Below are 72,089 nucleotides of genomic sequence, written 5' to 3'. Positions count from 1 at the left end.
TCCAATGTCCTGGTACCACAGTACACACAGTAGCTACACCTTGAAGAGCCAGGGCCACCCAGTTGGCACTGGGGAAAACCAAAAACTGAGGTGGATTTTGAGGTAGAGCTATGTTTGCCTGCGCTTTATTAAAACATGTACTTCTTTATTAGGATTAAATTTAACACATAAATCATTTGTATTCATATGATCAGCTTGTTTGAAGATGTGACAGCTAAATACATTTGTTTAATGGATTTGTTAATCAAATTTAATATTCATAACACCCTTATAATGCATTGTGTGTGTGTCTGTTAATAAGGACAAGCTAATAATGTGCAAGATATGCCCTAATTAAAGACAAATGTGTAGGCATAAGCCTTTTGTAATTTGTCCAGAATTAGACAGGTGCACTTAACTTCGGAGGTGATCATGCTGCAATAAATAAAACAGTAAGATGGCTTTGTTTGCTGTCTCCGGTATCATATTTGGGGCTATGAAATCAGACTAGAGATTTATAGCGGGTCATAAAGTGCATTCACTATTATTTGCCATTAGATGAGATTAGATACAGTATTAGGATAAATAAACCCTGTATACTGTAAGACCATATAAGAGGAAGCAGACATACACACACACGCACATGCACACAGAGTTACAAGAAGTGTACACAGATCTAGACATTACTGCTATCGTTTTCATCTGTTATATTAGCTAATATTACATTATTGTTTCATTAGTCAGTATTATGTAACTGCTTCATTGATCACAGGGTTAATAGAAGCCGTGTCTCTTTATTATCTGAATTAAATGTCTGAGATCAGCGCATACAGGATTTTTATCTGCTTTTACACTGCATTGTCATAGAAAACATGTAAACACTCTTCATCCCGGATGGTGTGTTAAAGAGAAATAACAGTTTACTATAAATAAAGAGATAACAGTGTACTGCAGCTTCTCTGTCATTCCGAGCTGCAGGGTTTAAAAGATTTACTCGCAGTGCTGCGGAGAGAGACAGAGAGTGACAGAGTGAGTAAGAGTGACTGTGAGAGACAGGCAGAGTGAGACAGAGAGCAACAGTAGTGTGAGACAGAAAGAGACAGAGAGGAACAAGGAGAGACTGCGGGACACAGAGTGACACAGGGATTAACCGAGGGATGCTGAGAGACAGAGTAAGCCATTGAGAGGCAGAGACTTGTACCCAGTGAGACACAGAGTAAGAGTGAGAGACAATGTGAGACAATTAAAGACATTTTGAGACAGTGAGAGACTGTTTTTATTCAATATGTTTATAATGTTTATATATGTTCATGGATGCATATGGACATTATTAATAATTAATGAGTGACAGAGTGGTGTGAAACAATAAGAGACAAAGTGAGACAGTGAGAGACAAAGGGTTAGTCCACACGAAGCCGGTGCGTTCCCTATCTGAACCTTTTTTTTTTACGTAAACACGGCGTCGTCTCAAGAAATATCTGCGTACACCCGACACCACTTAAAACGGTGTAGTATATATGCCAGACCATTATGGGGCGCTGTAATTCTGCCATAGAGATACACTATACACAGAGAAGAAGACTTTGAGCATGCGCATAACCTTCGCGCTGTATACGAACCAGGATGGTGTTGTCCATTATCGCTTGTTGCTCATAACAGTTGCAATCATGTAGTCCGCCATTATTGTTGTTGCTGTTACGTGTGACGCAGCCGACACATGATGTGATGACATCATCGTTTCACAAAATATACGGATTGGCCGCTCACACGAAGACGCAAGGGTGTCGTTTTCAGATTTATCCACTTTGGGACCCGGTTTCAAAAAATAGCAGTTTCAGTCTCCTAAAACGCCGGATACGTGTGGACGGAACGGCAATACGATAAAAAAATTATACGAATACAGTGAAACGCGTTTCCGTGTGGACGGGCCCAAGGAGAAAAGTAAGAGACAGTGTGAGACAAAGTAGGACAGTAAGAGTCAATAAGAGACAAAGTGAGACAGTGGGAGAGTTAAAAACAGAGTGCGGCAAAGAGACAGTGTGAGAGACAGAGTTTAAAACAATGAGAGACAGTGCTTTACTTTAACCTCTTCGCGACTGACGTTATTTACAGCGGCAACACGCAAAGCTGAAACCCATGCTTGAGTTAATTAGTGTTCATCTGATCTACACTTCACCTCTCACAGTAAATACCTCTTAGCACCAAGTGGAGTTATGATAAAGCATAACTAATAGATAAATATAGTAAGAATGCTGCAGTTTTAGAAGAAGTAGGATGGCCAAGGAAGCCCAAAAGCAAGATTATAATAAAAAACATTCCTCACTCTGGGCACAAAGGCATCGTGGGTGTTCTATTAACATTAGACACAACATGCTCTTATACTGATGTGTGTGTGTGTGTGTGTGTGTGTGTGCCAAGATGACACACTCTAGACCACATAAATAATGGCCAAGGCTAAGACAAGTGGAAAACATAGGCAAGGACGAAGCATCATGACCCAAGGAGCAGACGTGTGTATCTGTATCGGGGGTGAACAAATACACTGAAAGAAATCACTTTAACTGCAATCGATCGAATCTTGTTCAACGTCTGTTAGCACAGTGTCATGAGGGGATAAAAAAATTGCAAATAAACTCACATTGGTTGAAGAAACAAAAGTAAGAAGACTGATTTGTAAAACATGAAGTGTAAATAAGTGGATATAAAGTGTAATTCTTTTAAAAACAGTTGGTAAATTGTTGTGGTATAAAAGAAATGAAGCGCCAAAGAGCATGCTGTTCCCTTTAGATAGCTATACTCGATGCAGCGTGTAAACGCCATGGGAACATCTTTTTATGTTACTGGTTGTGAACCATGTGTGTATCAAACACGACAAATTTTGGCTATAAATAACCTCGGTCAGGTGACGTCATCTGATGAAGTGCACCTGCAGGTTATAAATAGGAGTGAACCGGAAACATCATCAGATCTTTTTGTCTTCAGGACTGCATTGTGTTTGCGTGTGTGTGCAAGCGAGTTCAAAAGTGTTAACTCACCGATACGGCGGAGTTTGTTAGGAGATCTGTGCCTTTGCGTGATAGATCTCTTTCGGAGCGGGAGTGCGGGGTTATATGATGATGCCCCAGATAGGAGAGATGCTTGCGGGCTATCTCTCTCCTGGGACATCATCCTCCCTGACAAAGCCCACACTCCCCACCAAGCCGCGTAGAATGACATCCTCCCTGGTGGGGAAAAGCTTTTAGGCAGAGGGTCAGGCTGGTGCTCCACGGCACACCATGATGATTTTGCAGCCTTACCAGGCTGACCTGCTGAAAGACTTAAGCATAGGCGGGGCTATTGATGATAGAGACATCTGTGGCTAAACCTCACGGGCATCAAGGATAAGGATCGTGCATTCCTCCTTGATGCCCCAATCTCGCCTTTCGGCCTTTTTGGCAACGCTGTTAATTCCGTCGCCACTAGGTTTTGGGAGGCGAAGATATATATACAGGCCTTTGGGAAGTTTCTTCTTCACCGCACTCAAGCGTTGGGACTGTCAGCCACCCAGTCCTGACCAGGTCTGGCACTCGCGAGGCACGAAGCGCAGAAGGAGAGTGTGGTAAGCCGGTCACCCCCTCGTAGACTGGGGTGGGGCTCGCCGCTCTTCGCAATCTGCCTTAAAGAGGCTGGACCTGCGCACCGTCATCTTCTCAAAGAAGAAGTCCTGAGCCTCATGCGCCCAGGACCGTGGTTGTGGCACCTCCCGAGAAGGGGCGCATAAATTCCTTCTAAGCATTAGGCCTTCTCCCTGGCACCCCCGGCCTGTGTTTAAGCCCACCACCACTGGTGTTTAGGGGAACACCAGTCTTCAACAAGATGTTAGTTGTTCGGTCATTTCCTGCCAGGTTTCAGGATGCCGAACATCTAACACATCTAGCTGAAATGCCAAAACTTGTGCCTCTTTTGGAAAAGCTGTCAACGTGGAAGCTACTGTCAGGTATATCTCCTTGGGTACTAAGGACAGTACAGAGAGGAACTACAGGATTCAGTTTGCACATCGCCCTCCGCAGTTTAAATGCATGATCTCCACTTCCATGAAACCGGAAAGGGCGCATCTGCTGACTCTGGAATTGCAGACTTTGCTGGGGAAAGGGGCCAGAGAACTTGTTCCCCTCCCAGACAGAGAATCAGGCTGCTACAGTCAGTTTTTCTTGGGGTTAGATCTTCACGGGCTGAACCGCTATCTCAGAAAGTACAGGTTCAAAAAATTTGACTGTCAAAATGATTGTTTTTTAAATCCAACCAGAGGACTGGTTTGTGACAATCGACCTGAAAGATGCATATTTTCATATAGAAATATTGCCACAACACAGGAATTTCCTGAGGTTCGCTTTTCCTGTGGTGGAATACACAGTGACATAATGCGAGACTGAGTGAGCCAGTAAGAGACATAACAGTAAGAGAAGGTTTGAGACAGTGGGAGTCAAAGTGAGACAGTAAAAGACAGAGTGAGACAGTAAGAAACTAAGAGACTAATCCTTAGATCTCCTTACAACGGTCTCCATAATTACCTTTGAACGGTCAATAAAGAAAAACAATTCAGTGAGCACATTTCTGCATTCTTCTAGTTCAAGTCAAAGAACCACTTTGTTTGTCCGTGGTGAGCAGAAACACATGTTGAAATGCACGGTACATAGAGCACTGAGACGGTGGATGAGCTACAATAGTAGTAGACCACATCGACCACAACTGATAAAGAGAGTACGGTCATGATTTGGCACCCAACCTGCCTTGAGTCAACTGTGCAAGTATGTCGTTATATTCCTGCCACTATTCTGAGCGCGTGGGTTGACATTTTAAGAGCAGACAAAGCACTCTATGCGCGTGCAGTGTCTCCACTATGCGCTTAACAGCATGATTCTGCGCGTGCAGTTTCTCCCCTGCTCGCTCAACGTGTTCTCTGACTCTGTCTGCATGCGTGTGCAACATTTCTTTTCTGTGCACACTCAACATTGTCCAGCATTACAACACTGTCACAAAACCAGCCAATCACAGACTTCCACACACTACTTCGGATTGGCTGTTTCTCCTCCAATCAAGTGGCACTACTATCGACCGCTTAACGGAAGCGTTGTAAACAAATACCGAGTTGTCCAAATTGAATTTCAGTCGATGTAGTCTAACAATGAGCTATATGGATAATTAGATAAGTATATAGAAACACACAATGGACAAACGAAACTGGTGTATACTAATACTTCATTAAATAAAAAATAAAAAATATTATATTTGTTTATAATTTTTATAAATAAATACAAATCTATTTACATTGCTTCCCTTATATAATTTCTTTTAATTTGTATATAAGTATATATAATAATTAGGGCCGGGACTTTAACGCGTTAATTTAGATTAATTAATTACACAAAAATAACGCGTTAATTTTTTTTAACGCATTTTAATCGCACTTATTTTTGCACTGCGAAACGTTTCTTACTGGGTGAGTTTCGGCGGACTGATTATACTGGAGCACCAACTAGCGTTCAGACAAAAACAAACCACAGTGAACATGGACAAAGAAGCTGATGAGACTGCTTTGTTTGGCCCTGTGGATGGAAAATTTTGTTATAAAAAACGAATGGATGGAAGCGTCGATAAGAGCATGGTTGTGTGCAAGCTATGCAGCAAGGAATTTGCATATTACCGCAGCACATCGAGCCTCAAGTATCACCTCAAGGTTAAACATATAGAGTTGAAGAGTCATTACTCAATGGTATACAAAAAATCCATATAAAAAAACTTACTTCTCACTGTTCTCAGGTCAAATATTTATATGCGGTTAATTTCGATTAATTAATTACAAAGCCTCTAATTAATTAGATTCTTTTTTTAATCGAGTGTCGGCCCTAATAATAATATAATTTTAATTTCTTATCATTTTCTTTTGATTTTGTAAAGCTGCTATGAGACAATGAACATTTAAAAGCACTATACTATATACTATATACTATAATCTATAATCACTATATAATACTATATATAATACTATAATCACTTTAAATAATGCACAAATCACTTTAAATAAGACACTTTACAAAGTCACTTTATGCATACTTGCACACCACAGCCATTTAAATATTCTAAATCTGTTGACAGATTTCTATTTTTTTTTTCTATACTTTTATACTTGGTATATATATATTTTGCTTTTTTTATAGATATCTTGTTCTTATTTGTAAAGTTTATTTTACTATTACTTTGTACAGTACATTTGCACTAGTTAATCTTATTTTCTAACGTATTTCTCTTATTACAGTATATTTTACTTAGTACAGCATATTTTACTAGTTAATTTTATTTTAAAAGTATTTCTTTTATTTTCTATTTTACTTTGTACAGCATATTTTACTAGTCAATTTTATTTTTATAAAGTATTTCCTTCATTCCTATTATTTCTTATGTATAAGCTTTTACTATTCTTTTCCTTTAAGATCACTAGCAGTCGTATAAGCATTTCACTGCATATCGTACTGTGTATGACTGTGTATGTGACAAACAAAATTTGAATTTGATTTTGATTCGATATACAAATTATAGTATGCGTTATGCGGTCGATGTTGCCAGCAGATAGAGAAGGAACAGCCAATCAGAAGTAGTAGTGTGCGCATGCAGGCGGAGTCGAGCGCGCACAGAGTCGGGAAGTCGCGCGTGCGCGGAGAACATGTTGAGCGCGCAGTGGAGACTCTGCACGCGCATAGAGTGCTTTGTCTGCTCTCAAAATGTCAAACCGCGCGCTCAGAATTGTGGCGGGAATAAACCGCCATGTGCAAGCTGGTGGAGGTGTTGTGTTGGTGTGAGGAATGTTTTTTTTGGGGGGACAGTGTGGGCTTGTTATAATAAAATTACATCACTTTTGCATTCACGTGCTGCATACTACAATGTGTGTGTGTGCGCACACGTACTCACTGCTCAGGTATGCACGCACCTGTGGATGTTCGTGTTATGAGAATGGGGGGCGTGTCCATAAACAAGGGGGCGTGTCCGTGGGCTCCATGTGTTTTCCGTGCCGCTGTGTGAGACAGAAGCCCGGAGTGGCTCTGTTAGAATCAACATCGCTGCTTGTTCTCCTGCAAACACACACACACACACACACACACGCGCGCGCGCGCACCGGGATTTTACCGGAGCGCGCACAGATGAGTGTGTTTGTGTGTGACATCGGAGTGGATCCGCGGCTCTTTCCGTGTACGCTGTAAGTGACATCTGCTTTAATGTGTGTGTGTGAATGTAATGAGTCATTAAGCGCACCGCCGTGTTGCGCGCGCTAACTGATCCGAAGCTTATAATAAACGTTTATTCTAAGGTCTGTGCGCTCGGTGCGCGTGAACGAAGTGGGGTTTCAAACGCTTTTTATTTCCCGCGTTCTGGGAATGCACAGTGTGTGTGTGTGTTTGTGTGTGTGTGTGTGTGTGGAATTCAGTCAAACCGGACACACCGAAACCAGGCTTATTCCTGTAGTTGACATCTCAGTAACACACACACACACACACACACACAGGGGAAAATCTCCGCCGCTGATTAAACACGCCATATCAATGAATCACTTTGGTTCTGTGTACACAACTAGCACTCTTACACACACTGCACAGACGGCGGCAGGTGAGAACTCCGGAGTGTTACAGGTGAGTTCAACACTGTACTGCTTCAATCTAAACACCTAGCCGGGAAAATCACTGCCACTGCTGAGTACACTCTCATAGTGTTTCATAAAGAGTAATAGAACTGAATAAACTTATATAGTGTTTAATTAAAACTAATAGTAGCCTACTGAATATGCTGCTATAGTGATAAACTCTGATAGTACTGAATAAAATCATATAGTGTTTCCTTAAACACTGATAGAACTGAATAAACTCTTACTGTGTTAATGAACTCGGATAAACTCTTATAATGTTTAAGTAATGCTAATAAGTAAAACTAACCAGTAAAACTAATAGTACTAAATAAAATCTTAGTGTTTTATTAAAACTTACAGTACTGAATAAATTCATAGTATTCAATTAACCCTGATAGTACTGACTAAAACTCTTACACTCATAGTATTGAATATGCTCTTATAGTGTTTAATTAATGCTGATTGTACTGAATGAGCTCTTAGTATGTTACATTATTGCTAATACTAATAAATAAACTCTTATAGTATAACATGACCTTTAATAGTACTGAATAAACTCTTAAAGTGTTGCATTAACACTGATGTTAAGATGACTAGTTGTTTATTCAGCACTGAAATAAGGGACACGTTCTTCCAATCGCAGACTTGGCCATTAATGTGTCGCATTCACACATGTTGGTACTGAATGAACACCCACGGTTTTGTATGGGGCATTGCCCTTGTATCTACAGTGTTTAATTAAGCCTTGCATTAGCACCTACATAGTGTGATTACTGCATTATTCATCCATCCATCTATCCATCCCAGTACTACTGAATTAACAAAAATGTTTTTTTTTTTTTTTTACCCACTCTGATAGTGTTTCATTACTGTGTACAGTACATTAACACTGGCAATACTCATTTTGCACCTGCATTACATAATTAACACTAACAATCCTGTATGAATCCTTAATTTGTTGAAATAATAACTACTACCAGTCAATTTTAGATTCACTTGTTGGACATTTTGATGGTTTTTAAAAACAAGCATTTTTCCCCTTTAAAATAACAATAAATTGACCACAAACACAATCTATTGTTCAACCATCACTCATGTTACCTGGAAAAAATCTGGATCAGCACAACATCATTATAACATCAAAAAACACTGGCCTTCTATTGGCTAGACAGACTCAAAGTAAGAAGAAAAATCAAAAGAAAACAAACAAACAAACAAAAAAACCCTCTCTTTTGAAACTACTCAGTCTATTCTCATTTGAAGATCGGAAAAGCTATTCTGTGCAACAGATTGCCAAGGAAATAGAGATTTCAAACGGCCGCATGCATTACTCTCTTCAAAGAAGAGCACAAAGTGGCTTTTTTTCAGGAAAGAACAAGAATCACGTGGCGCCGGAGCACACTTAAACAAGAGGACAAGTACATCAGAGTTTTTAGTTTTGGGAAACAAGACGGACATCTTACATGTGCTCAGTGAACCATACCTGGTGCAAAAACACCAGTCCCTACCTCACCAGTCAAGAGGTGACACCAGAATGCTGGGCTTCTAGAGGTAGTTCAGCTAAAAAAAGAAAGCCATGTGAAGCCAAAGGAAGATGTGATGGTGTTCTCAAGAGTTAGATCTACGTTTATGGTCCTCTTCCAAATGCACTGTTTCAGTGTCTATGTAAATGAGAAGCTGCTGAGCCACGCCCCTTCTGAGCTCGACAGAGCTAAGCAACAAGCCAATGGAGGGGTTATACTGTATGATGTCACATTAGGGGGAAATTGTAATCTGTTTTTGGCTCTACGAATAAGGACAAAAAGCATTTTTTTTGGCTTTTGTCATATTTTTTGTGTGCCTGTTGTGTGTGGATCAGACGGTCCGCTGTGGACCCAAACCTTTTGGATTTATTTTTTTCCTCTCTGGAATATAAGTTTATTTCTGAGCACTTTGTGGTCGTTTTGGTGTGTGTGTGTGTGTGTGAGTGAACATCGTATCAGTGCTTCTTCATCATGAACACTCTAGGTGTTAATACAGAACTATAAATGTCAGTAGGTGATGATGCTGAGTTAACCCTGTTTCATCTTAAAAATTGCTTATTTTCCCCTAACAGCGTGACACTGGGCTGCTGGTGTAGTGGTTAGCACTGTTGCCTTGCACCCCCAGGGTCTGGGTTCAATTGCATGTTCTTATTGTGTTTGGTGGGTTTTCACAAATTGCCCGGAATGTGTGAATGAGAGTATGTGTGTGTGTGTGTGTGGGCCCTGTAATGGATTGGCACCCTGTCCAGGGTGTACCCTGCCTCGTGCCCTAAGCCTCCTGGGATAGGCTCCAGGTCCCTGCGACCCTGAATACAGGATAAAGCGGTATAGATGAGTGAGTGTGACACTGAGTCCGGTCGTTTTATCTCTAAGGCCTTGTAAGGCTTCCCACGGGCGTTAAGGTTTTGGATAAACGAACTTGCTCTGAACGTCCTAGACGTTTATATTGCGTTTTGTAGTGGCGCTTGATTGACTTCTACACCGCTGTTCGTTTGTCTCTGTCTAACGTCAGCCTGCAGCCCAGATTGTAGTTTGTGTGTTAACCTGTGGGGGCAGTGTGTCGGGAACTGGATATGAAAGCCCGCCGCTATCGGCTTCACTCTCTGACTGCACAACGTCGGATTAAAGGAAGTTTTTTTGTGGTTTATGAAGAAATGCTAATATTTTCGCGTAATTTTCTCAACAATTATTATTTTTTTTATTTTGCCCTTTTCCGCATCTCCCTATGTATAGCATGTAGGATCATGGGATATATCCGGTCCTCCGAAGCGTAAAATGAACGCGAAGAAAACGCACTAGAAGTAGTTCGTTGGGTTTTGAACACCAAGAAAAAGCTGCATGCAATGTTTTTTTTAATGCCGTATAAACGCGCAGCCGGACAAATACACGTCACCAAAGCCCGTGTGAACACTCTCATTGACTCCTATGTGTAGAAAACACTCGCCGCTTGATCCGCGCTTACCGGACGCTACGAACGCAAGAAAAACGCTCGGTTTTAACACCCGTGTGAACAAGGCCTAACCCGTAAACAGGCTCTATACACTATCCCATATGATCAGTGTGTGTGTGAGAGAGAGAAACGCAGGTCTGCCACGTTAAACAGCATGAGATTAAGGAGATTTTATTTTCGCTGCATTTCCTGATAAAGCCGCAGGTCTTGTTGGGGTATTTATAGAGACGAGAGGAATCAGGAGAGAAGGCTGCGGTCTAAACAATCATGTTTGCACGCAGCTTAATCATCAGGTAATTATCCAAGCCAAACAAAAACGTTTGCGCGCACAGCTAAATGAGCCGAGGCAAATCTGCGCGAGATGTCTATCTGCGGGACGTGAAGAGAATGTGTGTAATGATCAGTGTTTGAGCTTCTGACCCCGTGTCACACTTGATGGTTGAACAAACTGGTTGTATGCAGGATAACGAGTTTATATGAGGATGAGAGATGACCCCAGAGTGTGTGTTGTGCGTGTTGTCTGTTGTGTTTCAGTCACTAGGACACAGTGATTAAAAATGTACATATTGTTCCACTCATGTTAGTTGCTATGATTTTAATACATGAAGAGTTTTTCTTTTTTCCTATTTTAAAAAAGTTTTTTTTAATATAACTTTATTTAGGTTTTTTTTATATTATTTTATATGTTTTAACTTTTATTTCACATTATTTTAATAGCTTTTATTTATAGCCTGCCCTTAGTTGTGGTTTTAGCAATCCATAAACAATAAGTTTATTAGATACTTATTTATATAGTGTTTCATTATATAAATAAGTTCTTATTGTCTTCAGAAAAAAGGTTGTGTGATGGTGGGATTTAATGATAAAAAAACAACCATATTCTGCCATTTTTTTCCTGTTTTTTTTTTTTTTAGGAATTTTCTTTCTTTCAAATTGGCCTAAAATTAAACCGAAATGATAGATTGTCTTTTTTTTTTTAACTGAAGGAAGGATTATATTTTTACTTGCATCACTGTGGAATTTTCAGGTGAGCTAAAAATAATGAAAGGTGATGTCAAACAAAGATTCCAGATAGCGAGAAGCCTGTAATTAGTCACGTATCCCTTTACAGAACAATGAATGGCTTTTCTTATAGGATAAAGGGCCTTGCTCGAGGGCCCTAACTGTGGCAGCTTGTGATCAACCAACCAGAACGCAAGTCGAGTTAGAGTTATAGAGGCACTGATCAATTTGTTTTTGCGGTCGAGAAAAGAGGAGACAAATATAATTTTGCTTTTCCTTTTATTACTTATAGAACACTTAAAGCAAGGAACTTGTCATTTCAGTAAATTCATTACTCGGTGCAACATGAGGCTGGATTATTTTTTTTTTTCCTACATTTTTTTTATTAATGTAGACACATTGTGTTTTTTTTGTTTGTTTTTGTTTGTTTGTTTTTGTTTCCTTTGTTGTTCAAAGTAAACCGACGAAGAAGGCACCGCCAGCCAATAAATCAGAGAATGGGGGGATGGAGGGGGGGGGGGGTGTTTACTTATTGAATCACATAAAAATCCAAATAGAGATATGGACCTGTGCAAGTTATTTAATTGCAAAATTTATTAAAGGTAATAAACACATGGCCCTGAATTTATGTAGAGTTTGTCAGGAATGTATGTATTTGTTTATGTTTTTAAATCAATTTAAGGTGATGGATATATAAATATTAGTCCCCTTAACCGTATTGTTATTATGGATTAAATTATTTGAATACAAAATTATTCATTTAATAGACACGTGTCACTGTATGAATCTTAATCACCATCTGTTTCAAAACAACATTTTTTTAAATTATTATTATTATTATTATTATTATTATTATATTATAAGCTACAGTAAAATAGTAAACCAGACTTAAACTTGTTCTAGTCTGTAAGTGGATGGTTTAGTGGCGTAGTCTTGGGTGGGTGGGAAACATTAGTTTTAGTGAAACTCTCTGTGTCTAGATGATTAAGCTACAGTACGAGTTCTATTACTGGTGTTATTAATTGTGCAGTGGTTTGTAGGTGTGTGTGTGATTTGAGGTTTGTAGGTGTGTGTGGCAGAGGTTTGTACAGTATGTGCAAGTGTGTCGGGTGTTTATTAGGAATTAGGAGGAAAGGTAGACAAAGAAAGACCGAGACAAGAGAAAAACTGACATGAAAGCTTTATTGTCGGAAAAGAAACCTGATGTGTCAGCGTTGGATAATTACTTAAGTACAGGAGTTTGGTTAAGCCAGCCAGTGACAAACAAAGCCATACAATGCACAGGCAGTTTACAGGCCATTATACAAATAGCCTTTATTCATTGTTGGGGCATTCCAAAGAAGGGTTACATCGACTAATAACAAAAGCCTCTTTGAATGAAACTAATTAAGTGTTTCTTTTGATCATGTACGTCCTGTTTTATTATTGTCATTATTATTATTATTATTATTATTATTATTATTACACATGATCACAGGTAATCAACACCTGCATGAACTTTCTCTACGCTGGCTCTAGGTGACGGATCCCGTAGAATTTTAACATTATTTCCAGAGAGTATTGAGCAAATTGAAGGTGTCCTGTCAGGACGCCTCTCAAGATCTTACGTGAGTTAATCTGTATCTCACAAGCCAGAGACATGTTCAACTAGTTTATATTCTAGTTCATGAAAAGATTAAGATTGCAATAAAAAACAAGACGTATAAGATATGCTAATAATTACTTTAACCACATGTTCACGAGAAACTAATGTATTATTATTATTGGCATTAAGTCATTTAAGTCATTCTCGTCTCTGTGTGAATGATGCATGGAGTTTGCATGTTTTCCCCCATGCTTTCCTCTGGGGACACCAGGGAAACGAACCCTGCTGGACAAAGCGATGCTTAGACCAGTTTTTAGATGAGGCCATCATTAAAGCTGAGAGCAGAGAGATAAAGAGAGCCAGGTTAAGCTCTGTGCACAGCAATGATTAACTCCTCGCTTAATAACGCAGCACAGATGCTAAACGGTGCACTTTGGCTCGGCTGGGGAACTGGTGATAACCAAACCACTGGTGTCACATTTGGAGTTTGTTGTAGATCAGCACATCTGTGTCCTGCACTCGCTGAGCGGTCTGGTCTGTCGTCCTCTCACACACTCGTAGACTCAGAAGAAGAGAGAAGCACACTGGGGAAAACCAAATGGAGCTGGATTTAAAATTTTATAGAGCCATCTTCGGATGATGTTAAAAGGCATTTCTAACATTTCTCTGTTAAAGCTGGTGAGATTCTAGGAAACCATATGGAGATCGTGAGGACACTGTCCGGTGCAGGGGATGTACAAGGCATCAAAAATAAAAAAAATGGCAAAGGCCACAAGATATTACTATATATCCAAATACCCAAGTGCCGTTCGATTTGTATTGCGATTCTGTACGCAGGACGATTTTATAAATAATGTTTCTATATATTTTTTTTTTTCATTAAAATTCTAAACAAACTTGGCTTTTTTTTTTTATTATTATTATTTTTTAATTATTAAAAAATATTTTATAGTCTTTCTGGTGATACATGGGTCACTAGATAGACTATAGGTTTGTGCGTGGCAGCGGTCTGTGGGGGCGTGGCAGCGGTCTGTGGGGGCGTGGCAGCGGTCTGTAGGGGCACGGCAGCAGTTTAGTTTGTTACATGGTGAACTTAAGGCTGTCGTTACTGAAGTACTTGTAAAAAAATAATAATAATCCTCAAAAAGTGGAAGGAGCAAATACACTAAAATGTCTAAATGTCTAAAACTACTAAATAGTCTAACTCTAAACGATACCAAATCCATGTTCAGAATCCCAGCCGATACAAAATCCCATAACTCAATGCTATATTATCTCACAAATAAACCTGTATTCTGGTTTTCTTACATTAAGTACTTTTGATTTTCTGTGACATACAGTAAAAAAGTTTATAGTTTTTTAAGAAAATGATAAAACAGCCTTGTGTTTAATCACTTCTTGTTTTTTTTCTTTTTATTTACATCATCATCATCAGAACTTTCCAGACAAACATGGTTTGTGTGTGTGTGCGTGCTTGTGTGTTTATCATCTACACACTGCATTCCCTGCTGTTTGTGTGTATTTCAGTGGCTTCATAACAGCACAGAGTTGTTCTTTTTTCTCTTCCCAAAATCACACGGCGGTCATTGTCTCTGTCTGAAATCGGCGCTCCATCCAAGTGCACAGCTTTTTCTTCCTTTTGTGGTACATTTTGCGCCTTTCTGCTATTGTTCGTTCGTGCCACATGAACCCTGCCATTTATAGAAGCTTCCCCATCACGAGGGGAAAAAAACAGGTGTTAAACATGTTTGAGATCACACACACACACACACACACTGTTTTTTCAAAGAGGAAAATCCCTTTTGAAAGCCATCTGGTCTGAACTTCATCTCTTATAAAGTTCACACACAACCATCACCTTTACTTTACGCAAAGTGTGTCTCATATATGCAAATATCACAACTACGCACACACACACACACCTTCCTTAATCATAAATCTTGATTAGCTCATGACTTGTTGAACGAGTGTGTGGCCACAACGTCGCTCAGCCGGTACTGTCTATAACAAGGGATGAGAGATAGAAAGAGAGAGAGAGAGACAAGATGAGATAAAGGAGGAGACGAAAAGCACAGAGTGAAGCAACCCTGATGCACAGCTAGACTCTGCGAGAAGGCGTTCGGACGTCTTCCTGTTTTCTGATAGAGATCTTTCTGTTGCCTACATGTGCTCACCATAGCGCATTCCCCTGTTTTCCATACATGTGCGTGTTTTTTATCTATGTATTTTTCCATACTTGTGGTGCCAGAGGTTGCACAGCCAGACCGCGACGCTCCCCGGATGAAGGACGTCCGCGCCTCACCTCCTGCTGCCTCGTGGAAAAAGAACGGCACAGGCCTCACTTAACCTTGAAAAGCAAATTTCGGTGCATGCTTTAGAAACATAAAAGTCAAACGTGTGTACAAAATAAATAAATAAATAAATTGCACCTTTTGTATGTTTTGGGTGTGTTAAAAAGATGTGTGTGTGCTCCACTTCTTCAGAAGCTTTTTTTTGTGGTTTTTTTGTGGTTTGTAGATTAAGAAAAAAACAGATTGTAAGAATCGATTTTATTTCAGTCACGTCAAGGAAAAGACAAGCATCCGGGCACGTTGCATTTCTGATTTGCATGAGTGTGTATGTGTAACATATATTTTATATGATTTTGTATTCTGTATATAAAATTGCCACAGGCTGCCAGTTTTAAACAAAGTCACCTTTTTTGAAGGAGGATGAGAGAGAACTGCTCGTTTGTGCAACTGCTGGGTAATCTTCTATAATTAGTTTATTGTTTAAAAAATAAAAAGAAAAAAACTCAGACTGGTCTCAATGCATCCCAGGAATAATTATTAGCATTTAAAAATTGATCCGGGAGCAGAGACTGTATAAAACGACTGGATGTCGCTCCGGGGTCTGTGCCATCTCAGAAAGAGCTGACTCCGCCTAAACCTCCGGTTGATCCATGTATGGGCAAATGGGCACCGCGAACCCGGCCTGGATTTTGGTTGGAACAGCTACATATCTTAGCTTAAGCAATGCAGCTGTCACTCAAATTAGCCATGTCCCAAATGATGCATAATGATTTTTTTTTTTTATCTGATGAGTTGCATATATATTTCTGTTCTAAAGTTGGCCATTTTACCATGGGCATTGACTTGCTCCTACTGGTCATTCAAAGAACTGCATGTTGTGGTGCGTCCGCATTGAACTCGCTGTCTGTGATCCTCGATAGCTGCTGTAATGCAGTAAACATTGTGAACAGTTGAGTACAGTGTTGCCCTGTTTCACTGACTAGGCTGTGCATTGTGGGTCAGTGATACCATTCCTTCTTCTGTGCAGCTGGTCATGTTGTTTTACTTCCATCAAGGTGCTCAAGGTACGGTTAAATTCTGGATTATTTGTTATATGTTTTGTTCTTTTGCTTTAGAGATTTGGGCTTTAGACGGTATGGTGGCTTAGTGGTTAACACCTCTACCTCCCCCAGGGTTGGGGGTTCGAATGTCTGTGCGCGTAAAGTTTGCATGTGCGCGTAAAGTTTGAGGTGCTCTCAAACTCCAAAGACATGCAGTGTAAGCTGATTGCCATCTCCAAATTTCCCATCAATTTTGTGTGTGCTTGTCCACTGCCTTGAGCTCCCTTGATGGGCTCCACAGGATAAACAGGATAGATGGAGAAAGAGATGAATTTGGGCTCTGATGATAACACCCTGATCCTGCATGTGAAGTCTGGAATCTAAACTATTTTATTCTCCAAGGTTCCTACTGTATCTCTTTCTCCATCTCATCAATGGCGTTCATCATCATCATCATTATTATTATTATTATTATTATTATTATTATAATACGTTAGTGTTTATGAGGGGTGTGTGTGTGGGGGGGGGGGGGGGGGGGGGGGGCGGCTATTGCTCCCAAATCAATTGTATTTTTTTTTTTCAACCTTCCATCATGTGCCAAAAAAAATCAAGGTTTAGTGTTTTTGTCAGAATTCCTCCCAAAGTAAACATAATCGTATACCACGTATCATAAGAGCACTGGGATATACTGTATAGTGCGACTTCCCTAAAAGTATTGGAACGCCAAGGCTAATTGAATGAAGACATTCAGGTTTGAGAATAACTAATGAATTCATGATATTTACAACTAGATGTGTTAGACAATTTAGTACTTTTTTGGTATAAAAAAAGAAATAGATTATGATGGGATCAAAAATATTGGAACGCTCGGTTACGTTTGTGGTTGTCCCGATTTGCCCTGTTAGATTGACCGGTTAACCATTTTTACCATATATATTTGTGATGTCACACTGGTTAATGGCTCAAATACAATGAGACAACCAGCTAATTCAAAATGTACAGTGTTTCATAAGTGTTTCATAAGTATTTATTTTTAACCTGGCCTACTAAGTGTCTACAAGGCGCAAGAATTACCAAGTCACCTCCCAAGACGATATTATCACGATACCTAAAAATCGTTACAATTTTAAAACTTTTAATTTAATACATTTTAATAATTAAATGTACCTTGTTTCTTATAACATTAGTTATAAGGATTTTTTATTTCTAAACAAACTTGGCAAATAATTCACTTCTACAGCACAGGATGAAAATGTGTGAATAGATCAGAGTGCGCCACCTGTAGGCTAATGAAGATACGGTGATCTCCAAAGTCTCAAAACTCAACTTGACAGTTGGAGTGTTGGCACATGGGGCTTTTCACACTCTTATTTTATTTTATTTTTTAATGGTTAGCGTGTTTTAAGACTGGTGTAAGTGTGTGTAATGAGTGCGTTTGGGACCAATGTGCTCAGAGTTTTGAGAATAAGGCAGATCAAAGAATATTAATGTGCGTGATTTTTGATCAAAACTTTCTCTGTCTGTGTGGGTTAGTAACACTGTTCACAATGCGGGATTTACTCTATTCCACCACAAACTGCAAGACAAGTATACTTGATAATTTTATAAGGCAAATGCATGTTATTACACTTTATTAAGTATATGCCAAAAGTATACTTTTGTATATTTGTCAGAATAAGAATGCTTGGGTATAATTGTGTTAATTATATATTGGATAAGTACATACAAAGTAACCTGAAAGCATTTAAAGGTACACTATTAGCACACTTAAATAAACACCTTAAAAATCTTTAAAAATAATATAAAAAAACGAATAAAAAAAAAAAATAGTTCTGGTCCATTTTTCTCCCATTAGGTCTGTTTAGACTAGCAGCACTTCATCTTGTTTTGGATGTCCTGGGCCGTGTCTAATGTTACAGGGGACAGTCTGTGCTGTTCCCTAAACATCACGTTCTTGTGTTGAACGGATTCCGAGAGCCGTTTATTCTTGTTCCTGCCCTGATTGATGTATTAAAAGTTTCTACTTTCCACTTCTCTGTAAGAAGCAATACAGAGGAGGAGCGAGAGATCAGAGCGGAGACAAAACTGTCTGATGTGTCACGGCCATTTTATTGTTTAGCCTTGAATGTTTTTTTTTTCCTGCAGCTTTGTTTCCATTTCTTCAAGCGATGTCCATTTTGCTAGTTCCGTTCCTTCAAGGATACTTTATTACTGATGTTAAATGTGTGTGTGTGTGTGTGTATGTTAGCTTGACCTTTCCAGCAGTTTAGCTACACCTACTGTATCAGCATTTCCAACATTCTCCATAAACACATCTTAATCAAAATTCCGATATTCTCCTTGACCATTATTCTTCATAACCCTAATACTGCTGTCCTCGCCCACTTCAGTGCCCTCCATTGTTACATCAAGCTCCCTATTATCAAACTAACATTACCCACCCCATCACCAACGCTCATTTACCCATTGGTATTTTCTACAGCCGCTCACAATTTTCTATAATTGTTTTACTATTTCTCCAGCCTGGATATCATCAGTGCCAGTCTCAGCAGCATCAGCAGGTTGTGTGAGAGAGAGAGAGAGAGAGAGAGAGAGAGCATGCCAGGGATTGGGTGGCAGTGGGGGGGGCAGTTGTGGTGCTGGAAAGGGGAGATTATTGAAGAGAAAGGAAGAATAAACAAAAAAATGGAAATGTTAAAAATGAAGGAGAAGGCAGCAGGCATTGTGAGTGACAGGAATGAGTGTTATTTGTGGTGATCAGGATTAGTGATTCACACTGATTGTGATCTGACGAACAGGTTTAGTTTATTATAGCCAAAGGGAATCATCTGAGAGCTACTGCAGTTTGCTAAAGGGATCATAATTAACATCTAAGTTGATTAAGACTGTTTGACTTGACTGTTTGAGTTGATTGTTTGAGTTGATGATTTGAGCTGGTTGTGATTCTTTCAGTTGGTTTAGATTGTGTTCTTTGTAATTAAAAATAAACGTAGGTTTTTTTTTTAAGTTAATTATGATTTTTTTCTGATTGTGATTCTTTGAATTGATTGAGATTTTTTGAGTTAATGCTTTAAGTTAATTGTGTTTTTTTTTTTATTGATTATTTGAGCGTATTGTAATTTTTTTGGGTTGGTTTGTGCTCTCTCTCTCTCTCTCTCTCTCTCTCTCTCTCTCTCTCTATGAACACACACACACACACATCAGTGATCCCTAGAATGTTGGAATGTTCTTTCCCTGCTGTGTTCTGCACGTGTTCCTCTTTACATCCATGCCCAGGCGGGCACTTATACACATGAAGGGGGGGGGGGGTGCTTATAAACATCAAAGACAAAGCTTTCACGTCTTATAACTGGGAGCATGCTCTTCATCACACGAGGCCTGTAGGTGTGTCTAGCCTTCAGTGCGTCTCAGGGCATGAAGCCTATCAGCAGGTAGCAGGTGTCTTTTGTAAGCAGTACATTACCAACCTGTTTACTAACATTTCAGTGTTGCACTGCAGTCTCACTAACAGGAGACAAGTCACCCGTGTCACTGACGAAAGGTTTTGATTAGGTCTTAGCTCTGACGTTAGTCCAGCTTCAAATCACAGGTTTATATTAATAATAGGTTTCTTCCAATGTGTTTTGGTTTTCATAGTAACAGCGGGTATTGTAGACGCTCCACAGAAACCAACTCACAATCATAAGTAAGAAGATCTTTTGTGTTAGTTAGGGGAGGAGCCTCCCGTGTCAGCGCTGTGTCACAAATGAAAATCAATTTATTTCACTTTGTTTAAAAAAACAGAACAGGTGTTTTTAGAGTGGTGTGTATCCAGTGTATGAAACGTAAAGTTTGTGTGTTTTATTTATTTATTTATTTATTTATATTTTTTACACAATTTCACAAAAATAAAGCTGGTAGCCTGCGCTTAAAAAAAGGAAATAAAAAAAAAAATATATTACAAATACAAAGTAATAAAAAACTTTACACTTCCTACTCACAATAATAATAATAATAATAATAATAATTTTATATAAAACTAAAATGTAAATATGTGGATGTGTGATTAAAAATAGAATCGAACATATAGAAGTTATATAGAATATTATAATGTATATATTTGTTTTAAATGTACAGTATATTTTTATTTTGTCATGTTAAATGTTTAACAAAAATAAAGAAATAATAAAATAAGTCAATGCCAAAATGTAATAAAAATACACAATAATAATAATAATAATAATAATAATAACATTAAAAACAATGTATAAAATATATGAAAAAATTTAATAAAAATGATTAAATTATTATATTACATAAAAATTATAATAATTAGATTTTTGGTATTTTTGGTAATTCGATTTTTTTTTAACAAATTAAGAAAAAATAAAATACAGGGTTTAAAAGATATATTTCACATTGTATTTACTGATAAAGTAAAATTGCTTACATACACACAAAATACCAATTATTTATATATATTCACACACACACACACACACACACACAGGGGTTGGACAATGAAACTGAAACACTGGCCAACTTTGTGTTGGAGGTTTCATGGCTAAATCGGACCAGCCTGGTGGCCAATCTTCATTGATGGCACATTTCACCAGTAAGACCAGAGTGTGAAGGTTTAATTAGCAGAGTAATATCACAGTTTTGCTTTAAATATTGCAATGGACACAACATTATGGGTGACACATTAGAGTTTAAAAGAGGAAAATTGTTGTTGTGCGTCTTGCTGGCGCATCTGTGACCAAGACAGCAAGAACAAGTCTTTGTGATGTATCAAGAGCCACGGTGTGCAGGGTAATGTCAACATACCACCAAGAAGGATGAACCACATCCAACAGGAGTAACTGTGGACGCAAGAGGATGCAGTCTGAAAGGGACAACCCAGAAAACATAAAACTACAGATGCTCAACTCCCTGCGGAATTAAATGTGCACCTCAACTCTCCTGTTTCCACCAAAACTGTTAGTCAAGAGGTCCACAGAGTCAATGTACATGGCCGGGCTGCTATAGCCGAACCTTTGATCACTCGTGCCAATGCCAAACGTAGGTTTCAATGGTGCCAGCAGCGAAAACCTTGGACAATGTGAAACATGTATTGTTTTCTGATGAGTCCACCTTCACCGTCTTTCCCACATCTGTGAAGAAGCCTCAAAGAAGCTCATCACCCAGACTGTTGTATGGGGGTGGATCAGTGATGGTTTGCGCAGCAATATCATAGCATTCCCCGGGCCCAATACTTGTGCTAGATAGGTGCATCACTGCCAAGGACTACTAAACCGTTCTGGAGGACCATGTGCACCCAATGGTTCAAACATTGTATCCTGAAGTCGGTGACGTGTATAAGGATAATAATGCACCAATACACACAGCAAGACTGGTGACGGAGTGGTTTGATAAACATGAAAGTGAAGTAGAACATCTCCCATGGCCTGCACAGTCGCCAGATCTAAATATTATTGAGCCACTTTGGGGTGTTTTGGAGGAGCAAGTCTGGAAAGATTTTCCTCCACCAGCATCACGTAGTGACCTGGCCACTATTCTGCAAAAAGACTGGCTCAATATAACTCTGGCCACTGTGCAGGAATTCTCAAGGCGAATTAATGCTGAATTGGGAGCAACACCAATTACTGTGGTCTGTAACCAGACATTTGGTCTCATCTGACCACAGGACTTTCTCCCATGACTCATCTGGATCATCCAGATGGTCCCTGGCAAACTTCACATTGGCCTGGACATGGCTTACTTAAACAGGGGAACCTTCCGTGCGATGCAAGATTTTAAACCATGACGTCTTAGTGTATTACTGATAGTAGCTTTGGAAACGATGGTCCCAGCTCTCTTCACAGCATTGACCAGCTCCTACGTGTAGTTCTGGGCTGATTCTTCACCATTCTTAGCATCATTGATACCCCATGTATCTACTTAGACTTTGGCTGATTGTAGGGTCACAGGTGTCTTTATGACAGCTAACGACCTCAAACAGGTGCTACTAATTTAGAATCATGAGCAGAGTGTAGCTGGACCATTTAAAAGCAGAATAACAGGTCTTTAAGGGTCAGAAATCTGGCTGATAAGCAAGTAATCAAATATTTATTTGACACAGTAATTCACAAATAAATTGTTAAAAAATCATACAATGTGATTTCCAGGTTTTTCTTTTTAGATTCTGTCTCTCACAGTGGAAATGCACCTATGCTGAAAATTGTAGACCCCTCCATGATTTCTACGAGGACTCGCAAAATACTTATTGACCTCACTGTATATATATAATATATTGTTCCTTTAAAAAGAGACATTAAGGTAAAAAAATGTAAATTTAAGTTTTTTTTTTTTTTTTTTTTAAATCCACTCAGTTTTGAGGTACAGCATTCACATTGCTATTTGGTAACGTGATGATAAAAGATTTTCCTGTGTGTGTGTGTGTGTGCGCTCTCCTGTAGCAGGTGCTCCGAGGGATTTCTCATTAAACAGATGAAATGTGATGAGGAACTGCTGGCTGTTTATAAGATTTTTTTTTTCAGCTTGTCATGTAAAAATGATTCAGCATACAAAGAAATCCGGTTTTTCTTCATGTGACAGTGAACAGAGGCGTGTGTGTGTGTGTGTGTGTGTGGAGGGGTGTTATTATTTAGTACACGGCTTTGGAGTGGCAGGTGCTATAGGCGCGGACTGCTAACCTCGGCAGGTTTTAATACACTCGGTATATAAATATGCTGAAGAGCAACATTTCTTTTTGAACTGTATAGTATAATAGGTTTGTGCAAAATGAGCGATGGAATTACTTTAAAATATTTAAAACTGTTTTGTTTTAAATATTTTAAACCCAGAATATGTCTTTGATTTTGGATTTCCCTAAGTGGCTACATTTGCTTTGATTCCAGCTTGGCACAGTCGTCATCAAAGTCATCAAAGTCACGAGGTCATCACCTGCAGTGTTTTTTTTTATTTATTTTTATTATTATTCATTTATTTTTTATTCATCAGTTGTTTTGTGCTATAAGTGCTAGTACAGCTACTGTACAAATCCAGATTATGGAGAATAAATGAATAAATAAGGAGAAAAGCCAGTCCATCATTTATTTAAAAAATGTATGCAAAACCATCAAACGCTCCGATCAAACTGTCTCTCATGAGGACCGTCCCAGAAAAGGAAGAACAAGCCGTTTATTAGAATGAGCGGCCTCAAAAACCACAGATTTACAGCACATCAGATTAGAGCTGGCATTTAAAGCAAGCGGTAAAAATATCTCAACATCCACTGTTTAGAAAAGATTGCGTGAGTCAGGCCTTCAAGGTCGAAATTGCGTCAAAGAAATGATTACTTTAGGAGAACAACAAGCAGAAGAGACGTGCATGGGCCAAGAACTACGAGGAATGGACGCTGGATCGGTGGAAAACTGTGACGAGGCAGCTTTTAACGAGCAGTTTTTACTGCATCGTTAATTTGGAAAATCGTAAATCAAACCGTTGTAATTCGGGGACTGTGTGTGTTAATGAAATAAATAAAGAGCGTTAGGTTTCACATGAGGCTCATCAGCATGAGTGCCAGCTATGTACTCTTCCCAGAGCGAGGAAAATCAGGAGCGTCGTTCTTCCTTTCAAGTCCTCATCATACCTCTGTTCGGATTTAATGCAAAGCTATAACAGGATCAGAGGAAACCATTCTACCTTTTATACCTTTTTCTTTTTCCTCCCTGTTGTGTATAAGACAGTAGACGGGGAAATAATTCCAGGTAGGAACTAAATGTGTAAGCGATTCCAGGTAGACGTTGGGGTTTGTGGAGTTTTACCTACTTTGCATAAAGTTCTAAAACCTGAAGTGCAGCTTGTCGGTGCTCCGTGTCACTCACACACACACACACACACACACACACACACGTGTAAGAAGAAGACAAACGCTTGTCTGTCACTTTGTCACTCGCTAGAGCTGAAGAGGAGAGCTTCAGGAGTTTCCTTAAGCCTGACCTGAACACACACAAACACACACCCGTCACTCTGAATAACGCGTTCGGTCGCGTGGAGTGTCGCGTTCTCTGGCTTCCCTTTGTGTACGGCTGCGTACGCTCTGCATTCTGCCGTTCTCTCCGGAGATTTGACTTCCTCTGCGTTTTAAAAGAAAAGTGTTGTGACACGTTCATTTATGTGACAGTGACAGAAGCACTCGGGGTGTGTGTGTGTGTGTGTGTGTGGGTTTTGTCAGAAAGTGCAGTGACCTGAGCGACAGAGAAATAAAAAATATGCTTCCTGTAATCAGAGTTACTGCAGATGTAGAGGTGTCTCGCGCACCCCTCTCTTGTCTCGCGCACCCCTCTCTTGTCTCGCGCACCCCTCTCCTGTCTCGCGCACCCCTCTCCTGTCTCGCGCACCCCTCTCCTGTCTCACACAAACCTCGCCTGTCTCATACACCTACTGTCCCTGTCCCCCAAACCCCACACTTGTCTCCCACTCCCACAGCCCTCACCTGTCTCGCACACCTCTTACCTGGCTCGCACATGCCTGACCTGTCTCGCAGGCCCCTCGTCCATCTCGCCGACACATGCCTGATCTGGATCACGCTCCCCTTATTTGTCTCCCACATCTGACCTGTCCCACACACACCCAGCCTGTCTCAAACATGTCTGACCTGTTTTACACACTTCAGTCTTGTCTGACACCCTCCTGACCGGTCTCACTTATGCCACTGCGAGGTGATGATGATGTTAATGATGATGAAGGCAGCAGTTGTGATGATTTCTTAGTGCCGAATTTAAGTCAACAAAAGCTGAAACAGCTTCCCTCTCTGTCTCTCTCTGTCTCTCTCTCTCTCTGTCTCTTTCTGTCTGTCTCTATTCATCTTGCTCTTCTCATCTCACCAATTCTTCCAGAAATGATAAAGTGTAAAATCCTCGCTCATATTTCTGTCTACAGACAGCACTTTTGATTTGATAAGAAAAGGGTGCAGCTGTGAGGTACAGATGTGAGTTCCAGATGTGAGTCAGTCTGAGTGCTAAATAAAAAAAATGAATGAATGAAAAGTAATAAAACAACATGTATTGTAGGTGAGGTTTAAGGGGTTTACTGTTTCCTGTGAAATGGTTCATGAGTCAAGGATAAAAGATCCTTAATTCTACACCTCTCTCTCTCATTGTGTGTGTGTGTGTGTGTGTGTGTGTGTGTGTGCGTGCACGTGTGTAGGTACTGGCAGTTCAGGGTCGTTCAGCATGTTTGTCAAACACACACTTCACTCGTTATCCTCTAAAGCCTTTTTCTCCTGTGAATTTTCTCTGCAAACAGACACTGCAGTGTGCACGTGTGTGTGTGTGTGTGTGTGTGTGTGCGCGCACTGTCAGGGCATGTCATTGATAGTTAAGGTGATTCTTGGTGCTCTCTAAGCCCATCTGCTCTTCAGAGTGCTTGAGCACCTTCCACACACACACACACACACACACACACACACTTCTGATTTTATCCCTACTTCATGGCCCGTCATGCCCACCCCCTGCCTGTCAGGAAGTTCTTTCCCCTATCACACGGCAGACGGGTGAAGTCAGTCACGTGCTCCCTCTGGCGCGTACAAAGCCGGCTGAACACGTCTTTTTGAAATGCTGTTCATGCAACGTTAAAGGGCGGGGCGACACACTCGGCAGCAACACACCTGTGTGAGCTCACAGATGTCTCAGTCATGCCCCACAGCAGGTCTCAAAGCTGGTGTGTGTGTGTGTGTGTGAGAGAAGATTTCAATTCCAACCAAGAATACTTAATTCCAGCTGTTTAACTGGTCATTCTTGGCTTCCAGGTGTGGCTTCAGATTGGTTGGAATGAAAGCTGGACCCACACCAGCTCTTAAACACGTCTGGTCCAATCCATGCCCTGCTCTGACTCCTTGAACTCATGTCCTGTTCCACATCAGTTTCTCATCAAAGCACGACATCCTACCTGGAGGACCAATGGGGGTTTTCGTCCTTCACCTAGGGACTTTGGTTGGCATATCAGGAGACCCTTGGGGGACGTCGGGGGTGGGGTTTCATAAACCCAAAGTGATAGAAAAGCCATGGCAGACATTCAATAGATGAGTGTGTGTGTGTGTGTGTGTGTCTATGTGCAAGTGCATACACATGCATCTAAAGTGCTGTCACTCTAAGGCGGTGTTTACTCTGTGGATCTTCTCACACACACAAAAAAAAAATCGGATGAGAGCATGTGATAAGATTTAGTGACAAGGACCTGAAAGAAGAAGATGCAAATGAGCAAGCCAACACCGCGCCGTTTCGGTTTGCGTGCGCGAAGTTTGCATGTTGCCTATCAGTCATCACGGGTGACACACACACAGCCGTCTAATCACATCACCTGCATCATGTTTTTCTTTAATAGCATTACGTGTGCACGCTCTGGGGTCGCGCTGTCCCGCATCTGTTCGGATGCTCTTCGTTTGTATTCAGAGTCCAGACCGTTTTTTTTTCCGGCTAGAGTTTTTTGTTTGTAATGATGTTTATAAAGTCGAACCCGCACCCGCATTCCTCGTCTCCCGTCATCTGTGACACAGCGTCTCTTTTTTTATCTGTCAGTCTTTTTGCTTCTCTCACACACACACTCTCACACACACACACTGTCTTTTTGTTTGAGTTGGGATCTTTCATTGTTTCTGTCATTGTTTCTCCTTTTAGTGTAACTTTCTATGCTGCTTGTTCTCCACAAGTCTATCACCTGTCGTCTGTGTGTGTATATATGTATATGTAGAACACTTTCTAACTCCATGATGGTTCCTGATTTTTATTTCTTTCTACATTGTAAAGGAATGCTGAAGGCGTCCAAAAAATGCATTAATCTCCTTTGACCAGTTGATATTGAGATGTTTCTGCTACTTCTGCTCTGTAAAGACTTCATAACGCCTCTAATCTGAGGTGCTGGTTGTTAATTGGTCATTTTTCAGGCTGATAACTCTAAATGAACTTCTCGTCTGAGACAGAGGTAGGTTTTGGTCTCGCCCTCCTGGGATGGCCTTCATGAGAGACAGTTTCATTATGGTGCTTGACGGATTTTGCAAATGCACTTGACAATACTGTTCTTGCAAGAACTATTACAGAAAGGCCGACCTCTGTGTCTTAAAATAACAACTAACTGTTGGTTTTCTTGTTGTTACGTAATTACCTAATCCCATATGTGTTATTTTATAGTTTTAAATCCCCAGTATTGTTGTAGAATGTAGGAAATAAATCACTAAACAAAAACAAAGAAAAATTTGCAAGTGTTCTAAAACTTTTAAATGGTAGTTTGTGTGTGTGTGTGTGTGTGTGTGTGTGTGTGTAGAAACACGCTGTCTCTCTGTATTCATCCTCACCTCAAGAACATTTACCTGTAACAGGAGAACTCACCTAACACTCACGTCTCACATTCTATCTCTCTCTCTCTCTCTCTCTTTCTCTCTCTCTTTATCTTTCTGCACCACCCAACATTTACTTCATGCTCAACACAACACATGCTCTAAAAAATACACTGTTGCATGGTTTCTTTTGTTCATGACTACCTACTGTAAATATTTAAACTGGCTCATGTTACTCCATGCACGCTGCCCCACATGTAACAATGGAGTGATCTTTAATGAGAGCCTAGTCAGAGACAGAACAATGACTCCACTTAGCTAGCTAATGCTACCTGATCTGACTGAGAGCAGGGGTGACTGGTAGACCAGATCCGTGTTCCCAGGAAGTTCCCTTACTAAGTTGTAAATTGAGTCGTGATGGTCATGATGGCAGTGAAGTCAATTGAAATGTGTTGTATTGAAAATTCTGTCTAGTTCATTTGAACTCTCAAGTGCAATTTTTTTTTTTTGTTCCATTAAAGTGAAATCCTTTGATTTTAGGTCATGGACAGTCGTATAAGGATTTCATTGCATATCGTACAGTGTACAGTTGTATCTGTTACGAATAAAATTAGAATTCGGTAATTAAACTAAGGACCATGGCATTTTTGTGGTTAATGAAATTTCAATAATAATAGCGCATTATTATTATTAGAGTAGAATAGTTTGGGAAATATATAGACATACTCTAGGTGGAAAAAAGTTTAATTAGTTTAATTTGAACTCTGAACTATAGGACGGTGCAAACACTGGAAAATGGGCCTTGAAAATAATCTCTTGAACATGGGAAAATTGGGATGACGAATTAAATCTTAAAAAACCTGAGATCATGGTAATGAGGATACAGAGCATCTAGAACATGCTGCATTAAGTCTAAGAAACATCGGCTTTGGCAATATGTCTCATGAACAATGGAGATGTTAAATTCCGATAAACAGTATACTGAGTGGTTAGTCTACCTAAGTTTTGGAAACAAGGTGCAGTGGGAATATAGACATTTACATTTGGGCATTTGGCAGTCGCTCTTATCCAGAGCGATTTACATTTTTATCTTATTACACATCTGAGCAGTTGAGGGTTAAGGGCCTTGCTCAAGGGCCCAACAGTGGCAACTTGGTGGTTGTGGGGTTTGAACCTGGGTTCTTCCGAACCGTAGTCCAATGCCTTAACCACTGAGCTAAATGTGGGGCAGTGGCACTTTAACATCTTTTAAATACACGTAAGTGACAGGAACTATAGACTTTGAAGCATGGAGCTCTGGGAATCCATTAAACACAATGCACTGGAAACATAGTCTGGGAATATAGTCATGAGCATGGGGAATATCAACTGTTTTAAGAACATAAGGTTTTGTCCCCGGAATATAAGGCACAAGGAATCTCTGATCTGTAAGGCACTAGGGATCACGAGTCACCACCCAATACAATATCATGATACCTAGGTGTGGATTTGATTAATATTGCAATTCTTTAAGTATATAAAGTTTTATACTTTAGCTTTATTCAACAGCTTCACAAGTAAAATTGAACACGAGTAATGAAAGGTAGCCCCTTGCTTGTATTACTTTTATCAATTATAAATACCAAAAGCACAATTTAAACAACACAAACTAACTTCAAATAAAAGTTTAACGTTTAACAAAAAGCTACGTTGTTACCGAGCCGCGTGTATCTCTGTTCCCCGCCGTAATTATTATCTCTAAACAAATTTAGCAAATAACTCACTCCCACCACACTGCCTGCCAGTTTGGGAATAGTTTTAGGATCCAGGATTATAAAGATAGGATAATAAAGGATTAAAAAGAAAACGGATTATAGTAGGATTATAAGGAAACGGCGATGTTCTACCACCTCAAATGCCTCCAAGGTCTTGAGCATCATTTGAGCAGGTGGTTGCACGCAGCTTCTAACGCATGTGTTTCAAGACTAATTAGTACACATGGTGTTTTGAGACTGGTGTAAGTGTGTGTAATGAATGGGGTTTTGAGACTAATCCGCTCTCAGGGTTTGGTGGAAACAGTCATCCCAGAGGCTAGCGGACCTTTTGATTTTGTACCGCAATAAAAAGGTGTTTTTGTTGCACCACTCTGAAGCTCATGAACTCGGCACAGACACTAGGGAACATTTGTCACTGGGAAAACAGGAACTTTGTGCACTAGGATGATATGCACTAAAGAAGATTGGGCACTGGAGATACATACAGTACAGTCATGTTCAAAAGTTTGTACGCCCTCTTTTAATTGTATGCAAAAATTTCATTTCAAGTTTCAGTATTAAGTGAATACAACCTCTGATGAACATTTATTTATTTACTATGCCGTTTGACTTACAGATTTCTCTGTAACTTTGAAAAGTAAGCCAAAATGACAACAAAAAAAAAAAGTTTATAAAACTGCATCTGAACAAACAACAAGGCTTCTGGAACAATGTTCTATGGACCAAGATGTCGTTTTTTTGGCTTTAACGACCAGCACCAAACAGGATTTCGGCAAAAACAACCCATACCCACTGTCAAGAACAGCAGCCACAGGACCCGGGAATCTTGCAGTTATTGAGACGACCATGAACTCCTCAGTATACAAGAGTATTCGAGAGGCAAATGCGAGGTCATCTAAAGTTTAGTCAAGGAAAGTAATGCGAGGCACACCAGTAAATCTACATCTGAATGGCTAAAAGTATCAAGGCTTCGGAATGGACTAGTCAAAGTCCAGACATAACCCTAATTGAAATGATGTGGCAGGACCTAAAGAGAGCTGTGTTGTAATCTTGGAAAAATGGGAAAATGGACTACTATGATGTGAAAGACTGATGAAGTAATGGTATCTTGTATTGCTTTAAGTTATTGCTGCTAAAGCTGAATCTACAAGCTATTGCATACTTAGCATTGCCCACATTTTCTTTTTGGTTTCATTTATGTTAAATAAATATTGGCATGCTGAAAAGAGTTATATGTTGTTCATCTGTGGTTATATTTGCCTAATGCAGAGACATGCTACGATCAGATGATGTTTATTATGTTTTTACACAAAGTTAGAGTACTAACTACTAACGTTCGAACATGACGTTAATAGGAAACAACTTTTGACTCATTTATATTGTCAGTGCTCATAGTGTTCATTGAATTCTGACAAACACATACTGTGTACAAAGAGCTCACTTTATGTAACAAGCATAATGCACATATTGTGTGTGTATTTATGTGTATATATAATGTTTAAACACTGAATAAGTGATTGATTTTCATTTAAATATGCAAAGAATGCAATAATGGATCAGAAAAAAACTAAGAAGTCAATAAGTGTGTGAGTTAGGCTGAATATATCCTCTCTTTGTCTCTTAGGTTGCTGATTACCCAACCATCGCAGCCAGCTCATTAAGATTACATGGCATAAGCAGAAGTGGGAGCAACTCACCTCATCATTCTGGAGCGTTTGACCCACCGGCAGTCAGCTGTTTACACACAAGAGCAGCAGTGAATGTTAAATCTCTGGTGGAAAATCTCCAGTTTAAATGAACCTTGACACACTGATACATGCTCCTGGAGCTGGTTTAATTAAGCCACACTCTTATTCTTCATTTGTTTTTTGACTTCAAGTAGTAAATGGAGTATTAAAAAAAAAAAAAAAAACTCAAGTGGGTTTTTAGGCATGAATTCAAAAAAGTTTTTTTTATTTTTTTTACATTAATGTATCTTTCTAATCAGACCCTCTCGGAACTTGGATTGAATGAAAATGATTTACCTGAAAACCCGAAATCTTCATGCTCTCCTGCTGATCTTTTGCCTTGTTTCTTTCGCCACATTTTTATTGAGAGATCCCTTATTTCTCCTCAGCCAATTTCACATCATCATCAGTAGACCATGTGGGTGCCGTCCTTTATGGAACAAGCATTATGCACATCCTTCATTATGTATTTCAGAACTAGAGGAGGTGGACCCCTGGTTCAGAAACAGGTTTAACACGTCTGTTGAACCTCTGCTGTTCAGTGGAAACTGTAAGCTCAGTAACGAGACCTACAACTGGTGGATGGTTAGTAAACTTCATTGCACTTTCTGTACCAGTTCGTATTTTCTCGACTGTTGTTGGTCAGCCAAAACATCTCTGGTGTGTATAGTTTGCATTGTTAGTTTTTTTTTTATTTAGTTTTTTTTTTTTTTGGAGATATAAAAAAAAAAACACTATATGGCCAAAGGTTTTGAGGACAACTGACATTCACACTCAAATGTTTTTTTTTTTTAAACTGCTGCAATGCTTCCTGCAAGATCCACAAAGCCAGCTTCATGAAGACATGATACACTAAGAGTGTGTTAAAGGGGGATAACTTGACCGTTCTGCACAGAGCCCTGACTGAACTCAACCTCACTGAATGATCACCTTTTGGGATGAACTGGAACCTCCTCAACATCCCACGATCAGTGCCTGAGGTCACTAATGCTTAATGCTCTTGTAGCTAAATGAGCAGAAATCCCCATAGCCAATTGGGGGATGAACAAACGGGAGCAATTAGAAACAGGGAACTTTGGTCACTGGGGAAACACTGAGCATTGGAGAACCTTAGTCACTGGGGAACACTGGGAATTGGGAGGAAAGATATTGGGGATCACCAGGCACTTGGGATCCTTTGGGAACATTGAGCATATGAAAGGTGGATACTTGGGAACATTCGACCGCAGGGAACACAAGGCACTTGGGATATATTTACATATTGAGAAACACTAAAACATTGGGCACTAGGGACATGGACACTGTTTGAGCTATGACTGGACTCAACCCCACTGAACACCTTTTGTATGAACTAGAATTGGAGCCTCCTCAACATACTCCGCGTTTAAGCTCACTAACCCTCTTGTGCCTTAAGAACACAAATCCCCATAGCCATGCTCCAACATCCAGTGGAAACCCTTTCCAAAATGGTGAAGCTTATTATAACATCAAAGGGGAGGTTCAACAAGCACATATGTGTTTGATTGTCAGGGATGAACATACTTTTGGTCATATGGTGTGGTTAGTTTAGTAGAGTTAAAGTTTGATATTTTCTCAGTATAACAACCAAATCTTAAACTATCACAGTTTTATGGTTTCTGTCATTTAAAAGCACGAGCTGCTGGTAAACACAGTAACTCCACTTTATCTTACCACCTTTCTGTTGATTATTTTCCCATAACTTTGGACTTTGCTTTGGAACATTGTAGCTTTAGTGCAGAACTAAGACTTTTAAAGACTACCTACAGAGACTTTTATGGGGGGTAAATGGGGTACAAGTCTCACATGAAGAAAATAAAAGCTTGTAAATCATTTCTATCTGATACAATTAGTGTGGGGGTTTAGAATTCTCAGCTGGCTGGGTTTCATTATTAAACGTCGAAAGATAGTGTTGGCTCACTTTACAACTTTGGTAAGAAGCTAAATCAGAATCGACTCGAGGTCTGATTACCCAGAATGCAACAATTGAGACACGACTACATGAAAGGTGAGGCTGTTTAATTCTCATCAGAGAGAGAGAGGAGGTCAAATTAGAAAGAAAGTAAGAACAAGAGGTTTCATCAGAAATACAAATAAAGAAGTAAACAGAGACGTTTCTTCTTATTGGAGCAAAGGGTTTGATTTCACTTTCTACTGTGTAGCTGTTGTTATTTAACAAAACAACGTCGGTGTGGTATCAGTAATTCTGCTTCAACACATATACACAGTATTATATTCCTAATTTATTTAGAAGATGGCTAATCAATTGTCTGCTAGCTAATATTTACACTGAGATCACAAAGATTAAGTCAAAAAATTTAGGCACTCATCAAGAGGCTGGGCAAAATGATGATTCACATTTTTTTAAATAAAACAGAGTTAGCACTATGTTTACAGTAATGTCATGCTAATGATATGCTAACGATGTAGCCTTGTTTGTTCTCCAGAGCATGCTGATGTCTTGCCCTTCTGGTCTCCATTCGGCTCCATTGCATTGATAAACATTTAAAGTGGCTTTGCACACTTTACAGGTGTCAAAATCAGAATTAAATTGATCGTCTGATTACCCAGAATGCCCCAAGTGTAACGCGGTTAAACGACAGAGTGATTGAATTCATTGAATGAGCACTGGGAGGGAGAACGAGAGCCGGGGTAATTAGGAGAAACGAGTGAGAGATCAGAAAGAGCTTTTTCTTCTTGTTTCCTTCAGTCAGCGCGAAAGTGAGATTTGGTTGTGTTTCATTTAGAGGAAGCAGGTTTAAGGTGACTCCTGATTTCAGTCACATTCTCCTTCCTCCATCAGCCCCATGACAGGAACATGCAGAGAGGGATTGAAAGAGTGAAAGAGAGAGAGAGAGGAAAGGGAGAGAGGGAGCAAGAGAGCGTAAGCTTGATTTCAGTCTCGGCTGTGTTTCAATCAGAGTGTATGTCAGGGTTGTCAGAGAAGAGAAGGTTCAGAGCACCTCCTGCATAGAAGCTAGGATTTCTGTTTGTCCTCTAACAGAAATGTGTTTCATATATCCACAATTCCACTCATCCATTCATCTATTGCTTCCTTCTCCTTCCATCAAGTACATGGCAGGAAAACACAAAAGGAAGGTAGATGTTTCGAAGGGGAAAAAAGAAACACTGAGTTTGCATTTAAACATGGAGGGACAGAGATAGACAGACTGATAGATAGACAGACTGATAGATAGACAGACTGATAGATAGATAGATAGATAGATAGATAGATAGATAGATAGATAGATAGATAGATAGATAGATAAAGGAATATTGGTTTATCAAAATAAATAGATATCAATTAATATAGTGAAAGTTGAAGGACACTGATGGATAGATAAATAGATAGATCGATAGATGGACGATTGCCTCAATGTAGAGAAGGAAACAGATGGCTACAGTGTGGCCAAATTAATGAAATGGATGGATGGGTACTCACTTAAGGATAGATAAATGGAGCATGCAGTAAATGATGGATAGATAAATAGATGTACATTAAGGGATGGATTGATTGATTTATGTATAAACATGGATGAATTGATGCATGGATGTATAAATGGATGGATGGTAGGTTCTGTTGTTCATTTCTGAAGATTTTCTGAAGAATTTCTGAATTTTCTCTCTAGGAATAACTCTCCAATTTCACTCAAACTGTCATTGCATGCAACCTTTCAGGAACAACGGATGACCAACTCTTCTTCTTGTTTCGCATTGCTAAACCCAGTGCCTCTTTTACAAGATTAATATAAGTCATCCATTTTATATCCACACAGGCTATTCAGGAGTTTGTTCAGTTTCTTGTCATTTTAATTTGCTCCTGGCAGGTCTGACTCTGAGCACCATTTGAACTGATTGTGAATGCAGCCTCATGGCTTGTTTATAGCTTTCAAAGTTTAGTTTGACACACTATGTTCATTTGTGTGTGTATGTTTGTCTAGTGGCTTCAAGCTGAGGACAACCCTTCCAACCTGAATGCAGTGACAGACAAGTTATTTCAGGTTATACCTGATAAACGGCACTACATGGATGCCGGGCCTTACCGATGCCGGTCATGCTCTGTGGTTGGAAACTCCGGAAATCTCCAATCAAGCAATTACGGCAAACTGATCGACTCCAGCGACTTTGTCATCCGGTAAGAGATATCCACCTCAGCTCAGAGATTTTCGTCTGGTGCAGCAAAGCGGGGTGAAATCTAATAATCATCAAACATCAAATAAAAAAACTAAGCAGGAATGTTATTTAAGAAGAAATGTCAGCATGTTGTGCATAATATATTTCTTCTGTAACTCATTTCAGACAGGTACAGAATAACATGCACTGATCTTTAATCTGTTTCGTTAAATAATGTAACGGGAATTTCTTATCTCTTGTCTTGCAACACTGCTTCTCTCTAAATGACTTGTACTGTGTAAGCTGAACTGCTTGGTTGAGCATTTTTTCGATTCCCTAATGTGCAGAATTCTACTCATCAGCTAATTATGATCAAGTTAATAAGCTCAATCTGGTGCATCGGAGCGGGGGAGGGTGGGGGGTGACCAATGAATTATGCAGTGAAGTTGTCTTTCAGGGATGGATTTACACACTCCTGCTGTTTGAAAAGTACAGGACTTGACGTCAGGTAGTAGGAAGGGCCAAAACTCATAACCAAGGGCAAAAACACAAATATACTAAATAAACAAAACATTGTTCTTCTACTAATAATAATAATACTTTTAAATGGGACCTATTATGCAAAGTGTACTTTAAAGTCATGTTTACGTAGATGTTCCCATGCATGAACAGACGAACAACCTGAGAGAGAAAAAGGAAAAAAAAAAACATTCCCCACTGTTTTCTTCTTCCATTTTGCTATTGGCTGAGGATTAAACAAGCACTTCCAACTTCCAAGATTTGTTTATTTCTTGGATTTGCTTAATTCTCAGCTCACCTCAGCTTTTCCATTCTCCAGTCTAATCCCACAAAAAAAGCCAAGGAATCACAAATTGCAGCAAAAACATCAATTTCGATAGCCTAGGCAGTAGCAAGGCAGCAGAACACCCAGTGCACCACAGCCTACCTCTCACGTGGCCCAGCATGCAAGAGTCTGTCCACCAACCTGGACTACAAACTCCACAGACACCAATCTAATCGAGAACCAATGAGACAAACAAGTCTGATCCAAAGAGGCCCCACCCAACAACCAAAAGCAAAGGATCCACTCCACATGTCCTGGTGCCAGACACCACAGCACAGCCCCAGAGGTCTTGTGGATTTAACAATCATCATCATCACAATGAGACATGAGACATTTTGAATGAGTTTGAGAAACATGAGGAATTATTTAAAAAAAACATCTACTGTAATTTCTAATTCAGAACTTTATTACTCTAATTAAAACTATTGTTGAGTATGACCTAGGGTCTGACCTGAGGGGCCAGTGCTGTCCAGAAGGCAAAGTGTTAAACTACACAATAATGAGGATAATGTTTTGCATTGTAAGGGTATGGCTGATCAGTGTATATTACTGTAACTTGTCGGTCGTAATTAGTCTGTATTTTTAGTCTTACACTAGCTCTACTGTAGCTGATTTATTTTTACTTCTTCAAGAAGCTCAGCTGATTCACTTTTAAAGAAAAAAACAATAGTGGGCGGATGCACTTTTAGTGCCACACCAAACTGAGCTAATTTTGTTTTCGTGACACAGTCAGCCAGGCTGAAATCATTTTAGCGCAATACCAAGCCAAGTAGATCACATTTAGTTCCACACCAGTCCAAGCTGAAGCACTTTAAAAGGCCATACCAAGCTGACCTGATCCACTGTTGGTTCCATACCCATTCAAGATGATGAATTTTTTGATCCAGTCTGAACTGATCTACTAACCTACTGCCAAAACAATCTAAGCTGAGACGTTTTTCCATTTTAGAATTATCTATCCTAGAGATGTTTATTTTTTTCCAGGGCCCTTGGTAGTAGTTGCCTGATGAAGACTGAGAGAGAGAGAGAGAGAGAGAGAGAGAGAGAGAATTTTCTGATTTGTTTTTTAGCCAAACGAATCAGTGCAGAAGAAGTAAATGAAAGTGAGTAAACAACTCTCAGCGGGAGCACACACAGTGTCTTATTTATTACCTTCTCCTCCTCTGCTCAGTAACTTGGGCTCATCTGCTCTAGCTTCAGTTTTTTCACGAAAATTTCACTGAGGACCAGTGGCACGATAACTCACTCAAGACTGGTGTGTACATTGGTATGTACTGGTGTGTAGATTACATCCCAAACATGTATCCTACGTTCCTAAAATTGTGTTGCTAAGAATTTTTCCGACTTTTTGTGCTAGTCAGTATTATAGTTATTAGGTATGGAGTGTAAGTAGGTCACCGGTTCCAAACCCTGGTCCCAGACAACCTACGGATCCTACATGTTTTTCTCAATGAATTTTTGTCCGGCACAAATCTGCAGGAGTTCTCCAAGGTGTGTATTTTTTTCGTAATGTTAGTCTGACTTTAAATATATTTTAATTATTCACCATTTAAAAAAACTATTAGGTTTAGTTTCATTTTAGGACATGCTGTATGTGGAAGAGGTACAGGAAGTGAAGTGCCAGTGGCTGGGTTAGTTTGAGGATATAGTGTTTTATTTTTAATTATCATTAAATACCTAGCACTTTGAGTCCCTTAAGGGAATTTCCCTGATTGCTTTTTAATGTACCTATGGTTTAACAGAGAAATGTAATCTGTGCACACCCAAAGCTACAAATTGCTTCCAGTCACAGGCAGACAGGACTAGTCCAGTCACTTAAAGTACATGACACCAAAAAGTCAAATGCAATGCCACAAGGTTTTCAAACTTCCTTAAATGTGTGATGCAGATAAGTTTTACTTGTTTCGTGTTAATTCCCTCACACATTACTACAATTTTATATATTGGTGATTTCTTTTATAGGAACAAAACAAGTTAGTCCACATAACTGTAATGTTCTTCACTAACACAGTACAGTGTTCCTGTTGACTGAATGTAGTAGTGAAACACATCATGAGTAATAGCAGGACTTACAGTAACTGAGAAGTTGACAAGCAGCCAACTGGTGTCTTTGCTTAATTCTGACTTGTAATTAAAACCTTCTTTTTCATTTCCGTTTCCTGCTGAGTGGACACAGGACTGCAGGAAATCTTAAGGTAACTCTTTGGAGAGATATTGGAGATGTCGTCAAGTGTAGAGAACTATTGGACACATCTTCTGGACAGAGAGCTATTGGAGATGTCTTCACAAGTAGAGACCTATTGGGGATGTCTTCAGTAGTAGATATCTATTCGGGATGTCTTAGGAACTAGAGAGGTATTGGAGATGTTTTCAGAAGTGGAGAGCTATTTGAAATAGCCTTAAGAGTGGAGAACTATTGGGGACATCAGAACTGAAGCTCAATTAGAGTTGTCTTCAGCAGTAGATACCCACTGAAGGGGGCATCTTCAGAGGTAGAGACCTACTGGGGACGCTTTCCAAAGTAAAGAACTATTGGGGACATCTTTAGGACTAGAGATCTATTGGATATGTCTTCACAAGTAGGGACCTATTGGGGATGTCTTCAGTAATAGATATCTATTCGGGATGTCTTCATAAGTTAAGAGTTATTGAAGATAGTTCTCTATTCCCAAGGTTATCAGTAACATCTTCAGACCTGGAGCTCTATTAGAGTTGTCTTCAGCAGTACTTACCTATTGGGTGCATCTTCAGGGAGTGAGACCTATTGTGAACATATTCATGAGTAGAGAGCTATTGGAGGTGTCTTTAGGACTGGAGATCTATTGGGAATGTCTTTAAGGCTAAACAGTTATAGAGAGCAATACAGCAAGGCTTCACTGTTTTAATCTCTCTATCTCTCACTTTCTCATCTGTACCCTCATGCTAACACTGCCGTCAATTCCACTGCACTCGTCATCATAGCTAAGCCTAGTTTCTGCCATAACACTTAACTGCAAAGCATTCTGGGAGCCCTAACATTTGCATCAGTGTAACCACTTTGACTAAACTCGATTTCTCTGTAATATAACCTTGAATGTAGCTAAAAAAAAATTAAAAAGCGGTTTGTTGTAGCTTAAACTGACTGATCCCTTATGTTTGGTTGAACATTTTTCAAACACCCTTAGCACTAACAGTGTTCAATGGTGAAAGTCAGTGCAGCATACAGCAACAACCAACCCTGTGCAATGAAATCACTAAAAGCCTTACAAATGCTGTATGACCCAAAATATACAGTACTGAAACTCGTGCATCTCTGATGCGCATTTACGTTTTTCAATAGAAGACAATGTAATACTTTTTATCTATTAATTCCAGTTCTGTTTATTTTGGCGCATAATGTATTTTATAATCAACATTCTTCAACATTTTGTGACTCAGTGTGGAGTTTCCTGTAACCAAACCTACAAACCTTAAGTCAATATTTGAATATTATTCTCTACACTTACACACACACACACACACACACACACACACACACACACCTATTTCACGCTCCCTTTTCCCCCTAAACCTATAAACGTGAAGCTTAACGCCAAGCCTTCTGTGTAGTCTTTAACGAGCGTATTAGAATGCAGTGACTCCAACGGTAAAGAATAATGAGCGCGAGAGTCGCTGTGCATTTTCATCTTAATGCTGTGTCATTAGAAACTAATCTGGCATAAGCTCTGCGCCAGTGCTCTTAAGGAAGGCAAATAGTGGTTCTACTGATACCTTTAGAACATATGCAAGCATATGAGTGTGTGTGTGGGTTTTTATTTTGTGTGTGTGTACTGTATGTGTGTGTGTAAGAAAAAAAAAAATTTGAGAAGAAAACGCAGGACAATGTGAGTTTTGGTTACAATAGTTACCATCAGAATTATCAGAATTAAATATAAATATAACAAGCAACTTCCTGTTGTGAGCGAATAAATAAATAAGCAAGCAGGCAAGTCAGAATGAGTTATTGTATGTTGAATATTTTAACATTAAACTGTGAGACAAATTCATACTCGCACAGATTTTACTTTATACCAAGAAATATATGCAGTAACGTGAAGGGGAAAAAGTACAGTATACCCCTTTCATTTTTTTTGTTATGCTCATCAGGGTCTAAATAACAGTGCTTTGGTCCTCACCAAATTCTGCTGTATAATTAAACTAATTACTTCAGTGACAACAACAAACTCACCAGATTTTATTCAGTGTGTTTGTCAGATGTTGCCCAATCTAAATAACCCTTCAGAAACCAGAAACTTCCTCAAATATCAATAAGCTGAAGAGATTTTGTAAAAAAGAGATTTCTCCAAAATAATGTGAACCTGATGATGTTTACCTCTGTATTAGTATAGAAAACACATTATATATTGAAGCTCAACCCTTTCAAGTCTCTTGTAGACTGGACTAAGATGTTGTTCTCGGGTTGCCTCTAACACTGACCTGTTCCCCAGTCTCTGCTGGTGGTAAGCATGCCAATAACACAATGCTACCACCACCATGCTTTATAGCTTGTACAGTGTTCGGTACAGCAGTGTTGTGCAGGGGTTTCATCAAATATAGTGCCTTGTTCCAAGGCAAAAAAAAATTTCCCTTGCCCACAGGTTTGCTGAGTCTAAAACATGCCTTGAAAGCAAGAATTTTAAGATTTTGAGCTTTTGATTGAAATAAAAAAAATAATAATACTGAATCGTGAGGTAAGGGACGACTTGTATATTATTATTGTAAAGGAGACAGCTTTTTATGTCATTCAGACATGGGCCATGTTTGTTAGGCTTGCTTATGACCATATTAGAGAGCGTTACGATATTTATGTAATATGTTTCTCATTATATTGCTGTTCTGCAGGATAAAACTGCATACTTTACTGTCCCATTAACCATTTAACATCCCCTTTTAAAAAAAAGGAATTGAAACCTTTTGCTATTGCTTGTAGCAATAATGACAACAAACAATATGTTTTTTAAACAAACTCCAATGTAAGCCTCTACCAAATGGTTGAGAAGTCACTTGATAGTAAAAGTATCAATAACGACTTACACTCATTTTCTTTAATGCTTATTCTGTCAGAGTCAGAATAAGTACCTGGAGCTTATCCTATTCTGTGCACATGAAGGGCGTGCCAATCCACACACACACACACACACACACACACACACTACGGGCATTTTGGAAACACCAATTAGCCTAATCTGCATGCCTTTGGACTGTGGAAGCAAACTGGAGTAACCAGAGGAATCCCACCAAGTACGGGAAGAACATGCTAACTCCATGTGCACAGACCAGAAGGCAGGATTCAAACCCTTAACTCTGGAGGTGGAAGGCCATAATGCTAATCACTACGCCACCATGCTGCCAAGTAGCAATACATGTTCCAAAATGAGTTAATAGAAGGATAAACGTCCCAAACAATTAAATGCATACCACATAAAGACATTGAAAAGGCATGCTATTTATATTATGTTAAAGGATGAATTTTCCTTAAGGTTTGGTCCGAGATTCCTGATCTCGGTATTAGAGCATTTTTCTGACATTTTTAGTGTTTGTTTTTGTGTTTGCTATACTTCATTGTAAATATATCACAAGCTTTCAGATGAAACTCATGATGGTGCTCTATACATTCTGACTTCTTACGTCAGGATGTCATAATCTTGTTCGTGCCTGTCTGTAAATGTTCTATAAAGGAGTTGTGTAGTGATGAACGTGATAAGGAAACATTACTGGAATGAGAGCAGGTTATTAAGACATGAATTATGTGTCTATTTAAAAACCTGAAATTCAAATTAATTACTGTAAACCTCATGCTGAAACCGTCAAACAATACCAAATAGAAGCTGACAGAAATTTACAGTTACATTCTTTTCATTTGATGTTGTTGTCGTACTGCATTCCCAAATCCATTCACCCTCAGGGGGAATACTTTCTCACCTTATACAAATCTCTTTTATTGAATTACAAATAATTTGGTGACTACTGTGATTCAAGTTACCTTATCTTATTTTATTTTAAATTAAAATATTACAATTAGTAGAACTCTTACTCTGACTACCCCATAATTTTGAAAACAGATGCCTTTTTCAAGCTCAAAGACGGATCAGTTCGGAAGAAACTAGTCCATGCTTTGTGTCTCCACAAAAACATAAGAAACAAATATCTTGGGGGTGATGAAGCAGGTCAAAAATAAGCAATGTCACTTGCAGTGTTAGTTCTTACCATTTTTTCACGCTGTTCTGTTTATGGTATAGGGGGAAAACACATTTAAAAGATTTACAGCCAATTTCAATTGAAATAAATATACTTGTTTGTCATAAAATGTACTTGTCTGGGTTATTAAACACCACGCTGCCAAGCATGCCTGCCCTAGGGGGCGCTGTATCATGGCAGACCCTGCGCTCTGACCTCAGCCCCCCAAGATAGGATATGCAAAAAAAATGATTTCATTGTACAGTATTGTACAAGTATATGTGAAATACAGGCTTGAACATTACTTCCTTTTACTGCCCTTCTTTACTTGCTTTCATATCAATGAAAAAAAGATTTAGCTGTTTATTTGTGAAGCTTAGAGAATAAATGCTCTACAAAATGAGAGTCTTTGCTCAGAGGGATCCAATTTTTTAACAATTTCACAAAAGAAAAAACTAATAAGCAGCCATGCAGCACTCTTTACTCACACATTGGATTAGAATAATGACTGAGTAAAATAAACTGCTGATGGGTCGGATAGCGGGATGTTAATCATTCAGACATAATCCCGATTTAATTTTGACAAAAGAGCAGCTCAAATAAATAGATGTTATAATAATTGGTAAAAAATAACTGTGTGCGAGACTCGTTGTGAATTTTGAACTTAATGCTGCAACATCAGAAGTGTAAGCTCTTGGCAAAGGCAAATAGTGATTCTACTGATACCTTTAGCATATAAGCAGGAAGGTGTGTGTTTTTGTGTGTGTGTGAGGAAGAGAAGAATGCTACTTGGTGAACTTGTTTCAGAGAAAATGTAGCAGTTCAGGTGTTTGTGTAACCGTCAAAACAGGGAAAAAAAAAAAGAATGAAACAATGAACTTACTGATGTGAGAAAAAAAAAATTAAAATAAATAAATTGCCCAGGCAGGTCAGGTAAGTAACTCAGCCAAATATTTGATCAAGGCTCAACCTGTAATACTACATCACGCCAAAAAAAAAAAAAAACTTAAAAAAAACATAAGAAATAGTCCTCCGTGTACACAGATATATTCACTGATTTGCTATATACTTTAAAAGTTCCACTTGTGCCACCAAACCAGCTCTAAGCTGTCGTGGAATGGACTCTGGAGGTTTGCTGTGTTATCCATGGATTTGACTTGTTTTTCCAGTACATCCTACATTGGAGGCTGAGGCAACACCATGAACTCTTTGTCATGTTCCTTAAAATGTTCCTGAATAATGTATCAGAAGGGGCCCGTGCCATGAGGGAACACTGTAATCATTAAGAAGTGGACTTGGTCAGCAGCAAAGTAACATCCACATGAATGGCATGACCCAAGATATCCCTGCAGAACATTGCCCAGAGAATCACACTGCTCCCACTGGCCCACTACCTTCCCACCATGGTGCCAAATCTTTCACAAGAAACTATGCATATTCATGGCCATCCATATGATGTAAAGAAAACTTGATTCATCAGACCAGGCCACCTTCTTCCATTGCTCCATTGTTTAGTTCTAATCCTCACTTACGTGCCTCATGTAGGAGCTTTTTTAGTGGAAACGGGTTAGCATAGACACCCCGCATCAAAATTGAGTATGCCGTGTACCCAACTGTTCCATCTAAACCAGCATTTATACTTTTAGCAATTTAAACTACAGTAGCTCTTCTCTTGTAGTAGTTCTCAACTCCAGTCCAAAGCCCGAGTGACCCAGTCACCTAGACATGACAATCTAATCTCTGTCAAAGTCACTCAAATCCTTAAGCTTGTCCATTTTTTTCCTGCTTCCAGTACATCAGTTTAAAAAACAGAGCAAAGCCAGCATCTGTTCTGCTTACTGAAAGGGCAAGATATAGTAGGCGGGTTTCTACCTAACCACAGTTGACAGGAGTTTAAAGTTATTATTTGCTGTCAGTGATAATTAAATATTTGAGAAGGTGTATGTTTCAATAATAAAAAAACAAACTCTGGCCTCCAATATATTTTTTCCCCCTGTGGAGCTACATTTAAGAAGACTTAAACAAAAGTGTTTGTTGGAGCATCTCACATGATGCAGTAGCAAGCAGGCTAGCAAAAGGGTTATGGCGGCTAGTTAAAATAAACACACAATAAGGTACTGCTAGCTAAATAGATGTAACACATGAGCTTAAGCCATTCGCTTTATACTGCTTGTTAGATATTTGATTTTTTTTTTTTTTTTTTTTTTTTTTTTTTAAGGCCTAATGCAGTTAATATAAAAACTAGCCGGTTATTATTATCAGCTAATGTTTCCACAGACACGTTTTGCTAAAAGGTTTTGTCGCTGGGTATATTTGCTAGAAATGTAACTTACTGTAGCAAACCTGTAAATCTTTGGGAAAATTTCTTGTTCTGAGCTTCATTGTGGTTTAATAAAATATAACACCTGCATCCTGGCAAGGAAACTCATTAGTATCCGTAACTAGCTAGCGTCGTTTTCTTTAGTTTACTGTATTAATGTAATTATGCTGTCTTTGTTAGCAAGTTAGCAAAACATTCCGCTTAGCTTTGATTTCAGCTTTAACTTAAGCTTTGGTCGAGGTCACACAGTACAGTACAGTGACAGCACCCTGTGAAAAACAGCAGTAATAATGTGTGTATGTGTGTGTGTGTGTACAGGATAAACGAGGCTCCGACCCATGGTTTTGAGCGTGATGTGGGTAACAAGACCACACACCACGTGATGTATCCTGAAAGCGCCATCGACCTGCCGAACGACATCAACCTTATCCTCATCCCATTTAAAATCCTCGACCTGGAGTGGCTCACTAGCGCCCTCACCTCCGGACACATCAACTTGTGAGGACTGCAGAAGTCTGATTTGCTTCTGATTATCAAAAACATCACCTTCGTTACCTTTATAGTTTTAATGTGTAATTTAAGTTCCTGCGAATGAGCCATTAGTTAAATAAGCAGAAACTAGCAATGCGGTTTACTGAGTTCAGTTATGTGAGTGAAAATGTGAAGAGTTAACGTCAATCAAAACTGATGGACCATGTCTCTTTCTCTGTCTCTCTCTCTCTGCTTTGTCTCTGCTTCCCTTTTCCCTCTCTCTCTCTGTATCAATTTCTTATTGTCTTTCTGTTTCTCTCGTGCTTTCTTTGTCTCGTTGTCTTTCTGTCTATCTCACTTTCTTTGTCCCTCTATTCTTTTGATGTCTCTCTCTCTGTTACTTGCTTGCTTTGTCTTTCTGTTTTTACTGTCACTCTGTCCCTCTTGTCAATCCCTCCTTGCCTGTCGCTGTTCCTCGCTGTCTCTCTGTCTGTCTGTCTGTCTCTCAGCACCTACCAGCCAGTTAAAACACTGATCTCTGCAAACAGAAAGAATGTGAGTTTGCATTTTTTTTTTTCAGTTATCTCATTTTTTTTTTTCTTTTTACTTTTTTTTCCTCTCACTCTCAGGTTCCTTGTCTCATATTGCCCTGTATGTGTGTATGTGTGTGTTTGTGTGTCTGTGTGTGCATGCGTTAGGTGATGGTATATAACCCCTCATTTATGAAGCACGTGCACAAGGTGTGGTTGGAGGATCACGGCCGATATCCATCAACTGGCTTCCTCTCGATCATGTTCGCACTGCACGTCTGTGATCAGGTACTGCCCTCTAGTGTCTAAAATACTACATATTTACCTTATTAGTTCTGTTTCTAGTCTTTGTTTCATTTTCATTTTAGATTTTTTTGGCCTTTTTGGTTTGTTTGTTTTGCCTTTAGTTATTTAAATATATAATTATATTTAATTATTTTTGTTGGACTACCGACCAAACTGAACCTCCACCACAGCTGCCACTGTTTTGGGCCCTTGAGCCCAACCAAGGCCCTTAACCCTTAAATGATCAGATGTATAAAGGAAGGAGGAAGGAAACACATCGGCAAGTCACTGACTGCAACTTCTTGTAAAAAAAAATTTTTGTAAAAGAAAATGCCTGTAATTCTTAAGCAGTCGAAGCTGTAGTAACCTCAAGTAATATCCTGATGGATTGATTAATTGATTGATTGATTGATTTTTAAATCCACTGCAGTACAGCTACGAAAAATGATGTTCAAATATGTGCATGTCCTTATTAAGACACATTATACACTACCTTCGACAGAGCTCTGCGCGAGTGAGTGCGTGTGTTTGTGTGATGTAATGACGCGTGAGTGAGATGGTATGCTGTTAGCAGCATGTGATCACCTCATGGAAGTGTGATTATGTTTGACCTTACCTTACTCCATGTGTGTGTGTGTGTGTGTGTGTGTGTGTGTCCATCATTTTCAATAATCTCTGAGTCTAAGTGCAGCTCTGTGGGCACAACACACCCATTTGACACTCTCCCTATAATTCAACACACACAGATTGGATGCTTTTAGTATCGGGTGAAGAGCTATATCACTAATATGAACAATTCAGACTAAAAAAAGCCTCCACAGAGAGGGAGAGCTGAACAGACATGTCTAAGCAAACAGATGAGATAGATAGATAGATAGATAGATAGATAGATAGATAGGTGGGTGGGTGGGTGGATGGATGAGTGGGTGGGTGGGTGGATGGATGGATGGATGGGTGAATGGATGGATGGATGGATAGATGTCTCCTTTACGGACAAATAGCTCTTACATAACCTAGAGTTGTGTTTAAAGTCATTTTCCTGTTGGAAAACACATAATAGTTGCTGCAAACTGCTGTGATAGCCATCATCGTTTCTGAGAACATTTATGTGAACTCTAATCTGAGATGCTGTAAATCAGCCATTTCTGAGGCTGCTCATTCTAATGAACTTATCCTCTGCAGTAGAGGTAGCTCTTGTTGTTCTCATGAGAGTTTGTTTTATCATAGTATTAGACAGAGGTGGATAATAACGAGTTACATTTACTTCGCTACATTTACTTTTTACAGTAACTTTTTAAAAAGAAATGTTCTTCCAGAGTATGAGTAGTTTTACTGCACCATACTTTTTACTTTTACTTGAGTAGATTTGAGAAGAAGAAATCATCTACTCTTACTTCACTACATTTGGCTACACTCAACTCGTTACTTTTCTAACCGTTTATTCAACACTTTAGATATATTTTTTTGTTTTTTTGCCAGAGAAATGCAGCCGGTGGATCTACCACGTGACTGTGCACTCAGACGTAGCAAGGATAATCACATGACTCCGTTTGACTAATCACCCGCAATAACAATAACCACATGTAGTAAAATGAAACATAGAAAACACTTTCAGCTGTGGTAAACAGCAAAGGAAACATGTTGCGGTTAGTTTAGCTGTTTAGTTCTTACACAAAGTTCTTGACATTTTTTTTAATTGACTGACCTTCATATCTTAAAGTAACGATGCGCTACCTTTTCTCTTTACTTAACTGAGTGTTTATTGCCATAATCTGGATTTGTACAGTGGCTGTAGTAGCACTATTGACTCCCATCCTCATCACAAGACAATTTATGATCTATAGCACATTAGGAAGGCAAAGAAGAATAATGTTACGGATTAACTCTGGACAAGGCACACCTGTAAAATGAAAAGGTGACGACCTCATGTGCATGATGTGAGAAAATGCCATTTCGTTTGCCGAGGTAACAAACGAAAATATAAAAAATATTCTGGGTTGTTTAACACTTTTTCGCTTTGTACTTAATTCCCTACATGTTATTTCATACTTTAGATTTCTTCAGTATTAATGTTGGAAATAACAAAAAGAAAAAAAAAAAAAACTGAAGTACTGTAGAAGGTGTGTCCAAACTGGTAGTGTAAAGATTCCGATTCCTTGCGTCTTGTTTTTCAGGTGAAAGTTTTCGGCTTTGGTGCTGATCGGCATGGAAACTGGCACCACTACTGGGAGAACAACCTCTTGTTTGGCAGCGCTTTCAAAGAGACGGGTGTCCATGATGCAGACTTCGAGTACAACATCATGGTGCAACTCGCCCTGACAGGCAAAATACGATTTTTTAGAGGCATGTAGTCTCTGTCCAGCTCGGCCGATTGGTTACAGACACTGGAGAAAACCGTCTCGATCATGACGTCTATTTGGCACACGGTTGACCTCACAGTAAGACAGGAAGTGTCCCGAGCTCGGAGCTGGGCAAACGAGAGTGGAGGGTTTTATTCAGAGCTAAGATTTGAACTCAACCTCTTGGGAACTGGAAAATAATCTTCTAAACCGATGTTATCGCGTCTCTCCTGGTGGTGTTTTTGTCTCGCCTCACTTAGGTGTTCTCGGGATCACTGCAGAGTGATGGACTTTTTGTAGATTTTAAACCTAGGTTTTAAATTATTTCCCCTTTCAGTATTTGTAATTTATTGAGTTGGATTTATTTTAATCACTTGAAAAAAATTTTAATATGTTATTATAATAAGATTTATTCTGTATATTCTCTTGCCTTCAGGTTTTTTTTTTTTATCTCCAGCTTTGGATTATCCATTTTTAATTTCTTTCTGGTTCTTGTTTGAATGAGAATTTGCAGGAACACCATCTTCATACGGAACATCCAGACTATGGGAAAGATCTTCTGATCGAAAGAGATATTCTGGTTTTGGTTTCTTTGTTTTAAAAAAAACTAACAGCTTGTAAACATCAAGCTTCAGATTATCAAATGCTTTAAATCTATTTTTAGTAACATCATGGACACTCAGAGTTCAGGTTGTCAGATTTCAGTGGTCTAGATATTTCACTTTCATTAACCGTTCTTCCACATTCAGCCTCATGCCCAGTATTCCTGAGATCAGATCCCTGAGATTGGAACAATCACGGCCCTGACGGCCCTGGATAAAAAAGCTCATCAAGGTGATTAAAAAGAAGGATGTTTCTGTCTCTCTGAATTATATTCAGTTTCTATTTGTTTACGAAACTGGTTCTGGTTCTCCGGATTTCAGGTTTTCAATTTGTCTCATGCATTAGTTTCCAACAGTGAAATCTGAATGTTTTTAGGACAGGGATGTGTAGTCATGGTGTTTATAAGACAGAAAGGCAGAGATGAAGAGACACAGATAAAAGACAGAGAAAGGGTGAGAGAGAGACTGTGACGATTTATGGTATAGTGTTCAGGCTCCTCTCTTTCCAAGTGCCTTCCCTAACATTGATTTTATAAATCAATCTTTTTTACAAATGCTGTAAATGATAAAGTATTATTTAAAACTAAGGGTTGGGTTTCGCAGCACTGTGATAATGTTGTACACTGGATGAAATAAAGGATGCTGTTGGAATGGTGTTATTGTGCCTAGATATAATCACCTAGGTATTTATACACATACACACACACACACACAGTGTACATGAAACCATCAATATCGTTTTAAGAGTGTGATGGCGGGGCAAGAGTTTGTGCAGAAGGTTGTTATTTTTTTTTTTAAATGATCAGCTTTAAGGTAATTAGTAATGTTATTATATTATATTATATTATATTATTTATTTGTGGCTTAATATTTGGAAGTTCCACAAAATGTTCCTAGTTTTCATTTAACTTTATTACAATCAATGGAAAAGAGAGGATAGAGAAACGTCTATGTTTACGCCTTGTTTACACCAAGTTGCCTTAAAATTTACTTATACCACTTCAGCGCTGTTATTTCAGCAAAAGTAAAAATATGAACTAATCCCAGTAAAAATATTCAGGTTTTTTTTTTTTTATTAATATCTATTGGTGCAGGTGTTTGTTTACATTGAGACAGTAGCGTATTAGTAGCGTATTTTAAAGTAGATTAATAAATCCGACACATAACTGTTCATAACATCACTTTTACACAACATTTTATTTTTACTGATGTTTGAACTAACAGGTTGAACTTTAGGCAGAGAGTTAAGGACTGACAAAGGTTCATTAAATTCTGTCCTGCCAGTTTTGCGTGATGGTTTTAATCCTTATTTCCCCTAGATTATTCTGGTCAATCAGTAACAGAAGCAGATCTTTAAATGAGCTAGATTATATTTATTTATTTGTGTACTGAAGTCATAATAATGCAATTTGTCTAAAAAGGAATGAATGGACAGTGTTCTGCTTTTAAAACAAGTTTAAAGCGGAAAATTTAATGGAATTCGCAGATTAACCACCAGGTGGCGCAGTCATGCCAAAATAAAAAATAATAATAATCTGCAGATTACCAGATCGGATCAAACAACTGTATGTAAGTACAAGTTGCCGCGAGTTGGAGACACTGGAAAAGGATCTGAAAAAAAAAAAACCCCACCAGAATTCTACCAGAAGCTTGTTGATGGCTACCAGAAGCATCTGCTAATTGTTAATTATTGTTAATTCTTTCTATTATTAGATAAATCACAATCTGCCTGTAAAATAGACATCAAAGCGAGAAATGTTGATATTTATGATGATCGCAGTTGTTTCCGTTGTCACTTTCTGTATAGGAGCACTCATGCCTATATGAGCTATGTTAGCTAAATTGTTATTGCCACTGTTGCCCAATGCATTTAATTAAATAAATAAATAAATTCAAATTTTATTTGTCACATACACAGTACGATATGCAGTGAATTTTTTTATTCTTCGAATATCCCAGCTTCTTGTTAGTAGGCAGGGGTCAGAGCGCAGGGTCAGCCATTTTTACGGCACCCCTGGAGCAGACAGGGTTAAGGGCCTTGCTTAAGGGCCCACAGCGGCAACCTGGCGGAGATGGGGCTCAAACCGCTGGGCTTCCGATCCATAACTCAGAGCCTTAACACACTAAGCCACCACTGAGTCTTGCGCATTGCAACACATTGTTTCACCTGTAAAAGAACCCGAGGGAGACTGAATCACAGTTTACATTTTCACACATCAATGGGGCGCTTCAATATATTTTTCCCACCAGTACAGTAGATAAGTCTAAGGGGCTCTATGTTACATTTTCCAACCTGTACCCAAGTGAAAAAAAAGTATGCTAAGTATATTAAATCCAAGCATATTTAAGTATGCTTGCAGCAGACCAATGACTAGTATACTTGAAGTTTGCTATTTTGGAACTAATTTTGTACTAAATGTACAGTATTTAGGTTGTAATTAAATTGTACAAAAGCACAATTTTAGGTGTATTAAGTATACTTTTTCTAAAGTGGAAAAAGTGTTCTAAAGTGGAACAACTTTAAGTATACTTAGTACACTTAAAGTATATGGCTGTGTGTGTACTAACGTACATACCTGACAGTAATTAATAAAATGTAAGTATATATTTAATGTATTATAAGTACATTACAACTATTTTTACTGTGTTACAAATACATGATTAATATACTATGAGTATATTCTTATTGCAGCAGTAGCTGTTATACTTCTGGTCAATTACAAATACTGAAAAAAGTACACTGTGAGGTTAATACAAATATACTTTATTGTATCATACAGTACACACAACCTTCTTTACTACAGTATTGCAAATGTACTACTAGTACACTAAAGGTGTTTAGGATAATTTTCAAATGTTACATGCATTTTTTACACTATAACATGTTTTTGAAAAGCATTACATCAGTAATAAGGCAGATTTTATTCATGAGTTCAACAGATTTAATTTGCACAATGTTACATAAAGCATTACTATAGTTTATTTGTAGATCTGTAGCATATCAAAGGGGGCTCAAGGCACTAGGCAAGGTACACCCCGGACTCTGGATGGGGTCCGAATCCTTAGTAGGTCACTCACTCACTCATGTGGAAATGCCAATTAGCTTAATCTGCATATCTTTGAAATTGGAGGAAACTGGAGTATTGAAGGAAACCCACAAAGAAAGAAGAGAACATGCAAGGAAGAGACGTGCGCACACACAGACTGAGAAGACTCAGACCCTTGACCCTGTAGGTGTGAGGCCACAATGCTTACTACCCCACAGTGCCACTCTATTCTAACATATTGTGTTGTCAAGTTTTCTGCTGTTATGTTTTACCTAATTTAGCTCAAGTTTTTCCCAGAAGTTGGTGTGTTGGAAGCAGAAAAATAGGCAAAAGTAAGATTTGAGTGACTTTGACAAGGACAAACTTGTGATGTCTATTGATCTAGGTCAGAGCAAGTCCAAAACTGGAGCTCTTGTGGGATTTTTCCTGTTCTTAAGTGGTCAGGACATACAAACCTGGACTTTAAGAATGTTTATGTTTTTCTGCGAGACGCCGCAATTTAGCGCGCGGCGTGCCGCGACTTGCCGCAAGCAACATTCGAGAATTTTAATAAATGTGTTGTGCTTCACTGAATATCCGCCAGATGGCGCATGGAAGGACTTTATCTAAAAGCCGGACCAAGTACAATGATGAATTGTGTATAATTAGTTAGCCTAAAATAATATTGTTTCCAATGCTGAAGCAAACATGAATTTTATTTTGTTTTAAAACAGATCTTTCATAATGAATGTGTGTATATGAGCTTCATATTATTTTCATAAGCATAAAATAAGATGCCCAAATTCATGCTTTAAAAGTTTCTTATATAGTTTTTGTAATGTCTTAACAGGGACAAAACAGTGAAAGACATGGCAATGCCTCGGTTTAAATGGTCTTAAAATTAATTAGATTTCCTGACAGTAGGCTATTTGATAGTGTTAACGATGATATATATATATTATAAAATTTTATAGCGCGCTCAGTTACTTTAATCCCTCTTCTCACCTTTGATGTAGGTGTGAAGTTATCAAACCGGATGGGGGAAATGGCAGAATTGAGGCGTTTAAAACGATTTAACAAGACCAAGCAGACGCCTCTGCCTAAAATGTATTTCGCCAGCAAAACAAAGAATAAATAAAAATAAAATGTTTAATGTTACCAATCAAATCAGACTTCATAATTACTTTGGGTGTAATTCACAAATCTACTGAATATATCATGTTGTTATGTTTATACAGTATTTGTTTGTATGTAAATATATATTAAGTATTTGTTTGTGCGCGCGTCTCATATGTGACATTCATATAAAATGCAATTCATGATAAGTGTATGTTGTTAAAGTATTTGTGGATATGTATGTAACGACGTTAATAAACTGTTCAGAATGGGCCGGGTCGTGATACCGCGACACACATAATTCAGTCGCACCAGTAAAAGGTGTCAGGGCCAAAGACAAAGCATGCTGAAGAAGACACAGGCAAAGCCCAAGCCTCTGTCTGTCTAAGACACCGGCGAGAAAGTGAGGCAGAGCGACACGCAGCAGTTTAGCGCACCCTCTCGGGTTAAAGTGCACAAAGCACAAACTCTACTCTCCCTTCTTATAAATCCTCGGTAAGGGCATAAGCCCAGAGAACATCTTTAGTTTTTTGTTTTAGTTTCCGGAATCCTGTCCGTTCTCACGTAGACAGCGGAGCTCTGTTTATTTTGTATTTTCAGTTTCTTTTTAAGTTTCTTAATTAATAATCCCACGCTATCTTCAAACAGAAAGATCTTCCTGTGTCTGTCATAAGTACTCACATAACTCCTATTTCACTGACCCCTTTAAAGCCCTGCGTAGGGGTCTTATAATCAGTAAAACATCTCTTGGTTGCTGATCTCCACACCACAGCCCTAACAATATAATTAGTAAAAAAAAAAAAAAAAAGTGAATTAAGGATGTCTTGAAACATAATGCAGTAACTCTTTAATCATTTGAACACGGTAATGGTGTTAATGTTCCGTACATTACTTTATTCGCCCTTTCTGTTTGTGCTTAGGTTTCACTGTTTTTCATATACATACAATGTTTGGACAACAATGTCCTGGATGCGATATTAAATAAGGAAAATACACAATTTAGTTTCAATACAGTTTTATTAAATATAGAATATTTTTATGTTTTGCTGGCGAAATACATTTTAGGCAGAGACGTCTGCTCGGTCTTGTTAAATCGTTTTAAACCCCCTATTTCTGCGAATTCCCCCATTAGCAAAACCGGTTTGATAACTTTACACATTTACATTTAGGCATTTGGCATTTTATACACCTAACGTAAATGAAAGGTGAAAAGAGGGAATACAGTAACTGTTGTGTTCTGTGGGTGTCACCTGTTGTATTCAGCAAATAGACTAAAACAAAATCATGCTTGCTCCAGCATTGAAAACGATATTGTATTGGGCTAACTTCTTTGCACATACACTCTGGCATCTTTAAATATGAACAGAAAATAATAGTGGGCTGGTAGGAACGTTATTTATGGCTGAATGAAGTTAAATATACGCAATAAATTAATAATTGCGTTTGCTTTACATTTGAGCACTCATTAAGCTTTTTCATTTTATATACTACCATATCATATATTTGTGTCTAATACTGTTTTATTCATATTTTACACCATTACATGCAGTTTGTAATTTACTTGCAATTGTACTTTTAAAATGTAGCCTACGTATCCACAGTATAAGCATATTTAACTACTTCAGTAGTGAATGAGAAATTTGGTCGGTCTGGCTTTTAGATAAATATCTTATTTGATATAATTGTATTATTTAATTAATTATCTTATTATAAATATGATTCTTATTCTCTATATTCTTGTCGAGTATAGTCCTTCAGAGCAAACACTGTGTTAGAAGATTCTGCGGAATCTCTTCTCACCCTTCATTCACGATAGGTGTGAATTTATATACACTACCGTTCAAAAGTTTTAGAACACTTGCAAAATTATTATTATTTTTTGTTTAGTGATTTATTTTCTACATTCTACAACAATACTGGGAATTTCAAAACTATAAAATAACACATATGGAATAAGGTAATTACGTAACAACAAGAAAAACAACAGTTAGTTGTTATTATAAGACACAGAGGTCAGCCTTTCTGTAATAGTTCTTGCAAGAACAGTATTGTCAAGTGCATTTGCAAAATCCGTCAAGCACCATAATGAAACTGGCTCTCATGAAGGCCGTCCCAGGAGGGCGAGACCAAAACCTACCTCTGCCGCAGACGAGAAGTTCATTTAGAGTTATCAGCCTGAAAAATGACCAATTAACAGCACCTCAGATTAGAGGCGTTATGAAGTCTTTACAGAGCAGAAGTAGCAGAAACATCTCACCATTAACTGCTCAAAGGAGATTAATGCATTTTTTTGAACGCCTTCAGCATTCCTTTACAATGTAGAAAGTAAGAAATATCAGGAACCATCATGGAGTTGGAAAGTGTTCTAAAACTTTTAAACGGTAGTGTGTATACTGGGGTTTTAGATGAATTTAGAAGACAGAGTGGACGTCTCTGCCTAAAATAGTTTAAAAAAAAATTAATAAATAAAAATGGCTAATGATAGCAATTAAATCAGACTTAATAGTTGGATTTGATACTTTCCTTTTTATTTACAATAATACAGTTATTGGGGTATTCTGATAACTGCTCCTTTGATCTGCTGGTTTCGACTGCTGATCAGTGTAAAGTAGCCTGTACAAGCCAAGCTCTTCCCCAAAAATAGTGTAAATGTCTGCACCAAAACACTAACCATTAAAATGTTAGATTTAAATTAAAATGCCACTTATATTTGTTTAATTAAATTCTTAAATCATTGTATTCACCCATGGGTTTACTGCATAAACACCGGAACAAAAGCTCGGAAATTATGCATGCTGTCGCGTTGTATTTAGCGAGTAGAATATATTTTTGTGTTTGTTGCGTTTCATGCCTGTAGTTTTATCGATAAATCTGCTCATATCTGCGCTTGCGTTTATCAGCCTTTTGATCAAAAAGACGCACGCGCAACTTATTTTCACTTTGCAAAATGCAGTGTTTATTGTTTAGTGTATATTTAAAGCACATAAACACAATAAAACAATATTGTTTAAGGCTAACATATTGTAGCGTTTTTACGCCGGGAAGAATGCTGGAGAGACGAGTGAGCTTATTTGCTACCCAATGCAATGGCTGGGAGTACTTTATTAACACACAGCAGGTAAGGCATGAGCAGCACCTTCACTCAGGAGCCTACATCCAATTCAGCACTAGCTTGAACTGGAGCACATTTCACACGTCACACCCCCCTCACACAAACAGGGCCGAAGCCACCAACCCAAACACCTTTCCCCAACATGGTGAACACACACCGACATCCCCGCAAGGCATGCTGGTCGTCAGCCGCCGCCCCGCTTACGCCACAATATAATACATTTTTGTATTATTAGTTGTACTTCGTCTTTTTGCACACACGCGGGTGTGTTACAATAATAATAATAATAATAAAAATAAATTCGGAGCACTGCTACTACTAATAATAATACTGAACGGAGAAAACGCAGTTAAAGAAGTATCATCATTGAAGGAGAAGAAAATGAAGAAGAAATACAAATCAATATTTACAATGGGCCCCTAAGAGAGACAACACATTTTCGGCTTCAGTAGACACACAATACTTCAGACTAAAACACGGCTGCCCCCTACAGGTAATGAAGGGCATTTTTACAGCTTGTCACGCGCAGTTGCGGGATCCCTTTTCTCGAAACATGCATTTTTAATGGCCAGGTCTGTACAGCATCAAAATTAATCCAAGAATGGAAACTGGTGACCCGGCGATAGGCACCAAGGATCACTGATGTACATGAGGAGTTAAGTCTGATTCGTGCAGTGCAAACCAATAGAAGAGCTAGTGGAGATCAAATTGAGGAGTAGGTTGATGCTGGTTGTGATGGTGTCAGAACACCCAGTGCACCACTGTTTTATATGACAACACTGTTCTGTTCTATCCTACTGAGTTGTTTTCTGTTCTGTTCTACTCTTCTGTTTTATTTTAAGTTGTGTTGTGTTCTGTTCTATTTTAATTCACTTCCTTCTTACTTACTTTTTTCCTTTTTTACACCCTCAAATAAATCTCTCTTTCCCTCTTTTCTCTTTTTCTTACCAATCCTTTGTGGGCCACGTCAGTTATGCTGTACTGTTGATATGTCAGCAAGTGTAAGTGTATGTGTGTGTGTGTGTGTTGGCTGGCCAACGGCCAATGTTTGTGTATGGTAGTAAATCTGTTGCATTTGAATAAAATCACCTTACACCAGCACACACACACACACACACACACACACTTACACTTACCATGCCGGAAGACAACACAGTGTAAATAGCTGTTCCTTTAAATAATTCCTATGAAACAAATTATCAACTCTCCAAATCAGCTGGTCTCCTAATTTTGTTTTTTTTTATTATTTGTGTGTTTATGTATTACGCAGGTTTAATCTGGTGTTACTGGTTACTCCTCATGCCTGTGACTAACCATAATTAACTGCCGATCATCATGGAGAGAAAGAGAGAGAGGCGAGGCAGGAGATATGTTCCTTTTTTAAATTCAGTCATATTAATATACAGTGGTGTGCAAAACTATTTGCCCCCTTCCTGATTTCTTATTCTTTTGCATGTTTGTCACACAAATTGTTTCTGATCATCAAACACATTTAACTATTAGTCAAAGATAACACAAGTAAACACAAAATGCAGTTTTTAAATGATGGTTTTTATTATTTAGGGAAAAAAAATCCAAACCTACATGGCCCTGTGTGACGCCATGTTGCTTTGAACTTTAGTTCACTTTTGCTTTGAACTAAAGTTCAAAGCAAAAGTGACTTAAAAGTGCATCAAACACAGCCAGGAAAAGCCATGACACTGTATAAGTATAAGTGTATGTCTTAAGGGAAGGACAAAGATGGCAATTGAACATTAGAAATAAAATAAAAAAAGTTAAAAATTTTACAATTGTAGTAAAAACTGTAGAAAATTAGAGGTTCTTTTGATAAAAAGCCATGGTCAGGAAAAATAACAAAGATTTCAGCCACAACTGGGAAAAATCCAACCCACAAGGTTTAAACTTCAGCTAAACATAGTGGTTTAACCCACTAACCCACATAATACTGTACCTCCTAATTGATTAAGTAACAAAAGGCTTACAGAATTATGAAATAATAAACAGCTTTGCATAAAAAACTGGATATAATTAAAAAAAATTAAATTATAAGAAACCCCATGAAAAAAAAGAGAAGGGAGTACAGTGACCCTGCCCGAAAGAAGCCCGGAGCCCATGGCTTGAGCCATACCTGGTGGCCAGGGCTGCCACGGGGCCCGGCCAGGCACAGCCCAAAAAAGCAACGTGGACCCCTGTCACACCCCACGAGTCCCCAGGTGAGTGCCACGACGTTGGAGTTTACTCCAGTGGACGAGAGGGTTGCCTCTCTGCGCCTTAGGACCATAGGAAGTGGGAGGGTGGTTATGAGTACTCTCACTGTGGTCCGTGCTTATGCTCCAAACAGCAGTTCAGAGTATTTGTCCTTCCTGGAGACTCTGAATGGAGTACTGCATCGGGCTCCAGTAGGGGATTCCATAGTCTTGCTGGGGGACTTTAATGCACATATGGGCAATGACGGAGATACTTGGAGGATCGTGATTGGGAGGAAGGTCCTCCCTGGTCTAAACCCGAGCAGTGTTTTGTTATTGGATTTCTGTGCTATCCATGGATTGTCCATAACAAATACCATATTTGAACATAGGGATGCTCATAAGTGTACTTGGTACCAGAGCACCTTAGGTCGAACGTCATTGATCGATTTCGTGATTGTTTCATCTGACCTGAGGCCATATGTCTTGAACACTCAGGTAAAGAAAGGGTCAGATGGCAGGGGAGGCCACTAGACAGACCTGGTAAGCCTAAATGTGTAGTGCTGGTGAATTGGAAACGTCTAGGAGAGGCCCCAGTCCAAGAGGCCTTCAACTCCCACATCCAGCTGAGCATTTCCAGCATCCCTGTAGGAGCTGGGGACATTGAATCAGAGTGGTCAATGTTCAAAGCTTCTATTGCTGCAGCTGAAGTCTTAAGGTTCTGGATGCCTCAAGGGGTGGTAACCCTCGAACAGCGTGGTGGACACCTGTGGTTAGGGAAAACAGCAATACTCCACCTCAGCATCAGGTGAGTTGTGGTTTTGGACAGTTCTATGTCCAGTTAAGTCTAACTGAACACATACTAATTTAACATCTTGACTTGATATAGGGTCATAGCACAGTTGAGTTTGCTGCCAGAAACTTGGTGTCATTATTACTAAATACAATGGCCACAAATAGTGTCCAGAGGCCTGCAGAGACTGTACAGCCACAGCCTAGAAATGTAACTGTGCAACAAGAGTTGGCAAGGTTTGTGCTTTCTTGTGTATTCATATTTTTGTATTTTCATTTTTTATGGATGCATGGTTCTCTTGGGGTTTCCGTCTCATTCACAGAGACATTTAAATTTAATCATCAGAATTGTCAAAACTATTAATAGCTTTATATATAAATATATATATACAGTATATATACACACACAGTATGTGTATACTGTTTGTACAGCTATTTATTATTATTTTGTTCCCCAGATCTTTCCAGGGCTTTTAAATCCCAGTTCAATCTTGGACAGTGACCATGCAGAGGTATAATTGTTGGCACAAAGCGTGGTTATTAAAAAACACATTAACCTAAATCCTATGAATACCATAACTCATGTGTCACAACGGGGTGGTAATGGCTGATGGTGTTGCCGTGGGCATAAAAGGCAGGCATAGGCGCAGAGGGGTGTTTTAACCAAAAAATCTTTTATTAACATAAAACATGTAACAAAGAAACATAACGAACACTTGCACATCATAACCTGCATTAGACATCACCACGGCACTAGGACAAGACACATACAGTAGGTGAAACACAGGCTTACCGACGAACACACAGGCTCTAATATCCGGTACACAGAAGCTAAGCCCTATGGCGAAACACAGGCTTACCGACAAACACAGGACGTTAGGGACAAGCTAGTCATAGAGCTGAGACAAGACACAGGGAGACTAGGGAGGCCAGAGACACAGGGAGACTAGGGAGGCCAGAGACACAGAGGCTAGAGAGACAGGACTAGAGACTAAAGAGGACTAGGGCTAAAGCCAAGGCGGTCAACTAAACATGACAATTAGCTAAACATGGTGATTAGCTAAACATGGCGATTATCTACCCATGGCAATTAGCTAAACATGTCTTTAGCCTAAGAAAACACATAGCTACACCTACCAGATAGCTAAACATCCAAAAGGACTGTGGCGACACTAGAGGCTAGAGACACTGGGAAACTAGGGAGACACAGAGAGACTAGGAAGACACAAAGAGACTTCACATTTAAACACAAATTACTAATCTATGAACACAACTAGTGCCTTGGGACATGTTTCTAGGTTAAGGTACAAGCTAAATAAAAAAAATCTATATAAAACAAACCAAAATATAAATAAACATAAATACAAAACAAAGTGCCCACACAGATGACAGTCAACTACTAACAAACATTCAATGCTCGACCCAGTTTCCCAGACTAACCAGCTATTTATGGAAGATTTAATGACCTGCCTCGGTTCAGGTGAGCTCCCGCATTTTCCTCCTTCTTTACAAAAGGTGGCAGTGGCCGAAGAAAGCTCACTGTAATTTCACCAGAAACAGAAGGGTATTCTGTCAGAGCTTTCAAAGCTGTGTCAGGAGCAGGCAAAGCCATTTTTTTTTTACATAGTGCCACTTCAGGAGACATTAGACACATCTCCTCTGCCTCCTGACTCACATCACTTTTCAAAGATGTTAAGAAGACATGTTACCAGTGTCATGAAGTGATGCCTTTGCAAATGCTTGCAGTACATGTCAGGACATGCAAAGGCAAATTGCGTTCTGATGAGACTGATAAGGAGGTAAAAGTAGATGTTGTTTTGAGTATGATAGCAATGAGAAAACATGCATTATTTATTCGAATAACTGTTTTGTAAATCTGTAGGACTTTGAGTTATGCATTGTGGAGAGCAAGTGCAAGGTAACCTGACATTTCCAGAAATCACTAAAATCTCTTAAGTTTATTTCGTTCCAGTAATCATGTGTTTCACCTACTTGTAACATGCCACTTTCTTTCAAGGTGCTTTGTCCAATTTGCACCAATAAATTTCCAGAAGATGAGATCACCATCCATGCTAGTCTGTGTGGAGATAGGAAATCAGTATTGATCTGCTATTTTTTAAAGTATTTTTTAATAATACAGTCTATGTAAACAAATGATTGATTTTTGTTTTAAACATAGCACTGAAAGTACAGTGCCTGCAGGACATAACAGTTCATGTCCACCTACATGTGCAGTTCAAGGCCAGTATGGACACCAAAGAGGTATGTTTTTAAAATGAGCTTTGCATGAATTTAAATACAAAACGGTACACATGTACCATCTTTTACATAATCCACATTGTGTGCCGTGTGATCCGTGTGACAACTAGTCACATTATCTAAAGAGGTTATGAAAAGCACAGCACAAACTGCAATACTTGTTCTGTGTTGAATTGTTCTGACATATGTATTTGAAAGTGAACAATGTTTGTGTTTTAGAATTTTACACTAACAAGTTTTCTGTTCTCTTCCTTAAGCACGGAGGATGTTTTGTGCTTCCTTGAACAACAAGTGGATATAACAAAAGAATTTAAATTGTGTGTGGACAGAGAAGGCCTTCCAGACAGGGGCATGCTACAGTGGCAGGGGGAAAAAAACTGCATCTCCTACCAGTGGTCTCAAAGTGGTGTATATAGGTGAGGTTGGCATGGATACAGGAGCACTTACAGTAGGAAAGAGTTTTTGACTGGTAAGTTGTTCACTAACTTCTATGTAACAGGTTATATGACAATAACAAGTGATCAACTAAAGCTGGGTATTTTTTTTCTAAGATATGATTTCAGGTATTAAAAAGAGGTTCTTTGAAGGGCCTGGAAGCCAGGGTAAAAATCCCAAATACTCTTTGACAGACCTTGATGATGAAAACTTCCTTAAACAAGTATACATAATACGGCCAAAGCACAGTATTGATGCTGATTGTATTTTTTATGTTCTACATATAAAGAAGTAAATATGTGTGCCAAAGAATCTACTTTTGAAGTTATGCACTGTGGAAGTGACAAATCTCGCTTCCGTAAAAATGTCAAGTTGCTAACTTCAACCGTTTTGGAGAGATGATTTTATATGTGCCACAAAAATGGCCATTTTCAGGATTATACTGTCTTGTTTCAAACAATAATCATTTAAAATGCAAATTATATATATTTTTTGAATATTGATAGTAATATCAATCAATATTGGTGGGAGCTTCTAGAAGCATATAACCTGTAAAAAATTTGCTTAAATTGGTTTGTGGTAAGCTTAAAAAGAAAAAAAATCTGTGGTGTCTGTAACCATGTCAAATTCATGTTGCAATATCTTAACAAATTTGCATTTAATAATGATACACTTTTTCAAGTTTATGTCTTTTCATGTGATATCTAACCTGACCAAGTTTCTTCTGAAAGACAGTTAAGATTAAAAGATTAAAAGATTAAATAAAAAAATTGAACAGACATTACAGACATGAAAGGTCATGAAATTGTATTTAGCTAATATGTTTATTCTTAACTGATAAAAATATAAATGTGAATGTATATTTAAAATTAAGTGTGGATCAGAGGATAGAAAGCATTAAGTATTATGAAGATGGTGTTATGATCCTGTATGATTTTTTTTTACTTAGGTGAGACACTTTTTAGAACCAATACTGTGTTTTGGCCCACTACTATATGTAGTGTACTAAATGTGGACCTAAGTCGTCTTTCTAAGGATGATGTGGCTAATTTAGAGTCTTCTCATCATAGAAATCCTGCCTAGCACTGTAATTGGGTCCTTAACGTTTTAAAAATAGACTGCTTTCTATTTTCTTAACCACTTAACATTTTTAGGTTGAAGATGCTGCAGATGCACAATTTCTTATGTTGTGGGTTGATGAAATTGTGAGCTGTGGATACACTAGCCAGATAAAGCTGGACAGTAAAGAAAGCATCATTCAGTAAGAATAAAAAAGAACCTGTAATTTACACATTTTTATGAAAGAAAATGGTGTTTTATTAATGTGCTTTTCTTCACAGTGCTATTGTTTTACACTCTACGACAAGACTGATTCCAATGCTGCAATAACTTAGAAAGGGCCTGGAACTCTATGGTCTGGTGAATCAGAAGGCTGCAAACCCAGAAGCTTGTCACTCTCTGTTTGTTCCTGGAAAGATAATTAAAGTAATGATTCATTCTGTCTTGTGCAAACTCTTTATGTATATCCTTTGTAGCTTTAATAAGGAAAATTTGTATTTACTCCTTTTAGCCTGATTTCATGATGATGACCTGCCAACCAGATTTCAGTAAAAAGTCGAAATCTGGTATCCAGGAAGGGGACTGAGAGAAGAATCATTAACTTGCTTAAAATACCAGGTATTATACTATCCAGTAATACATAGATAATGATTGTTTTAATTTAATTTTAAGAGCGCCTGTAAACTTAGTTAAAAGATTCCAAGTTCAATTTGCTTTTGACTCTGTTCTTTTGAGATGCATACAGTGTGTATATTCATACATTACAGATGGTGAGAGAGACAGTGCAACTGGTGTAGAGTCAGAGCCTCTCGAAGTCCAGCATGTTCTCCAGTGGATTACTGGGCAGTCTCACATGCCCATCCTGCCTAATGAAAAAATTTATTTAAAAATACCCCAAGTGCCTGCATTAATTATTAAAAAAAAAACTTGCCTACTGGTAATGTCATCATTAGTTTGACACGTTGTGCAGAAATAGGATGTACATGTCCCAACCATGTGACTGAGATAGTTTCAGAGGATTGACAGTTCTCTAAAGTTCTTGCAGGGTTAGCTCATCCAGTGGGCACTTAATTTCAGGAACCACAACTGTGCCGTTGGAGACTTCTCGCAGCCAGCGCTCTCCCAGTCAATACCGGGGTCTTGAAGTTCCTTAATCCAGAAACACAACACATTCAAATCAGTCAGGCCTAGGTCCTTGTCTATTTAATATAGAAATTAGGATTACTGAAATAATGCTGGACACTGTCAAATATGCCACTAATCCCCACAGCAAAGCTCCCGCACAAGGTGAAATATTTTTTTTAGAAAAAAAAGCCTAAAAGTTGCATCTGCTGATAACAGAGACTCACTGATTAAAACCGTAAACCATATGGTAAACTCTTGATTGCATCAAAATGTTGGGTTTGTGCACCACATTCTAAAAGAACACTACCTGATTTGACAACAGGTATCTGTTGTTTCATTTTAGCACAGTGAATGAAATATAAATATATATACAACTCAAGGCTCTCTCCCTTATCCAGATCTTGTAGATGTCCCATACACCACAGCTGCTCTGGAATGAGACCTCCCTCCATTCGTAGAGGATGATTATTCTATCCCCCAACAGATGTGTCAAAATCTGCCTTAAGATGAGGGACAAATATGTAATGTACACCAAAAAGATGAATAACATCTAAGATATCGAGCAGGCCATCCTCCTCCAGAGAGTGAAAAACGTCATGGTATTTGCTAGTCACTGCAATCCAGACGTCACGGCCATGTCGCTCCACTCTGCAATATGATGTAACTAGTTTAGGTTTAAATTGTAATTCATTAAACATCTTTACTGGAATAACCTAAAAATAGTCAAATAAATTATCAACAACACCAAAAACAATGAACTCCAATCACTAATTATGGACACTCTCTCCAGAGATGAAGCTTGCTCTTCCTGTTCCCCTTGTAGTAAACATGAAGTGTGCAATGTCCAGATTTTCAACTCCTTGAACTCCCCTATCCCTAAAATAAAATAAATTTGAATGACATCAATAAGGCTTACTATAAGTAAAAATTAAACTAAACTTGTTGCTAGTATATAATTTTAAATCGGTATAAAATACCTTGATGGTAAGCCATGCAGCTGAGTTGATATCAGGAAGAATGCAAATGCTGTTTCTGCTTTGTTGTTTGTTGCAGCATCTAAGTACAAGATCTGCAGTAAAGCGACATGGAAAAAAACTTTCATATCAATACAATTTTAAACAAATTACTTAATTGTAGTTCAGGCACTATGTACTGCAAAAATGTTGGATTAGACCTCATAAGTTTAAGCTACTGTAGGTGTACCTAATCACCTGAAAACTGACTAGAGTGCATTGTTGGTGTTGCCATTGACCTTTAGTTAATACTTAATCACATGTTGATTTGAAATGCACAGCTTTACTTAATTCTAAATTGTGTGCATTATAGAGGATTATATAAGGATATAATCCTTATATAATGATATATATAAGGATTGCAGGTTGACTACACTGATTCTAGCAATAATGAAACACCTAACTCCATGGTCCTGATTTTTATTTATTTCTACACTGTAAAATAATGCTTAATGCATCCAAAATACACAATAATCTCCTTTGAATCGCTGATATTGAGATGTATCTGCTACTTCTGCTCTGTAAAGCTTCATATTATTTCTAATTTGAGGTGCTGTTTGTTAATTGGTGATTTCTGAGGCTGGTGACTCTAAAGGAACTTCTCCTCTGCAGCTGAAGCTCATCTTTTATTTTCATGAGCTGTAAGCCGTAATCCTGAAATTTAAAGCTACAACTTAAAGTTACATTGACTGTAACTACAATATTGCTTAGGATTTTTTTCATATAAAATAAGTTACTTTTACTCTCTTCCTCATGAATCTGATGTTAACATGTTAAATCCTTCTTGCTAACACCTTGTAACACTTGGATTTATTAAAATCTCTAGTTACAATGCTACGGGGTCGAGAATCAAAATATGGGCTTGTAAACTGCACTTCCGGTATTGCGCAACCGTGGCGGGACAATATAAGACGCGACACAAAACTAGATGTAAACCAAACCAAAGTGTATTATACAAAACAAACCAACAACCAAACAAACAAGGTGCACCAAAAACCAATATATACAAAATATATACAAATATAAACAAAGGGGTGGAGTGTAAGCGTGTGTGTGTGTGTGTATGATAGTCCAGAGTTAATGATATTGTTGTGTGTGAAATGGTGTACGGGAGAGATGGCTCGGTCTCACCGGTCAAGATGGAAAGTCCGGGAGCACGAGAAAACGGAATGAGATGGGTATTGATGTGAGTCCAAGGAAAGTAATCCACGGTAAACAACAACCAATCGCTCTCTCTCGCATGCTCGCGAGAGCTTACCCTGTGACCCACACTGTCTATGGGGACAAATAAAACCAGATCGGGCACATTTCATTGCGCAGGTGAGCCGCATTAGCTCCGTAACCCTTTCCCTGCTACTTAAAATGCCCCTTTATGTGGCCGCGATACATATGCCCCCCCCCAAGCCTCCGGCGTCTGAGGAGAACGTCCGTAAAAGCGCTTCAGATTGACAACATTCTAGGGATGCACCGAAATGAAAATTCTGGGCCAAAAACGAAACCGAAATTTTTGGATGCACTTGGCCGAAAACCGATACCGAAACCGAAAATGGCTTCATTAAAAAACGTTTAAAATATTTTCTTTTTGTTTGTATTAAAAAAATGTTGCATATTGCAACTTTGCTGTCCTCATCTGAAACTTTTAAGTGCTTCCAAACCGCCGACATACTCCGTGTTTGATGCGTAATGACAGCACGAACAAGACGGGAGGATGGGAGAGGCGTGGTGACAATTTCGGCTTTTATTTTCGGCGCTTTCTTACGTTTCGGCGGCCGAAATTTCGGTGCATCCCTACCACATTCCATAAATTAGTTTTTTGTGGATTGCCCCAAGACCCTGTGTAGTTAAGTGGTCGTCTTCTTTTCTTTAATTCTACTGGTCCCTCCCACTTGGGCGCTAGCTGTGCAGAAAACTTCTTTGCTGGGGAGGAGAGTGAGTGAGTTCTCATCCCAACCAGTTCTCCCGGGTGAAAGTGCGCTTCTTTCCTCCGGGTATTCTGATATCTGGCTTGTTGGGATTTAGGATGTTTTACTTTGTGTTCCACTTCCTCCGTGATGAATCTGTGTCTGTCCGGTGATGAGTAGTTTGTATGAGTGGGTGTAGATGGGATATTGGTGAGCCTTGCTAGTGGTCTGGGGTTGTCTGTTCTGTGTCGTTGACAAACGCTGCATGTTCTTAAGTAGTGCCAGAGGTCCTTTCGCACCGTCGGCCACCATGCCACATCTAGCAACCTCAGCAGGGTTTTTAGTTGCCCCTGGTGTCCTCCCCTGGGATTGTCATGGAAGAAACGTAGAAAGGTTTTAATTAATACCTGGGGAACCACCAGCTGGAACTTCTCTCCGCGTTTTACTGGTACCCGGCGATATAATGCCCCTTGATGAGACCCTCTGATCTAGTGTGCTTCTTGGATGGTCCGTAGAAAGCAGCTTTAAGATAGTAGGGTCCTCCTATCTCACATAGGTCGCTGGGTAGGGCGGCGGAACCTTTAGTGTTCGTGATGGCTAGACATGGTTCGTCACCCCTTTTTAGTGACGGAGGCTCTTGGGAAATAGTATCTGGACCCAGATTTAAACAGTCCTCGCAGTCTTTCTCTACCCTGGAACCTCTCTTTACCAGCTGTTCCACAGTGTTCACAGTTCCTCTTAGACATCCGGACACTTTTGGGTTGATGTTCAGCAGGATTCGCCCCACTAGCTCTTCCTCTGAGATATCCGGCTTCCACTTTAGACAGAGGGCGCGGTAGTCATAGGCAAAGTCCCTCAGGCGTTCTCCCGGCTGCTGTACCTGAGACCTTAAGTTGACTTCAACTTTTGTAAGGTAGTCCTCAGGTGAAAACGCCGCCATGAATGCCTGTTTAAAAGACTTCCAATCCTTCACCTTGCCTTTCTCCGCCTTCCACCAACTCAGAGCAGGTCCTCGTAAAACCGAGCCGAGGGTTCCTAGCAGCTCTGGGCTGGTCAGTGGTCTGATATCCAGATAATTCTCGGCTTGCTCAAGGAAGTTGAACACATCAGCTGTCTCTGAGGCGTTGCCAAAGGCTGGAAACTCCATGCGCATGGATGGTTGAGCATTAAGAGAAGCAGAAGAGGGTGAGACTGAGGAGGTGGGCTGAGCAGAAGAGTGTGATTGAACACAAGGAGGAATATTGTAGATATCCGGACTGCTAGGGTGCTTTACCTTGGCCGTAGCTGTAGTAATTGAAGTGATGGGGGAATGTGGATCCTGAAATTGTTGTGCAGGGGAGCAGGCCTGTAACCTGTGGCTGGTGGGCATACGAGTGAGACACCGTCTCTTTATCTGGTTTTCCCAGATGACGTCAAGTCGTAGAAAACAGTCAACGATGGCTCTCTCCATTTTCTCGAGAGCCTCCTGGCAGTAGCGCTTCAGCCCTTCCAAGCTCGCGTCCACTGCGTCACGAAGACTGATTTCCCGGTTGACACTGCTGTCTAGGGACTGTCTAAAATCCCGCTCTACTGAGCTCACTTTATCTGTAAGCGCCACCATATCCACCTTGCATTGATTTAGTTCATTTTGTAGTGTGTGCACCACATCAATATCAGAAACATGAGTAACATTATCATCATGCCTATCAGATATATATAGAGAACTAATCAATGAAGCTATTTCAACTGTAGGGTTACGGCGTGTTAAAAATGCCTCATCCACATTATCCAGCCCATAACTACCAACAGCAAAGTCGGCTTGGCTATCACTAGCATTAGCATTATTAGCGTCCATTTTGTTCAGCCACGACACACAAAACCGGAAAATACCCAAAAATACTGATTCCCCGTACGGGCCACCACTATGTAACACTTGGATTTATTAAAATCTCTGTTACTATGCTACGGGGTCGAGAATCAAAATATGGGCTTGTAAACTGCACTTCCGGTATTGCGCAACCGTGGCAGGACAATATAAGACGCGACACAAAACTAGATGTAAACCAAACCAAAGTGTATTATACAAAACAAACCAACAACCAAACAAACAAGGTGCACCAAAAACCAATATATACAAAATATATACAAATATAAACAAAGGTTTGGAGTGTATGCGTGTGTGTGTGTGTGTGTGATAGTCCAGAGTCAATGATATTGTTGTGTGTGAAATGGTGTACGGGAGAGATGGCTCGGTCTCACCGGTCAAGATGGAAAGTCCGGGAGCACGAGAAAACGGAATGAGATGGGTATTGATGTGAGTCCATGGAAAGTAATCCACGGTAAACAACAACCAATCGCTCTCTCTCTATTCCACCTGCAGCGCACTGTCTTCATCTCTCCGTGCCGAGCCGCTTGCCGGTTCCGGCTTTATACCGGCCCACGTGACCCGACGCCGCTTCCGGGTTCTCTCGCGCTGCGATCGCGCATGCTCGCGAGAGCTTACCCTGTGACCCACACTGTCTATGGGGACAAATAAAACCAGATCGGGCACATTTCATTGCGCAGGTGAGCCGCATTAGCTCCGTAACCCTTTCCCTGCTACTTAAAATGCCCCTTTATGTGGCCGCGCTACAACCTTACTGTCTCCTCTTGCCGCTGTTCTTAAGGTGCCAATGTTCCCACGCTCACCTACACATTCTTTTTCTTGCCCCTTCCCCCTATCTCAAGCCAACACTTCCTGGTTCATCTCTGGATGGACATCAGTCCATCTTCCACTTTTTTGCTTTAGAATTGTCACCAGGACATTTTACAATGGTTCATGTTCTTTGTAGTAACAGAAGTTAATGGCACATGCTTTTGGTCAAACATACAACTCTACTTTGTTGTTAATAAACAGAGACCTTTCTGACAGACATGTTTGTGCGAGTCTCTGCTGGTGCCAAAAAGCTTATCTGGCACAATGCATATATTAATATACTCACATTGACAAGGACAGTTATCTATCCCAAAAACTGATAAATACAGTAGTTGATCAATTGGAATGGTTATTACCGTCGCGCTCACCGCCGCGTAAAAACGTCAGCGGCCAAAATAAATCAGTTGCATTTCAAAGTCATTCGTAAAATGGCCGCCAGGTGGCGCAAAGTGACATTTTCGCTCATTGCCGTAAATACAACAGTGACCGTTATACAGCGTATCTCTGTATCGGTTTATTGTTAGTTAACATTGTTACCTTTTTTAATCATTGGAATGGAAGAATTTGAGATTTTCCTTATGATAGCATAAATTGCATTGTTTTTAATCAGTCTATACACAATAATATTCTTTGGTATTTTTTTTTTTTAACGGGTATGGGGGCTATCTTGGTTCAATAATCTCCGTGCCTGGTTTAGGTTTAGTATTCAGTGCGCATCTGTTATATTACAACTATCATAACACTCAAATACCTTTTATTGGGGGTTAAGTGACTGATGTGCCTAACATTTTTCAGCTGAGCCTTTGTTTCACTGAAAACGACCGCGACACCCTCTCTCTCTCACACACACACACACACACAGAGCCGACCAAATCATTAGCACGTCCCTCCCCCAAACAGCACAGACATTTACTTACACCTGAACTGTAAATACAACAGTGACCGTTATACAGTGTATCTCTGTATCGGTTTATTGTTATTTAAGTTCTGGATTATTTCAGGTACTTTAAACACATTGTTGGGTTGCTCATGTTGGCTCTTATGAGATTTACAAGTGAACACCTGGTTGGGTTATTTTGACCCAACAACTGGTTTATTCATTATTCTTTCCTTTCTCCAAATATCAGCCTGCAGAATGTTTGAAATATTACTGTTTATTGTGTTACAGGTGTAGTTTTAAGAGTTGTATAGGCAGGAATGCGTGTGTATACAGCTTAAAACCTCCATCAGTTATTAAAGATAGCGGCTATTTAGAAAACATGCCCAGTGATTTCGGAGCTTCAGGAAATCTCCCGGCGCTCTGCGCATAACACCGGGCCAACTCATGTCGAAAAGAATTTATAAACGGTTTCTAAACGTGGGCTATTGTTTTTTTTACTTATAATATTTGTTGATTTAATTTAAATGAGGTTTGGGCTCAGGACTTCGACTCGGCATTGTGATTCTCCTCTTTAATTTACTCCATAGTTTTAATCAGCGCTCAGCCGCATGCATGAAGTTTTTAAGAGCGCACCGGCAGAAGTAGACTAATGAATATGAACGCGTCGGGAAAACAGCAAGCAGACTGTCTCTGACCATTTAAAAAAACGTTTGCGTTCATTTTCTAACGCGCTCAAGTTCACCAAAAACAATACAGAACAGCGCAGCTTACAACACTAACAAAATCACAACACTTACAAAATCACAACGTTTTCGTTATTGTGAGTGCGCTTAAATAAAAGTTGAGTCTTATAAAGGCATGTAGTCTTATATAGTTTTATTATATAGTTTTTGCACATTAATCTGACAGTTTTTTCAGCCTGTCACGGCGTGCGCCCAAATCAATATCGCTCCTCGCTCACTAGTTAGGCGGCCTTCCCTTCAGACATGCGAAGCAGCGGGACCGCAGAATTACACATGACTGGTGAGCTATCGTTGCTATCGTTGCCCGGGCTTGCACCCCGCGCTTTAAAATACTCGGGGTTTGTTGGGCTACAGTGGATTTTACTACGCGCTGTGTATGCAGCGCGCGTGCAACAACGCGGAAGTGCGGCAAATAGAACGCGCCCCAGGGACTTCAAAGGAGCGAGAGGTGGGCGGTACGGCCATCCGCGGAGAGCAGAGTCAGCGCGAGCAGACGGATGGCCATTGCACTCACACCGCGTAGTAAAATCCACTGTAACCCAACAAACCCCAATCATCACCAGCCGTGCCTTATTCCGTCATGTGGGCATTATAAGCTTTGTATTGAAAACTTCTAACTAAAAAGTGGCAGCTGGCACGCCTAAAAATAGACGCAGGTTATTTTTTTAATAGTCTAAATAAAAACCCTCCGATTTAATTTCCTATAGTCTAACCAGCGCTCAACCGCACGCATAGTTTTCCCGAGCGCGA

General features: G+C 39.2%; 1 protein-coding gene across 1 annotated transcript; it reads left to right on the top strand.

Moving 5' to 3' along the window:
* Window positions 1–31,555: 31,555 nt before the first annotated feature.
* LOC128511637 (CMP-N-acetylneuraminate-beta-galactosamide-alpha-2,3-sialyltransferase 1-like) lies at window positions 31,556–49,650 on the top strand. The gene is made up of 6 exons (XM_053484585.1): window positions 31,556–31,886; window positions 35,261–35,454; window positions 45,110–45,289; window positions 45,772–45,817; window positions 45,961–46,080; window positions 48,252–49,650. The coding sequence occupies exons 1-6, from the start codon at window positions 31,584–31,586 to the stop codon at window positions 48,426–48,428; spliced, it is 1,020 nt and encodes a 339-aa protein (XP_053340560.1). The 5' UTR covers window positions 31,556–31,583; the 3' UTR covers window positions 48,429–49,650.
* The last annotated feature ends 22,439 nt before the right edge of the window (window positions 49,651–72,089 follow it).

Source organism: Clarias gariepinus, chromosome 2 (assembly GCF_024256425.1).
Source record: "Clarias gariepinus isolate MV-2021 ecotype Netherlands chromosome 2, CGAR_prim_01v2, whole genome shotgun sequence".
Lineage (NCBI taxonomy): Eukaryota > Metazoa > Chordata > Actinopteri > Siluriformes > Clariidae > Clarias > Clarias gariepinus.
The sequence above is the reverse complement of the archived record's forward strand: the minus strand, read 5'-3'. Positions and strand labels throughout refer to the sequence as shown.

Excerpts from the sequence above, each read along its gene's own strand:
- LOC128511637 (XM_053484585.1), top strand. The coding sequence starts at position 31,584 with ATGAAAATGATTTACCTGAAAACCCGAAATCTTCATGCTCTCCTGCTG. Across the intron at positions 45,818-45,960 it reads TCTCTGCAAACAGAAAGAAT|GTGATGGTATATAACCCCTC; the intron begins GTGAGTTTGCAT and ends TGCATGCGTTAG. Across the intron at positions 46,081-48,251 it reads CACTGCACGTCTGTGATCAG|GTGAAAGTTTTCGGCTTTGG; the intron begins GTACTGCCCTCT and ends CTTGTTTTTCAG.